Raw genomic sequence first — 71,677 nt, forward strand, 5'->3', positions numbered from 1 at the left:
TGGTATTTTCAGTCTTTTACTGTTAGCTGTTTGAAATTTATGCTTTTGACATGTGCCTAGTCCAGTTTTACTTCTTTTTAGTTCAAAAATAGTGGCAAATAGAACAATGTTTACAAAAACCACTCTTGATAACATATTGCAATAGTTGGGACTTCGGACATCAATCATAAATTCATATCGAGAAACATTATTGTTGTTCTTTCCAACTGTTTTGCTTCTTTTGATCCAACAACAACACTAGAATCCAGTTGAATTCATGAGTTTGTAATTTATCTCAATATGAACCGCCAGAAGGCCTAATCAGCATACAATATGGACCCTGGAAAATCAATAGAAGATCAGTTCTCCAAGCTTCATCCATGCCTGCCTCTCAAGACAAGAATTGGGATAGTAGGCGCTGGTCCAAGTGGTCTGTCAGCTGCCTATGCTCTAGTAAAGCTTGGATACAGCAATGTGACCGTGTTAGAGAAGTATCATTCTGTTGGTGGCATGTGTGAATCAGTAGATATTGAAGGTGAGAACTAAAAAATAGTGAAATACTGTCTTCTGTGTGTTTTGTTTGCTAATATTTTGACTAATTATTTATTATCTGTACAGGGAATATTTATGATCTTGGCGGCCAGGTTCTTGCTGCAAACAGTGCCCCTGTCATCTTTCACTTGGCAAAGGAGACTGCATCAGAACTAGAAGAAATGGACTCCCACAAGCTTGCTCTCATTGACAATGCCACAGGAGAATACGAAGATATAAAAGTTGCAGATGATTATGTATCTGTGATCTCGCTGACCTTAGAACTTCAGGTTAGTTCATAGTCTTATATAGACCGTGTTCTTTCTCCTGATTTCTCATGTTTGGCAATATTCATACCTTCACTTCACTATCTCTAGGATAAAGTAAAGAACTCAGGCCGAATTGGGATCCATGCTCTGAGTGAATTTGCCTCACACTCAACTCCATCATATCTTGAACGTCAAGGATTTAGTTCTATTCCCAAATCTGTGGCTTATGGATATACTGCTTCTGGCTATGGGTATGTTGAAGACATGCCTTATGCCTATATCCATGAGTTCACCAGAACCTCTATGGCTGGAAAAATTCGCCGTTTTAAAGGTGGATATACAAGTCTTTGGAAGAAGATCAGTAAATCACTTCCAATGGTTCGCTGCAATACCGAAGTGTTGGCAGTCAGACGTTATTCTGATTATGTCAGTATCGATGTGAAAAAAAGTGATGGTGAAATCCAAAATATGGTGTTTGATAAGATCATTATCTCTGGTTCATTTCCTTTGAACTATGGAAGGACTTACAGATCTCCTTCACATTCGACAGGTTTGTTCGTTACTCAATCCCTATGGTTTCTTCTATTACAAATTTCGTGATTACTTGGCTTTAGTGAGATTTCTAACTACAAATCCCTAATAGCAGAACATAAGATTGAAGTGATGGATATGAGTGATGGAGAAAAGGAGCTGTTCAGTAAAGTACAGACCATTGATTACTACACAACTGTTTTGAAGGTTAAAGGGCTGGAGCATATGCCTATAGGTTTCTATTACTTTAGTGAATACATAAGCAATCCTGCAACAATTGGGCATCCAGTTGCAATGCAGAGATTCTTTGCTGACACAGATATTTTCTTATTCTGGTCTTATGGAAATTCTGTCGACATTATGGGACCAACTGTGACAGAACTTGCAATTGAAGCTGTTAAACGTATAGGGGGAGAAATAAAGGAGGTGGTTCTCCAGCGCCGGTTTAAATATTTTCCTCATGTTGATAGCCAAGGTATGCCATTGGTCTGCTTTTAGAGATTTACACCATATACCCTGCCAATCAGTGATACTTAAATTCAAATGTTTAATGCAGCCATGATGAATGGATTTTATGACAAAGTGGAGTCTGAACTTCAAGGCATGAGGAACACTTATTATGTAGGTGGGCTTATGGCTTTTGAACTTACAGAGAGGAATTCATCTTATGCCATGGCTTTAGTCTGCAAGCACTTTGCAAATGACAATCCTTTGCCAAAGTTCCCATATGTTAAGGTGAACCCAATACTCAAATCCCATTTTATAAACCAGATTATATTTACTGAACTTTTCTTAAAGTTTGGTCTTGACATGGTATACATGTCTATTTTCAGAGTTTGTTTCCTTTACAACACGAGTTGGATAGAAGCCCTGCAATCATGACTGAATTACCAGGAGTTGAGTACCCTAGTTTGTCTTCCCTCGATGGCTATCTGAAGCACTGGGGTACTCATAGAGTCACTCAAAACAAGACACTTTATACTTGGATCAATGAAGAAGGCGCAGTTGCTAGCCAGAGAACTTATGCGGAACTTCATGCAAATGCTTCTTGCATTGCTCATAAGATCTTGACATGCCAAAAACCAGTAATCAAGCCTGGCGACAGGGTTCTTCTGGTACATGTCCCAGGCCTGGACTTCATAGATGCTTTCTTTGGATGCTTAAGAGCTAAAGTTTTGCCAGTCCCAGTTCTACCTCCTGATCCTTTGCAAAGAGGTGGTCAAGCACTTTTGAAGATTGAAAATATTGCTAAATCATGTGATGCAAAGGCAATTCTATCCACCATTAGTTATCACTGGGCAGTACAAGTAGGTTCTGTTAAAAATATGATCTCATTGGCTGGTAAAAATCAAAAGTCCTCAGCTCGATGGCCAAGTCTTCCTTGGTTGCATACAGATTCTTGGGTTAAGAACTCAAAGAGTGGGTTTATTGAAGCTCTCAAGGATGAATCTGAGTCGCAACCAGGTGATGTATGCTTTCTGCAATTCACATCAGGTTCGACTGGTGATGCAAAAGGAGTCATGATAACTCATGGAGGTCTCATTCATAACGTGAAGTTGATGAGAAAGAGATACAAGAGCACCTCAAAAACAGTTCTAGTAAGCTGGCTTCCTCAGTATCATGACATGGGGCTGATCGGAGGTCTTTTCACAGCTCTTGTTAGTGGTGGGACTGCAGTTTTATTTTCACCATTGACATTCATCAGGAATCCACTATTATGGCTCCAAGTCATGAGCAAATATCAGGCTACTCACAGTGCTGGCCCCAACTTTGCCTTCGAGCTAGTAGTGAGAAGGCTAGAGTCTGACAAGACTAAAAAGTTTGACCTTTCTTCCATGAGGTTCCTCATGATTGCTGCTGAACCTGTTAGGCAGAAAACTCTGAAAAGGTTTGTTGATCTGACTCGTCCTTTTGGCTTAACTCAAGAGGTGATGGCACCTGGCTATGGCTTGGCAGAAAACTGTGTCTTTGTCAGTTGTGCATATGGTGAAGGGAAGCCTATCATGGTAGATTGGCAAGGAAGAGTATGTTGTGGATATGTGAATCCAAATGATGAAGATGTCGACATCAGAATAGTTGATCCAGAGAGCTATGAGGAGCTCAAAGACGGTGGAAAAGAAGGAGAGATATGGATTAGTAGTCCTAGTGCTGGAATTGGATACTGGGAAAGGGAGGGGCTAAGCAAGAAAACTTTCAAAAATGAGCTTGCTAACAATCCAGGACGTATCTACACTAGAACTGGGGATTTGGGACGCATAATTGACGGCAAACTCTTCATCACTGGAAGAATCAAGGATCTTATCATTGTGGCAGGAAGGAACATTTACTCAGCAGATGTAGAGAAGACAGTGGAGAATGCATCAGAAGTTGTACGTCCAGGTTGTTGTGCAGTCATTTCTGTTCCAGTAGAAATCCTGTCAACAAAAGGAATCTCAGTTCCAGACATCTCTGACCAGGTTGGTTTAGTTGTCATTGCGGAGGTTAGGGATGGGAAACCTGTTGGAAAGGATGTGGTTGAACAGATTTATGCTCGTGTTGCAGAAGAACATGGGGTCACTGTTGCTACTGTCAAGTTGATCAGGCCGAAAACCATTAGTAAAACAACGTCAGGGAAAATCAAAAGATTTGAATGCCTGCAGCAGTTTACTGATGGAACATTGAATATTGTACCAGAGCCACTTCTAACAAAGAGAAGGCTTCTTCGGTCCTTCACTACAGGAACATGCAAAGAGGGAAAAACCCCTCGGCCACACCTTGTGAAAACCTCTCCTCCACCAAGTTCCAAGATAGGCAATAAACAAATTGTGGACTTCTTGAAACGGTTAGTATCCGAGCAGACTGGTATTTCAATCAACAAAATCTCTGACACTGAAAGTCTAGTGTCTTATGGTATTGATTCCATTGGGGTAGTAAGAGCAGCTCAGAAACTCTCAGATTTTCTTGGTGTGCCAGTAGGAGCTGTGGACATTTTCACTGCAACCTGCATTGCAGACTTGGCAAGCTTCTCGGAGAATCTCTTAATAAATGCTCAACCTCAATTGTCCACTGATCAATCCCATGTTGCACAACCTGAAGCTGAAACTGATTCTGCTGAGCTCGTGATGGAAATTCCGGAGTCCAATCACTCGGTTATCTGGTTATGCCAACTTCTAGCTATCATTTATGTTGCGTTCATGCTCTCCCTTCCTGCATATATATCAGTTTCTGCTTTCACTAGTTGTGTCTCAGCCACTCATGCATTGGTAGAAGGAGTTCCTTATCTAGATTATATGGCCCTGCTGACTTTTGCTCCCCTTGCTTGGATGTTCTGTATACTTTCTACCTGTGTTTTAATTGCTTTCTTGGGGAACTCGTTCTTAAAACCGAATTATGCCCTGAACCCTGACATCTCTGTCTGGTCAACGGATTTTGTCAAGTGGTGGGCTCTTTACAAGGTTCATGAAGTTGCATCCAAAGTTTTGGCCGAGCATTTGCGTGGTACGGTGTACCTTAACTATTGGTTTGAGATGCTTGGTGCCAGGATTGGATCCTCAGTTTTGCTGGATACAGTTGACATAACAGACCCCTCTCTAGTTTCAATTGGAGATGGAGCTGTGATTGCAGAAGGTGCTTTGATTCAAGGCCATGAAGTGAAGAATGGAGTGTTGAGCTTCCTCCCCATAAGAATTGGCCAACATTCTTCAGTTGGCCCTTATGCTGTTGTCCAGAAAGGAACTATATTGGCAGAAGACAGTGAGCTAATGACCTTACAAAAAAGTGGAGGCAAGTCTGTTATGAAGGCTAAAATTTCTCAGAATGTAAGTGCGTTTTATTCTGCAAATGCGACCTAACAGTTTAATAACTTAACCTTTAATTTTCTTGCTTTTATTTTCACTGCATATATCTTATTTATAGAAGGTCCAAACTTCATAAACTGTATGCATGTTGAATTACTATGCATATGGCTCTCAACAACTTTAAGCTCTCAATTTCCATATACATCCATTTTTTAATACTTATTTTAACTAATCTTGTACAATTCAGGGGCTAGCAAAGGTCACAAGTACTGAAACAGAGCCCATCTACCAGTTCTTGGGCATCTATTTGGTTGGCTTCATGGGAACCCTCTCAGCTTCTATTGTGTATTTAGCCTACATTTGGATGTCACAAAAGCCTCCTTCGGTTCAAGAGTATGCATTCTTTTGCTTGTTCGGCGCCTTTCACTGGATACCTTACACCATCATAGCATATGCTACCATGTTTGCTAGTGTCCCATCAGACATAATTTACTTCTCCAGTTCAGCAGCCATTGGCTACCTAGCATATGGCTTAGTACTCAGCTTCCTCTCAAGTTCTTTGACTCGTCTTATTTCAAGTAAACAGGCAAAGTCAGCACATCTCAGAACTTGGTTTTGCCACCGAATGAGCATTGCTTGCCACCTTAGATTTGCTAAGCTTCTGTCAGGAACAGAAGCCTTCTGCATCTACTTGCGCCTTCTTGGTGCAAAGGTAGGAAAACATTGTTCTATCAGGGCCATCAATCCAGTTTCAGACCCGAAATTGATATCACTTGGTTCTGGTGTCCATCTTGGTGATTTCAGCCGGATTATTGCTGGATATTATTCCTCCAATGGGTTTGTTAGCGGGAAACTTGAGGTGCAAGATAACTCAGTAATTGGGAGTGAAAGTGTAGTCCTTCCTGGTTCAGTTATTCAGAATGATGTGATTCTTGGTGCACTTTCAGTTGCACCAGTGAATTCAATGCTCCAGGCTGGTGGTGTTTACATTGGTTCTCAAACTCCAATCATGATCAAGAACACCATGCATTCTTTGGATGACCGGATAGAAGAGATGGACATGAAATATAAGAAAATAGTTGGTAATCTTGCTGCAAATTTGGCTGCCACAACTCTGAAGGTCAAGTCAAGATACTTCCACCGAATTGGTGTAAGTGGGAAGGGATACTTGAAGTTCTATGATGATATTAAAGGCTTGCCACACCATAAGATATTCTCCCCTGGAAAAAGCTATCCTGTTATTGTCCGGCACAGCAACAGCCTCAGTGCTGATGATGATGCAAGAATTGATGCACGTGGTGCGGCCATCCGAATACTTCAAGATGAGACTAGTGATTCCTCACTTCTTGACTTGACACTGAAGACAGGGAAGGCATTTTACGCACGCACAATTGCAGACTTTGCAACCTGGCTAGTTTGTGGACTTCCTGCAAGGGAAGAGTATGTCAAGCGAGCCCCTCATGTTCGTGATGCAGTGTGGAGTTCCCTTCGACATGCAAACTCATACACCGAGCTGCATTACTACTCAAATATCTGCAGGCTGTTCCGGTTCACAGATGGACAGGAAATGTATGTCAAGTTCAAGTTGAGGCCTTCCAATGATAACATTAGTGAAGAATCTGGTAAGGTAGAACCTGTTGGTATTCTTCCACCTGACACAGGTGCAATTCCTAGAGATGAAAAGGATACTCGCCCTCTACTTTTCCTTGCCAGAGATTTCCAAAGTCGGGTCAATGCTGAAACTGGAGTTCGTTATATATTCCAGTTACAAGTCAGGCCAGTTCCACAGGATGAAGCTACCCGAGACATTGCACTTGACTGCACGAAACCATGGGATGAGGTCGAGTTCCCATACATTGATGTTGGAGAGATTAACATCAACCACAATTTGCCTGCAGAAGAATCAGAACAGCTGAATTTCAATCCTTTTGTCAAATGCCAAGAAGTCGATGTCATCAGGGCTTCATCATGCTCCCAGAGTGCTTCGATAGACCATGGCCGTTCATTGATCTATGAGATTTGTCAGCACTTGCGCAATGGTGAACCCTTGCCAGAGGCTTGGAAAATCTTCGTAGAGCAGTCTGATGTCAAAGTAGACCTTTCTGGTTGTCCAATGGCAGCAGTATTGCAGAAAAAGGATTCCCATACCGTGACACTGGAAAGAACCGCCTTTCAGACTCTATGGGCAACTTTTGCGCAGCCTTTTCTACAAACAGTTCTCCCTCATTTCCTGCTTGCATTAGTGATCTTCTATCCTTTGAGCTTGATTCTTCACTTGAAGAATGTGCAGAAACTCCCTTTGCATTGGTTGTTCCCCTTGTTTTGGGTTTCTTCAGGCTGTTTGGCTGGATTAGCTTGTGTTGTTGCAAAATGGGTACTAGTAGGAAAAAAGAAAGAAGGTGAAGCCATACACATGTGGAGCCTAGGGGTATTTTTGGACACTACATGGCAAGCCTTTAGAACCCTAGTTGGGAGCTACTTCATGGAAATGACAAGCGGGTCAGTTCTCTTTGTGTTGTGGATGAAGCTGATGGGATCAGAGATAGAGTTGGATCAAGGTGTTTATGTGGACAGCATGGGAGCTTTGCTCAACCCTGAAATGGTGGAGATTGAAAGAGGTGGTTGTGTGGGAAGAGAAGCACTCTTGTTTGGTCACATTTATGAAGGTGATGGGGGGAAAGTTAAGTTTGCGAAGATTACAATTGGAGAAGGTGGATTTGTAGGGAGTAGAGCAATAGCAATGCCGGGAGTGATAGTGGAGAGTGGAGGCAGTCTTAGTGCACTCTCTCTTGCCATGAAAGAAGAAATTATCAAGTCAAGGTAGATAATTGACAGGATCATGCTTACTCTTTTACTTTGATAAAAGAAAGGTTGCAACCCTTTGTTGCCTAGCTACATGTAATACTAGTCTAGCTGGTCGTTTTGAATAAGGGACTCCTATATACAAAAATAAAATGATGAATTATCAATTTCTCTTTTTCTACATCAAAGAACAATTAATGCTTCCAGTTCATGCTTAAACCGCAGTTGCCAATTTGCAGGCGCTCAATTCGATCCAGATTGCCAGATATTAGGATCAGGGCTTCTTCATGTTATGTAAAAGGGTTTTATCTTAACAGTTGTACGTAGGACAGGCCCATTCGGCCCAGCACTAAGAAGTTTTAGCGTGTTCCGATACATCTGTTCCTATTTTGTAGCAGTTGTAAACTCTCCACATAGAATTATCTTAACAAAAGCACCAATCTTTATTAGGGTTTTGCATCTCTACATGCAAGTGGGTGACCTTGGAGACGTCGGACCTGAGACTAGGTAAGTTTTATGGGTTTTCTTAGTTATGAGACTTTAGACCCAAGAACCGTTTAGGACAGTCAGAACTGCACCGAAATGGTCGATTCGATTTGATTCCAAATAGGAACTACACCGAAAACAACTGATTCAATTCTATTCATGTTCCTATTTTTGAAAATGATTTTGGAACCGTTAGAACCAAGTATTCACCTATATAAGAAAAACTCCTAAAAATATATATATTTCGTCGCCGCATCCCTCATCACCTTTTTTTCTTTACTTCTTAGACTCCTACTAATCACTATATAAACTAAAAAAAACCTATTTTTGCTTTGCCTTATGCCCTGACTTCCTCTATCATTTTGTTACTCTCTAAAATCCAAATTATCCTAGGTTTGCAGTCTATCTCTCTCACAATTTTTTTTTTGAAATAATTGAGTATGTTAATTGTTGATCATTGAGTAATTGTACTAAAAAGGTTGTTGACGTTCTGTATTTGCATTTTGAAGTTGGTATATTATATGGTTATTGTTTAAGGCTTGGAGATTAATATATATTACAGTAAACTTTTAGAACCGTAAAAATCCAGAAACTAACCCCACATTTGCAATTCGATTCGATTCTGGTTCTGGAAGCAAATGGTGTTAAATCTGGACCATTTTTTCTTTTTCAATAATGGTTCTGGTTCTGAAAAAAAAAATCAATATTTTGGAATCCGTCTCAGACCTAGTTTTTTTTTTTTTTTTGTCAGTAGTTTGAATTCGAATATTGTTGTTGAGCAATTCTGTTCATGGTCGATTGGGGATTGATTGGATGTTGGGGTTGTTTGTAAAGTTTCAATCTTTATGTATGGCTTCTGGTTTTTGGATTATATGATTTTTGTGTTTATCAACTCCCATTTTTGTTTGGCTGCTGAGGAAGTAGGGTTGAAAGGTTATTGGTTGTTTTTGTGCTGTTTGCTTGAGCCAAACGGCAGAACGATATTATTAATAGGAGCATTCTCTGATTGTTATTCTTCCCATTCGGCGACAGTACGAATATGGAAGAGGAAAATGCTTTGCTTGATATGAACCACACTGATGCACAGATGATAGGATTTCCAATTCATGAAAATCAACAGGAGAATGTTTCAGTGATCACAACTTTCCGGCCACAAGAGCAAGGTCTTGGTGTCCAGGTGTTACCAGCTTCTGAGTTTTACAATGCTGATGTACCTTCTGATGGTCTAGTTTCGACGACACAGATCATGTATGTGGGTGGAACACCAATGCTTTGTCATGGGGTGCAAGGTGCTCATGAGATGCATCATAAAAATATGCATATGTTCGACCTTAATAATCCACCAGCAGAATATCTGCCCCTTTATGAAAGGCAGCAGTCTCAGATTATGATGAATGAACTCACTGAACTGCGAATTGGACCAGCAGATGGAGTCCCTATACAAAGAGTTAGAAATGGAAATGAGATTGATTATGAGAAGCTATTTAACAGCCTATTCCAAATTATAAGTGGCATTCCATTGGATGACTGGGACTTGGGTGAAATGATGCCATACTTTGCAACATAACTTACCTTCAATTTGTAGAAGTCATCATTTTGATAACCAATTGAAGGGAATGATGGGAATTCGTGTTACATACTGTGTATAGTTTCCTATCAATCTTTAATAAGAATGATGATAGTTAAGCCGGGGGCCGGTTTCATGCAAATAGTCAACTTTTTAGGTTGGATAAATGTCGTATTGGATATGATTAATTGCTCATCTTATGATTTTCATTGGTGAAGAAGCTAGTCTTACAGATATCTTCAGTGTTCTTTCCTGTATGTTATTATTTTGCTCTTGAATATATGACATATTTTCTACAAAATGTAACTGCTGTAGTTGTGGACTATTTCTGCTATCTGATCTGCTTATACTGCAGCCATAGGCCCATAGTTGTATTGATTTTGAACGAATTGTGTTAGGATTAGATGGTTTAGATGAGTTGCAGGAGTAGGATTTGCAGGTTCTGCATTTTTACCATGCAAAGTGCTAACGCTTCGTTATGAACTTAAATAGAACTATTCTCAGCTCAGATACACTGCATGAAATGTCTAGATTCAATGTATCTACTCATTTTATTCTTGATGATTCTTGTTTTTTTTTGTACGGTTCAATCTATATTTTCCATTTGTTTCCAAAAATAGATCAAACCAAATCATGATACGATTGCGTCCAAAACAAAAAGAGGACAAAATGAATTTCTCTTTAGAAATCCGAACTATGGTCAAAAATCCTTTATTAATCATCTAAGACGTCATCGCTTTTAAATAGTGCATTATCTCGCAACTAATGAAACTCATACATTACAAAAATAATAACGCACAACAAAAAACAATTGACCACTTACTTCACTTCTTGAGTATAAGTTACGGTCAAAGATCATGAATATGAATATGTAAAAAATAAATTAGAGGCCATATTTTCTAATGAAATCATTTTTGGGATTTGGGAAGTCCATGAAGGGAAAGACAAGGTCGTCCACACAAAGTGAAAAGTCTCGCACATATAAAATAGGCCGCGGCGTAGGAGAACGCGCCTCCGTATTGGCAGCTCTCTCTGAGGTGTTCATATCCATTTGTGACACCCCCTCCTTTTGATTATGGCCGCCTCAGCATCATAGCATACCATCTTTCCTTTCTCTCTCTAAAAAGTTTCAACCTTTCTCTCACTCCTATGAATTAATTTGGCATTGAAATTTACAGCTCAATTCTTTTTTCTTTCCAAAGTAGAACCCTTTACGTAGATTCACCCAATCTCTTATATTGTCACATTCTTCTTCTTATTCTTCTTCAATTCAGTGACAGAGGACCAGAAAAAAGCCCCAACCTTTATTAGGGTTTGGTACCTCTGCATGCAGATTGAGCTTAAATGGGTGACCTTGGAGAGGTTGGACCTGAAATTAGGTGAGAATTTTGGGTTCCCACTACTTCAATTGTATTGGGTTTGCTCTGTTTTGATCAATAGTTTGAGTTATTTGATTCATGGTCTTTTGGGAATTGATTGGATGTTTTGTGTGATTTGTAAAGTTTCAATCTTTATGAACCTGTTGATTAGAATATGGTGTGCTGGATTTTTGTTATGTTATCAAGTTATGGGATTCTGATTTTGTTTGACATTTTAGTTTCACTTCGTGTAATACTGATCAATTTGGAATCATAGATATGGCTTTTTGTTTGAGAATTATTGGATTTTTGTTTTAATCAATGCCCAATGTTTAGTTGGCTGCTGAGAAAGTAGTGAAAGGTTTGTAAAGTTGGTTTACGTTGGTAGTTTGAGCCGAATGGAACAAAAGTGTCTGCTTTATTGAGTGTGTGTCTGTGTGTCAGCTCAGCTGCTGAGAATTCGTCCCAACAATGTGCTCAGCAGCTGAAGCAGTATTGATTGGCATTCTCTGATTGTTGGTCTTCACATTTGGTGACAGTTCGGATATAGAAGAGGACTTGAGGTGTGATAATATAGCGGAGAAAGATGTCAGTGATGAGGAGATTGACCCGGAGGAGTTGGAGAGACGAATGTGGAAGGATCGAATCAAGCTCAAAAGGATCAAAGAGAAACAAAAACTTGAGGCTCAACAGGCTGCGGAGAAGCAGAAGCCAAAGCAGTCATCTGATCAGGCTCGAAGGAAGAAGATGTCAAGAGCACAGGATGGGATTCTAAAGTATATGTTGAAGCTGATAGAAGTGTGCAAAGCTCGTGGATTTGTGTATGGTATCATTCCTGAGAAAGGCAAACCAGTAAGCGGTGCATCTGATAACATCAGGGCTTGGTGGAAAGAGAAAGTGAAGTTTGATAAGAATGGCCCTGCAGCCATAGCTAAGTATGAAGAAGAGATTCTGGCCATGACTGACGCAGACAGTAACCGAAATGGTAATTCACAGAGCATTCTCCAAGATCTACAAGATGCAACTCTTGGTTCTCTACTTTCGTCCTTGATGCAACATTGTGACCCCCCTCAAAGGAAGTATCCATTAGAAAAGGGAGTTCCTCCCCCTTGGTGGCCTACAGGAAATGAAGATTGGTGGGTGAAATTAGGGATACCCAATGGTCAGAGTCCCCCTTATAAGAAGCCGCATGACTTAAAGAAGATGTGGAAAGTTGGAGTGTTAACAGCTGTGATAAAGCACATGTCCCCTGATATTCCAAAGATAAGACGGCATGTCCGCCAGTCAAAATGCTTGCAGGATAAGATGACAGCAAAGGAGAGTGCAATTTGGTTGGGTGTTCTAAGCCGGGAAGAAGCCCACATCCGGCAGCCCAGTAGTGATAATGGGGCATCTGGCATAACTGAGATGCCACATCTTGGGCGTGGTGAAAAGCATGCTGCTGCTAGTAGTAACAGTGACTATGATGTTGATGGTACTGATAAGGAGCTAATTGATGCAGGATCTGTTTCATCCAAAGATGACAGGAGGACTGAGCTGATGGATGTAGAGCCATCTAGCAAGCTACGTAATAGTACTCCGACTAGTCATGTCGAAGATAAAAAGAAAGGTGAAAAGAGAAAAAAGAGAAAAAGGGCTCCTGTAAGATCAAGCTCCGATGATCAACTTCATGCACCAAGTCACAATGAGCATTTGCTTGTTGAACCAATAAATGCTTTGCCTGATATGAACCACTCTGATGCTCAGATGATTGAATTTTCAATTCATGAAAATCATCAGGAAAATGTTCCAGTCACAACTTTACTGCCAGCAGAACAAGATCTTGGTGTCCAAGCATTACAGGCATCAGGGTTTAACTACTATGCTGATGTACCTTCTGGTGGTGTACTTGAAACGACCCAGGGAATGCATGTGGGTGGAACACCCATGCTATATCATGAGTTGCATCATGGGAATATGTTTAACCTTTATAATCCTTCAGCAGATTATTTACCTGGTCATGACAGGGATCAGTCTCAGATTGTGATGAATGGACTGCAAATCGGACCAGCAGATGGAGTTCCTATACAAACAGTTATAAATGGAGATGAGATTACTGGAGGAGATTTACCATTGATGCCAAAAGACTCATTTCAGAGTGAGCAAGACAGAATGGTCGATGCTAACTTTGGGCCTCCAATTGACAGCCTGCCATTAGATTATGGGGAGCTATTCAACAGCCCATTCCGAAATGACCTTGCATTGGATGACTGGAACTTGGATGAAATGATGCCATATTTTGCTGCATAACTTGTAAGATTAGATGATAAGTCATGTTGCTCTCTTATATGCTGCCTTGTTTACAGATTGTGTCCGAATTGATCGAGATACTTTCTTTCTTTAGAAAAAGAACGAGAAAAGTCGAGGGACTGCACACCCCCTCCCCTAGGGGGTTAGAGTCTGTAGCTGGAAGTTATGTTTTTAGTGTTTTCTAGAACTCATCATTTTGCTGACTTAAGTGAAGGGAATGATGGGAGATTTCGTTTTATAGTTTCCTTTCACTCATCTTAAATAAGAATGAGAATCCTGTGGTTCATGTAAATAGTCAATTTATTTGAGGCTGGATGAACGCCATAGTTATGATTATTTTGTCAAAAGTCCTGAAGGACCTGTTATTTCTCAGTTATTCTATACTCTATTTTCTAGTTTTTTCATGTAATTTCTTTATGAATTCCATTTGCTGTCAATATTCAGCCACCAAACGACTTCCTTTATATAAAATGAGTACTTGCTGTAATGGTCTTGCAGTACTGTATCTTGCTGGAACAATTTGTGCCTAATTTCTTAACACCTAATTAGTTGAGAGTTGAGAACAAAGTCTGCCATCCAATCTGCTTGTACTTCATGTCTGTATCAATGGTTATGCTTTTAGATTTTGACTGAATTTTGTTGGGAATATGTGGATATAGATGATGTGATTGGCACTGCTGCATTTTAATTTGCTAAATCCAATAAATTCTTCATTACGAGCAGATCAGGCTTGTGTATGAAGATTTCAATCTTGATGATGTTTAAATGTGGATGAGTACAGGATCACTTGAACATAGGTTGAGTAGGTTAGCAAGTTTAAGTTTTTGGCCTCGAATGGTCACAGAAGTGGACCGTACTGGTCAGTCTGATGTGGCCGTGATCGCCGCTTAGTTTTGACATCATCGCCGCCTCATATTGACCGGTTTTTTGGCCGGGTTGTTGATTCTTGACAGCCTCATTCTCAAACAATTCTCTTCCAACAGAAACAATAATTTTGTTTGCAGCATGATTAGCTCACTGTTATGAGGTTATTATAGTAAACTACTCTCAAAGACAAGGATTCTGTGATCATTTGTGACACCAGTGGCCATGCTTTTCACTTCGTTGTCTTTGAAACAGACACACAGAGCCCCAGCAAAGCCTCATCATCTGAACCCTGCAGACTCCCCAGTCCCTGTCCTTAATCACCTCCTCTCAAATCCCACTTAACTGCTCAGTTCATCAAATGACAACCTTACCCTCGTTCATTTCTCGTGGTTCACACACCTACATGGGGGTAAGATTGGTATTACCATTCAACATTGTCTCTCATAGTAGGGCACTACTAGAATTAGGTTTGAGGAGATATATATTATGTGTGTCTATTGCTAGCTATAGGGACATATATATGTCTCTATTGGCTAAATGAGACAATTAGTGCAAATGTGTCTTTTGAAAGTATTCATATTGCTAACTTGGACACTTATTCATGTGTCCCCAAAAAATTTATGTGGACCCCATATATTTAAAGACTTCTAATACATGAGGAAATTGTACACACAATAAATACTAGTGGTCCATGTTATACATGTATTTGTACATATCTAGATCAAACATGGACATTTACAATAATTGTGCCTATATTTACTATAATCCAACATGAGCAAGCATATTGTGCATTCACAACACACAATAGTTTACATACATCGTACCCAACAAACAACAAATCCAAACCATCTAATTATAATCAATCTAAATCATCAAATTTATAATTTCAGCTCGTATGAGTAAACCAACAGTATAACATACATCGCATACAAAAGAAATATGACATATAACATTTAAAGACAAACGTACTCATGAGACACTAGACGACCCATCTGGTTGTAAATATTATTTAAAATATGTGTACTCATGAGACGTTGGGCAACCCATCTGTTACCCAATATCATTTAAAAACATGGGTACTCATGAGCCCCAAGTACCCATTTGTTACCCCTTATGCAGTACACCGACAGACACTAGGCAACCCATATGTTATCCAATATCAAACCAAAATGTGGGTACTCATGAGACCCAGACAACCCATCTGTTACTCCTCATGCAGTACACCGGCAGACAAATTACAGCTCTAACTGATCGTAACTGACACCCGGCCAAGGCTTGGTTCCGATTACTGCCAACAACGTCCGAAGACCATAAAACGTTTTAACAAGACTCACTGTTTAAACCACGTACAATATAACAACCAACACGTGTTTATGTACTACAACCAATCGACTCTTGCACAACAATGTAAATATAGTCACCACAGTATAATCTCATATTTGAAATAAAAATCGTAACATATATAATATAGCAACCCATATATATGTATTGTATTTACCATTTCTGGTACACATACAAAATCCACTATATTATATAGATGTCACAGTTCACTCTTTTTAAGAATACGTTAATATGAGTCATCATCCAGGGTACACTTGTCATAATGAGATTTACTCACCTTATTTCTTGCGTGCAACTTTCAAGACACCAAGAGCGATTCCGTCACTCGTTTCGTCGGTCACCTAATAACATGATAAAGTACTTAGAAAATGATACGTAAAATCTCAAGTGACGATTCATTACAGTTGAACACTATTAACAAAACATTGTTCATCAATTATTTTTAACAAAACATTGTTCATCAATTACTGTTCATGAAAAACAATGTTCACGAATCACTACTCATGCGCCACCCTCCGGCAGCCGCGCATGGCGCTCACGCGCCGCCCAAACAAGCGCGCGTGACCTCACACGCAGCCCCTAAAACCCCGCAATTTCTCTTCCTACACCGTCTTAGGTTAATTGCCTAGCCCCTGCCGCTCTCACCTCCTCCCACGCGCCGCCACAAACGGCGGCACGCGCACCACCACAGACAGCGGCACGCGCACCACCACCACCTTCGCCCAAACCTCCTCAAATCAACAAGCTCCCAACATCAAAAACGTAGATCACAAGGTGGAGATCATAACCATACCTTCAATCCACCCAAAGTCAGCCGGAAATCGCCGAAATCGCCGCCGCAAGATTCCACATTGGGATTTGAAGATCGGAGCTGAAGTGGCTCGATTCGAGCCTCACCGCCAGTATAATCGTGTTGAAGAGGAGGAGGGAGGACGCCATCACAGACTTGAGCCCCTGCACTGCCGGCGCCGTCGATTTCGCCGAAGCTGCAACAACGCTCCCTTGGTGGCGACGTGTCATAACGCAGGGTGGGTCGCCGCTGCAATGGGTCGAAGCGTCTCTACCGTGCAATTCCAACGACATCGGCGATGTCGTGCACGGTGGCCGGAGGAAGGAGATCGTCGATGTGGAAGATTCGGCAGCGATGGAGACTCGGGTCGGGGTCGGGCCGGCTCGAGTTTCTATTTTGGGTTTCTGATTTTGTTTCAAAAAATGTCCTTTTATAGCCTTCAAAAATTGGAAACAAACTTCCGTTGATAATAACTTCCACATACGACGTCTGATTAAGGTGTTCCATGTGTCCACGAACTCATATCGACGAGCTCAAACTACTGAAAATGTAACGTTTTCCATCTTAAATTTTCGAAATCAGTTTCGTTTCGCAAGACATCGACGAGAAGGCGTAAAAATGTGAATTTTGCTCAAATTTACCAAGTTTAGTAATTTACAAGAATTATACGACTTTAAACCCGAAAATTCGTGGTATTACAGATAATGAAAATGGAACAATGGAGTCATCAATCACTATATTCACATTATGTGCTGTTGTTCTTTATTCCTTATTCCCTCTTAATGTTATGGTATGGTAATAATAATGTAATATTAGTTAGCTTGACAAACAATGGATTCTGATGGCCCACCAGGGCAAGCAAGAGATTATATGAGCCAAACCAGGTGTTACTGTTCTGATGATCCCATTCCTTGCAAGGTTGGGAACTATAGTAGATATGTGGTGTTGGTTTTGCTTAGTTTTGGACAAGGCCAACAAGGTAAATTGGGTTACTTGATTGTGAAAGATTGAGAGGCATCTGGGTTTACCTGGTTTGGGGTTTTCATGAAATGGCTTATTGGCAGAAAGCTCCCTCTAGAAGTGTTGAGTTGTGAAGGCACTTTGACTGTATCTTCATCCGTCAGTACTTTGGAGTTAAATCACAACTGATTTATAACCAAAAACAATTTGTACAACTAACTATTCAAAATGAAATTGATTACACGAAACTTTTGTGATGCACATGATTAGATATTTCTAATATTATATAGTGAGAGACTAGACAAGTGAGTTAAGCTTATCAAAAAATTAATATGATGTGTTGAATCTTGATTTGCGTAAATCGACACTCTATATTTTGGCATAGAAATCTCATTGGTGCCGATTGAAGTTAAATTTCACTCCATACATGGTAAAAAAATCAGGTGGTTTCCGAATTTTTTTTTTTAAAAAGGTTGATTTTTCAGAAAATGTTAATGACACGGTAAAAAACGTAATTAAAAAAAAAACCTTGCACGCGCATAAAAAGGCACGTGACTAGGCTCAAATACCCACTTATTTACTGGCGGTAAAACTAACACTTGGCTCGGCAGGGGCTATTTACACATAACACGAAGGGGTATAATTGTCTTTTTTCAAGCATCTCCGGTGGTTAAATTGCAGATAAGGAGCTTATTCGACGTGATTCGTAGTAAATCTAAGAATATAATATCTTTCTACCCAAAATACGCCAGGAAACGCGTCGTGATGGCCTAATACGGATCGAATACGAGCCAATATGTTTCGTAAAAGTAAAAGACAATTGTACCCCTATATGCATCACATGATAAAAGACATAAATGCCGATTTGCACCCCAAATTTGACTGAAATTGTCAATTTGCACCCCGAACTTGCATTTGAGTCAATTTACCTCCTAAACTTGGTAAAAATTGCCAATTTACACTCTGAACTTGCATTTGAGTCAATTTACCTCCTAAACTTAGTAAAAATTGTCAATTTGCACCCTATCCGTTAAATTTAATGTTTTCAATCTAATTTTAAGTTACATGTCATGCATTTAAAGGGTAATATTGTCATTATATATTTATTCATCTTGAATAATGAAATAAATTAATAAAATTACTTAAGAGGAACACTTACTACAATGTTTGTTTTTTCGAAACATGTTATTGATTTATATATTAATTATTTTATGTGATATGGTATGTTAAAAGATATTAGAAAAAATATAAATAAATAAATACATTGAAAATTAAAAATAAATGTGTGATCCGAGAGAATTACTATTCTACCATTGTGTGTCTTAGCCTTATTAGGTTTCATGTTAGAGATAGATTCACATCTCTGTAATAGATTAGGACTCCGAATCCTACGAGATTGTGGTTATATAATGCATATATATTGGCCTCATTATCAATCAATAAGCGGTTACGTTATGTTCTATTATGTCGTTATTATTCTCGTTTTGTTCATCCTCCAATAATGTGTACATATAAAAATATATTTATACACAACACACTATATTTGAATGGGTGGGTATATTGAATATATAATTCAAAGTAGGGTTAAGTAGGTAGAACAAAAGATGTAAATAAATAATTTGATTAATAAAATAGTCCTCATTTTAAATAATATTTTTATTTTTTTAAGAAAAATATAGACAAAAAATGACAACATTACCCCTCATATGCATGACATGTGACGCAAAATTGGATAGAAACAGTTAAATTTAACGGATGTGGTGCAAATCGGCAATTTTTACCAAGTTTAGGAGGTAAATTGACTCAAATATAAATTCGGGGTGTAAATCAGAAATTTTTACCAATTTAAGAGGTAAATTGACTCAAATACAAGTTCCGATTGCAAATTAAAAATTTCAGTCAAATTTGGGTTGCAAATCTGCATTTATGCCCGTGATAAAACGGGTATCTATTTCTCTCTTCTCTTCCATTTTCCCGCGCAATTCATCCCCCTTTTGAAAACCCTAAAAATGGAAATCACCGAAGAGCAACGAAAGCGAGCCGAAGTGAATCGATTAGCAGCCTTAGCAAAACGCAAAGCCTTGGCCGAATCCTCCTACGCCAACCCTTGGTCGCTTATCAAGTGCTGGAAGCTCTCTCCGGACTTGTTCTCGGCCACCCCGGTCGGAACTCAAGGGTTCGCATTTCCGGGGCAGGAAGAGTGCTTTAGGAGATTGAGTGATTGCTTGGCTAGTGTAAGTGGGTTTCTGCGTTTTGTGAATTTTGATTCTGAAATTGAGCTAAAGTTTGAGTCTTTACTACTTCGATTGTTTGGTTTTGTATTTTATAAAGGTCATTATGTTCTTGGTTTTGTTGAAATATGAAGATGTAATTGTTTTTGTGGATTTTTTTTTGTTTTGTTTTGTTTGGGTGGTGAGATTATTGGTGGTGGTGAATGAGTTTACATTTCGATTATGTCGATTTTTGGTGATTCTGTTGCGAAAAGGGCTCAGTTTTAACTTCTGATTGAACTCTGGATGTTATATTATTCAACTGTGGCGTATTAAGTAGTTAAGAGTTTTGTGTTTGAGATTTTGTGTGCATTTGTCTTAGGTGATGCCATTCCACTACACACAGAATCACGGGGGTGGGAAGGCCGGTGTTAATAAGCTGAGTGAGTACAAGCAAGTTGTGAGATGTTTGAAGAGCATCAAGGGTATTGACGTTGAAGAGATACCGTGGACTACTTTCAATGTTGTGGAGAGGTTCTCAGAGTCGTATATCACTGGGAAGTGGGTACTGTGCAGGCCAGAACACTTGTCACAGGATAAGGTTGATGAGATGATTGGAAAGCTGCCAAAGAAGCTATTGGATTCAGTCTTGCCTTTCCAGCTGGAGGGTGTTAGATTTGCCTTGCAAAGGGGTGGACGATGTCTCATTGCAGACGAAATGGGCCTTGGAAAGACTCTACATGTATGCCTTTTAATTCTTATTGATTGCTTTAGGATTTTGACTGATGATAATATGCCTGTAGGCTTCATTGAGTCAGCAGTATAATGTAGTTGTGGGGAGTTAGAGTGCTAGTTTACTCCAATAGTCTCTAGCTTTGTCATTATTTCATGCAGAGTTACAGACACACATAAAAAGCTTTATTATAGAGTATCTACACGATAAAAGTGTATATGTTGCAATCAAACGTTCCCCTGCAAGTATAAATTTCAACATTGTCCTCCCAGGCTATTGCTATTGCATGTTGCTTCATGAGTGAAGGCTCAATACTTGTTGTTTGCCCAGCGATATTGCGTTATTCATGGGCAGAAGAATTAGAGCGTTGGCTTCCTTTTTGCTTGCCTGCTGACATCCATCCAGGTAAATAAGTCTCAGTATTTTAAATTTCTCTATTGTTTTAAATTATATTGATGCTCTGTGAGTTTATATTCTTAAAATACCTACTGTTTGTTGGGAATCAAAAGTTGTATCGTCTGATGCTCTCTTTCATGCTAGGCCTCTGTAAACTAGTTTTTGTTTTTGTTTCACATCTCCATATTATGTTACTTGTAAAACTGGACTGATACATGTCATCCTGAATCCATTTTTTGGCCACGAAAACAATCCTGCCAATTTAAAGAAATGGCCTAGAAGTGTGGTTATTTCTCATATAATGCTTCAGCATTTGCAAAAGAGCATGCTAGATCAAGAATGGGTTCTCTTGATTGTTGATGAGTCCCACCATGTACGATGTACGAAGAAAAAAACAGAACCTAAAGAGTTACTTTGAATTTTCTAATTTATAGCTTTCCTAGTAATTACTAGTCAATAAAATGAACTTTGGAAGGCCTTTACTAAATGCTGATTGTCATAATGTATAATTTACAGATAAAAGCTGTCTTTGATGTGGCAAGAAAAGTCAAGTGCATAGTTTTACTATCTGGGACACCTTCTTTGTCAAGGTTGTAGCACAAGCCTTTAAAAACACTGCAGTACTTAATAATTATGGAATGCATGCTCTTCTTCTGCAGTTTCAAGTTCTTTTCTCAATAGCCTGCTCTTGTTTATCGTCTTACTAAATCCCTATTTGGTGCATTTTAATAAATTATTTTATGTTTCTCCCTAGATGATTGCAGGCCATCTGACATTTTTCATCAGATAGATATGTTATGGTAAGTATTCACATGGTTGAACTCCTGGTTGGATCACTTATATCTAGATTTATTCATTTACATCTGAGTTCTTTATTCCTGTAAGATCAATCTCAGATGATGAACTTCCTGCACCAAGTCACAATGAGTATTTGCTTGTTGACCAACAAATGCTTTGCCTGATATGAACCACTCTGATGTACAGATGATTGGATTTGCAATTCATGAAAATCATCAGGAAAATGTTCGAGTCACAACTTTACCGCCAGCAGAACAAGATCTTGGTGTCCAAGCATTACCGGCATCAGGGTTTAACTACTATACTGATGTACCTTCTGGTGCTTTATCATGAGTTGCATCATGGGTTTAACCTTTATATCCATCAGCAGATTATTTACCTGGAGTTCCTATACAAACAGTTGGAAATCGAAATGAGATTACTGGAGGAGATTTACCATTCATTACAAAAGACCCATTTCAGAGTGAGCAAGACAGAATGGTCGATGCTAACTTTGGGTCTCCAATTGATAGCCTGCCAGATTATGGGGAGCTATTCAATAGCCCATTCCAAACTGACATTACATTGTCTGACATTCCATTGGATGACTGGAACTTGGATGAAATGATGCCATATTTTGCTGCATAACTTGTAAGATTATATGGTAAGTCATTTTGCTCTCTTCTCTTATATGCTGCCTTATTGTTACACTGTGTCCGAATTGATCAAGATACTTTCTTCCTTTAGAATTAGAACAAGAAAGTCGAGGGCTGCACACCCCCTCCCCTAGGGGCCTAGAGTCTGTTGCTGGAAGTTATGTTTTTAGTGTTTTCTAGAACTCATCATTTTGCTAACCAAGTGAAGGGAATGATGGGATTTCTTGTTATAGTTTCCTTTCACTTATCTTAAATAAGAATGAGAACCCCATGGTTCATGTAAATAGTCAATTTATTTGAGGCTGGATGAATGCCATAGTTATGATTATTTGGTCAAAAGTCCTAAAGGACCTGTTAATTCTCAGTTGATCTATTCTACATCTATTTTCTAGTTTTTTCATGTAGTTTCTTTATGATTCCATTTGCTGTCAGTATTCAGCCACGAAACGACTTCCTTTGTATAAAATGGGTGCTTGCTGCAATGGCCTTGCAGTACTGTATCTTGCTGGAACAATTTGTACCTAATTAGTTGAGAGTTGAGAACAAGGTTTGTCATACGATCTGCTTATACTTCATGTCCTTATCAATGGTTATGCTTTTTGATGTTGACTGAATTTTGTTGGGAATATATGGATATATATAGGGGTGGCAATGGTATAGAAAACCATTCCAACCAATTTGTATACCAACCGTACCAAATATGTTGGTATACTAAATACTTGGTACATGGTATATGGTACAGTATACCGTACCAATATTAAAAATACGGTAGATATGTGGTATAGATTTTCCATATACCATGGTATATCGTACCTACCAACTTATATTATATTAAATTATTTAATTAAAAAAAATATATATAAATCTTTAAATTTCAATTATAGATTTATTGAAAAATAAATCCAAACCATATATATCTACTAACCTTAATCTAATCTCTCTGAGTTTCTTTCTCAAGTACACTATTTTTCTCGTCTTCAATTTCTTTATTTAATTATGAATGAATCGATTCAATCGAATTCCTAAGTACAAATGTTTAGACCTATCAGTAGCACCATCACTGCTTACAACATGTCAACATATATTACATTTAAACCTATTATTTATTTTTTTCAATTGTTTTGAGAATTCATAAGTACTTTAACAGTTTGACTATTTGGACTTTGACTTTCTATTTATGATTTTTTATTTGGTAATTTGGTTGAAGTTATATAAGATTTTGGAATTCTATTGTTATTTCACTTATTTATTATTATTTATTTGGGTTGGGCCTTAAAATTTTTGGGCCTTAAATATGTTGGTACAAGCCCATTACCAACCGTACCAACCGAGTACCAACCGTACCACTTAATTGGTATACCAACGTTATTGGTTGGTATAAATTGTGGATTTTTCATACCAAATATATATTAGTTGGTATATGGTATTGGAAAATTAAGACTGGTATACCAACCAATCCAACTCTAGATATATATGATGTGACTAGCAATGCTGCCTTTTAATTTGGATCAGGCTTGTGTATGAACATTTGATACTTGATGGTGTTTAAAAGTAGGGTAAGTACGGGGTCACTTGAACATAGGTTGAGTAGGCCAGCAAGGTTAATTTTTTGGCCTCGAATGGTCACATAAATGGACAATATCGATTGATTAGGTTTTGATGCATCGTATTTTATGAAACCTTCTACGTTTATACGCGAGATTAGAGATTTAGAGTAATATTACATCCAACAACATTCAGAAACTGTGATAGGTAAGACTGGTCAGTCCGCCGCTTCGTTTTGCCGGCTTCGCCGCCTCATCTTGGCCGTTTTTTGGCCGGGTTGTTGATCTTGACAGCCTCATTTTCAATCAACTCTCTTCCAAAAGAAACAATAATTTTGTTTGCAGCATGATTAGCTCACTGTTATGAGGTTATTATACTAAACTGATCTCAAAGACAAGGATTGTGATCATTTGTGACCAAAGGGGCCATGCTTTTCACATCATTGTCTTTGAAACAGACACACAGAGAGCCCAGCAAAGCATTATCATCTGAACCCTGCAGATTCCCCAGTCCCTGTCCTTAATCCCCTCCTCTCCTCCAATCCAACCTCGCCACTTGTCACTCCTGTCTTTTACGCCGGACGCCGCAACCGTACGAGGCTGTCGTTCTCGACACCTGGCCAACCAATAAACTGCCCAGTTCCTCAAAAGACAACCTTACCCTCGTGCATTTCTCCTGGTTTACACACCTACATGGGGGTAAGATTGGTATTACAATTCAGATTGTCTCTCATATCAGAAGCTGAATCAGACGACGTTACCCACTCTCTCACAGTCTCATTTTCACTATTTTTGTCCGCGTCACTTGTGAGCTCGAAGCTCTACTTTTCTGGGATCAACAAATCAAAATGGGGCATAGCAAGCTAACTCCAAACTGGGATTCAATCTTGGTTCTTGTTCTATTGGTGTCTTCAATCTCACTTGTTCACTCTTCTCGCAACTGTAAGTTTAGCTCTTCTCTCTATTTCTATCTTTCTGTTTCTCTCTTTTAAGATTTAGAGTGCATCTCAAAGCTTTCTGGCTGCCCACAATTTCAGGTCTTCAAGTAAGAACATCAACAACCTCAGAAAACAGGGAAATTCAGGTAAATAAAAACTAAAAGGCTCTTAAAGTTCTCATCTTTTTAATTTTACTGTCAAAGTTGTCTTCTTTTTCACCTTTTTAAACAACCTTTCTGTCAAAGATGTTCTTCATCTTGTTGTGGAGATCTAAACTACTTATTTGTGTGCTTTCTGTAATTTGTTCACTTGTAAAAATGAACATTGAAGAAAACAGAGGCAACCATAGATATAAGCTTATATGGCTCTCAAAGTTGACATCTTTTGGATTTGCGAAGAACCCATTTTAAATTTACATCTCCTTGCTGAGATTTACAGTAACCCTATTTGTATGATGTCTATAATTCTTGACTTAAACTATGCCTCTGTTGTTTTCTAAAAATAAACCTTGCAGTAACTGAAGTATAAGCTTAAACTGGTTTAAAGTTCTCGTCTTTTTTTAGTTTTGAATTGCATCTTCCTGTAGAGGTATAAATGACTCATATGTACGCTTTTGTCTTTATAAGTTGAATTGGTACCAGCTAGTTCCTTAAAATTTCTCACTTTTCACGATAGGGGATTCAAATCAAGGAGGCTGATGGAGCATTTGGGAATGGAGCTAAGGTTCTCGACACTGTGGATAGCTCAGACAGGCTAGTTCCTACTGGACCTGACCCCCTTCACCATAACAACAACCCCATTAAACCTTAGAGCTACCTACTTACCTCTCTGTTTTGACTGAATGAAGGTTTAATGGTTTTGAGTGGTGTGAGCTAATTCTCTGGCCAGAAAAACAAAGGATTGGTGGAGTTTTGACCTTTGTATAGGAAGGGTTAATTTTGTTTAGTGATTTAACAGTAGATTGGTACTATTGGATGTCTAATTTTCTGTCTATTCCTAACCAATGTGATACAAGATTAACTAGCCTTCTTGTTGCTTAAATTTTCAATCTCTGAGCTTGTGCTTGTTTCATTTTCTTTAATATATTGCGATTGTTTATTTAAAGACTAGGACAAGAAGAAGCAGAAAGTTCTATGCTTTTGGCAATTTTGGTGGAGTGGAACTATGTCACTAGAAAGTCCATCATGTTAATAGCTGTTATCATCCAAGGAAATTGCATTGCTACAACACCCTGCACTTACAACTTCCAAGTGTCTAGCATAGAAACAGACATCTCTTCTACTGCTTGTACATCTCAAAACCATTTAAACTTAAAATGTTTCTACGTACTAATATCTGAATGCCAATTCTCCTATGAGAGATGTTAAATGTACCCAAGTGTTATTCCTTTAGGGTGAAATGTGAAAATAAGGAAAATCCACTACCTTAGATAAGTTTTTATAAATTTACGCATGCATTCACTCATAAATTTTCACATTTCACAATATCCTCATTTGCGTCTTAAATAAATCAAATTTCTTGATCAATTAGTTAGTAACCGACTAAAGACTTTCACTTTTGATAAGAAAAGTATAACAATTACAACAAAGAGAGCCTAATTAAAGATAATCCAAATGAAAATTAGTAGAAGATCCTTGAATTGATACTTGGTAGAGCTCTAAACCCTAAACCAAACAAAACAATAGGGCCAAGCAATAACACATTATACAATTTTCAAGATTATGCTCCGCAAAATGCAAGTCACTCGTACTCTCAAACTAGGTTCACAAACACCAAATTTCACATCATTCAAAAATATCTCATCACACCTCAATCATCTCCAACCTCGCTTTCATCAACCCATCTTTTTCCTCCCTCTCATTTTCTCTCAACCTCATTCGCTATCACCACCCCCTAGTTTTACGTGTCGCAATTCCATCGCACCACATATAAATCTCACCAAAAAAGCACTCACATTTGCCACGTCACCCTAATATCTCAAAACCAAAAAACAATTCATCTTAATAACAAAAAAAGCATTATAAAGCTCCAAGTCGAAACCGCGCCAACACGTCGCATGCTCCTCTCTCTCTCTCTCTCTCTCTCTCTCTCTGTAAAATCACTACCTCTTACTTCGCCGGAGCTCCGCCGCCGCAATGGCCAACTCCGACCACCACCTCCCCACCCCGACGCTCGAGCCGAGTCCCCCGCCCTCCTCCACGCCGTCTCCGAGCACGGCGGCTACGCCTACGTCAGCATGGCAGCAAGCGCCGCAGCCGGAGACGTACGCGCAGCGGAGGCGGCGCGCGAGATGGCCTGGGAGCAGCTCCACTCCGGGCCCTGGCACTCCGTCCTCTCCGTGTGGCGCGACGCCTACGCAATGGCCTGCCTCCACGTCGCCAAGCTCCACTTCGCCGCCGGCGAGTTCTCCGACGCCTTCCGCGCTCTCGACATGGGCCTCCTCATGGGCGGCCCGCTCCTCAAGTCGGACCTCCACTCCGCCGTCACTAAAGTCTCGGCTAAATCCAGGTCCTCCGCCGCAGGCGCTAGGGTTTCCGATGAGAACGGCCCCAATTTGGACCGGCGTTTGGTCCGTGACGACGTCAAAGCATCGGAGGTTAGGTTCGTAATTTCACAGTTCATTTATGAATTTCACATTGATAATTAAAGAATTGATTTTTAGTTTCTATTGGTATTTTAATTCTTTGTTAGATGCTTGGAGTTTTGCCTCCAAAATCATTATCATGTAAAATGGTGGTGAAGAAGTCTGGTTTATCTTTAGAAGGGTTTTTGAGAGAGCATTTCTTACCGGGATTGAGCTTTCTCAATTGGCAACCCTCAAAAGGGAATGCCATTCCAAGCTTAGGGAAGTTCACTCTCCCTCCGATGCTCCTCCGCCACCGCTAATGCCATTTCAGGTATACCCACTTTCGGTACTCTGCTTTAATGCTCCAGGACTCGTAAAGATTCAATTTTTATGTAATAACTGATTCATTGGCCGGTTATTTTGACTGACTGTATGGCGCATTGGAATGGCATGGATTACCTGTTGAGAGTTGCCGGTGACCGGACGGTGCCGGTTGAGGTGAGAAAGATGGTTACTTTGACGGAGAATGTGAGCTTGTTTAACTAGTTTTTTGTTGAAGGGCTGAGAATTGGGAAAGCATTGAATGCTATGTAGGTAAGTTTATTACTTTTTCGCAGTTTCTTGAGAGGATTCAGAGTATTGACTCATCCTCTGGTGCGCCGACGTATCTTGCTCAGCATTCATTGTTTGATCAGGTGTGTTACATCACTTACATGTTACAGGCTACTAATGTTGCAAGTGTGATATGCAGATACTGCAATGTTTCATGTTTTTTGATATACCTTTGATTGGCAGATAAACGAGCTGCGTGAGGAAATATGATGGTGGTGTGGAACTAAGGTCCCTTAGTGCTTGGTTTGTTCTGGGTGAGACTGTAACCCCATTACACCATGATCTCCATCATAATGTGTTTGCTCAGGTAGTCCCTCAGTGCTTGGTTTATTATGATTTTGCTTTTGAGAGTTATTATCCATTTCGGGTTCTGGTTTGATAGCGCTTGTTTTATTTTCTGATTTTTTTTCTTATATGTTTCTCTTCTATTAGGAAAGTTATAAGGCTGTTGAATTGGTTAGTTCTATAGGTTACTCTGTAAATAAGAGTTTAGCTTTCCTGTCACCTGATTCAAGCTGTTACGTCCATAAATGGCTCCTTTGAAGGATAGAATAACTATCAAGTAGACTGGATTTACCATCCCGTCTGTTTCAGTTATGATTTAGAGTTCATCCCATGATAGTACTAGGGGAGGCAAATCTTCTTGAATGTATCAGTAAAACCTGTCCAGTCATATTCTTGAATGTATCTCATGAAGCTGAAATAGGTACATGGTTTATCAAGTGGCAGTTGCAGTACTTTGTTGTTATAACTAATAACTTATTTAGATTACAAACAGAATCTAGTTGGTAAATCCTCTTATGATGAGAATCATGTCAGCTCCTGTATATGAACTCGCTAAGATCATGAAAGAATCTTGTTCTTTTTTTTAAGGTTCATGTATGTTGTATATCTGCTGATTGAATACACTTTAGTTTGAAGGTTGATCTAAACAGCATAGATGAGAAAGAATACCCAGAGGTGCAGGACTCAGAATTTCTTGACTGCATATTAGAGGAAGGTGAAATGCTTTACATCCCACCAATGTGGTGCGCACTATGTGCGGTCTCTCACAACAAGTATGTCAGTTAGCTTTTGGTGGAGTGATTATGACAGTTCAGCTATGTCTTGATAGTTTGTACTTTGTGCTTTCTTGTTGATAGTCTCATGTATATATATCCTGCTGTGTTATATTTAAGACAAGACTTGTAATGACGTGTTTCTAACAATTTTAGGAATAAAATGCTAACATCTTTATTGTGTCGCATCCTATACATCTGACGCCACTACTTGAACGGCTTCTTTTTTCTTGTTTCATGATTGAGTGCATTTTGATTAATTTGGATAATAGATTACTGTGCTGATGGAGTTTAGAGAGTGATTAATGATCATGATCGGATCACTTAAGATGTGGTTTCCCCCTGTGCGTTGATCTTGTTTGTTTTCCTTCTTTTCTGGGATGTATACAAAAAGAAGTCTTCCAAAGCTTTCATTGAAGACTCATTGTATCCATCCTCATCATTCATAGCTTCGATAGTGTTTATTTGAATCACAACCCTTGAATTTTCAGTTGCTCCCCTTTATCCGTCTCGTACATTTCCAATGTACTGTTTACTGTTATCTTTGCAACTACATCTTTGTTACCTTTCTTTCTTTTTTGTGAACAACCGTATCATTGTCTCCTGATTCCACATAAACCCCAATCTGCTCCATATTCGTCATTTTAGAGGCCGTAGAGTCTGAAACTGACAATGGTAGATGATTTCTGTAGGCGAGAAAGCGAGAATGCCAGATAGAACTTGGTCTCATTCAACCACGCCAATAGGTGATTCTCTTTCTGTATGCCGATACGAACAATGGAGAAGTTTCAGAAATGTAATGGAACGTCATTTATTTCCCATATGAACATATCAATAACGGATACAGAAGCACAATTGAAAGAAAATAGGATTCGGAACAAGATACACGTACAGAAACCATAATGTTTAATCTATAAATGATGAGTCACGATAGGATGAAATCAATGGATAGAGGTGACTGCAGCTTCAGCATCAAATGAGAAATCCCCTTCTTCACCATTGAGGGATGATCTTCTATGTTAGTATGTTCCTTGTATGCGAGTTGCTTCTTAACCGTACGTAGCCACGATGATCTAATGGACCATTTGAGATAAAACATTAGTATATAAGTTTAATTAATGCAAATAAATCAAAATGAAACATTGGAGGAAAATAGTGAAGATAAAACAGAAATGATTGAATATACATTTGGTGGAAGTTCACAAACTCCGTGTTTTCCAGTTCACTGCGACGCGTCACTTTTTGATATTGTACGGTAGTTTGATTAAACACAATCTTTTGAATTTTGAAGGTAAAAAAAAAACTCGAAAGAAATGGACGGTAGTTTGTGAAGTAGAGTAATTAAAAAGAAACATTTGACTTTTCAAGCAAAAGTTTTTGAGACACGAACATACCTCTACTGCTGAAAGCCTGAAAGAAATGGACGTTGTTCTTGCTGTGGAAGTCAGAGGGAGAGGCTGAAAACTTGGGGCAGTCCAACACACGCAAGTTTTCCAATGAAGGACACTCGATATCCAAAGTAGCACTTTCATAGTACAACATTGGAAGTTCATTCAAAGTTATTTTCTTCAGGTTTGGAAGGATGATGTTCTTGTTGCTTGCTTCAACAATTCTTTCCAATAAGGGGCAATCGTGTAGATATACCAAATTCAACTGAGAAAGACATTGAGCAACATCATAGGCAAAGAGACTTCCCTGCAGCTGGTGGAACCTCTGAATGGACAAACTTTGAAGATTCTGGAACGTTGCAGGTGGAGCAGGTCCATCACATAAGCTCACTACTCTAGGTAGACTCTCCAATTTCATCTTCCTCAATATAGTTTGTTTTGACACAAGCAACGCTTCAGAACCAAACACATATTCAATATTCTCCATGTCCCTACATCGTAGTTTTTCCAGATTTATGAGTCTTTGTAACAATTTTGATGGTAAAAGTATACTCCCCCAGTTGTAACAAGCTTCTACCCCTAGTGACTTCAAATTGTAAAGAGACCCAGGAGCTAATTCAACGGCACATAACCCCGTGCAATCCAGCCGCAACAGTTTCAACACTTCCAAATTCTCGAACACTGGTTTTCTTGGAACCCATGCCATTCTTTTCTTGCAACCCATAATTTCCCTGGGACCCTGTATATGGAGCTGCTTCAGTCCCTGTAATCTCCCATACTCAGATTCCACAACTATGTCAATTAGCCTTTCGCGGCACCCATCCAAGCATAGCCTCTCTGCTAGCTTCATTATCTCGACCCAAAACCAGTTCGGTAGGCGACTGATAACGCCAACCTCCAAGAGTATTGAGTTAACTCGATCACAGTTTTTTTTATTATAGAGCTTCATCTCGTTCGGGTCGTAAGGCTCGTAATTACGACCGATACGTATATCAAACTCAGCCCATTTCGGATAGAACTCAACAAATTTAGGGAGACATTCCACATCTTGGATACTAACTCTCAAAACTCTAACTTTTGACAAACTAGTTACCACATCAAAACCAGCATTGGTTTCTTCTCCTTCCCCCTCAACTCTACTCCCCCACTCCCTAAATCCTTGCATGCACAGTTCTTCCAAATTATGCAACTTTGATATTACGTTGGATGGAATTCTACCAATATATGGACTAGTGATATCTAACAACCTTAGATTGGTCAAACCTCCTATTTCTGTACACAACTCTTTCAAACCTGAATCTCTCATACTAAGAATCTCAAGGTTTTTCAGTTCTCCTAGTATGGAAGTGTCAATCATGAGATTGTCACACTTATCTAAATACAAAGAGTGGAGGTTGGTTAGGAGACTAAATGATTGGGGTAGTAATGACAAGCTAGTGAAGCTAAGATCCAAGACTGTTAATTCATTTGTACTCTGAAAAAATGATTCTGGGATCTCTTCTAGAAAGAAGTTCCTGTTTAGTAACAAAATTTGGAGTTTAGGACATACCAACTTTTTGGGTAGCTGGCAAATATAATTCCTCATGAGCGAGATTGTAGAGCAGCCTTCATGTAATTTACGTGGCCAATCCTCTAGACGGCAGCCAGGTTTCACCAAAAACCCGTTTTCATGTTGGGCAATTCGAACGGCTGCATCGCGAACAACATCATGCATCCTTACAAACTCATCGTTGCAATCAACCAAAAGCAAGCCAGAATATTTAAGGTGTCTTGCCACAGACTCGGCTGTTTCTCTGGCTTCTTCGAGTGTTTCAGCATCTTGAAACAACCCTTTCCCGATCGCATACTTGCACAAAACTTCCATCGGGATGTCATAGTCTTCTGGGAATAAGCAACACAACAAGAAGTATGACTTGAACTCCACATTTTTCAAGTAATCGTAGCTGAATTTTATACATTTGAATGCTTCGTCCTTATCATCAGGGTTGGCTGGTTGCGACTTCTCTAGTTGTTGACTTGCTCTCTTCCATTCCACAAGCTCTTTATCTCCGAGTGCCCTCGCAACAGCTACCAAAGCAATCGGCAGACCTTTGCATTCTCCGGCTATCTTCTTTGCCACATCCTCAAAAGTACGCGATTCGAAAGACCTTCCTGCTCTTCTTAGAAACAAGGCCCATGAATCTTGTTCTGAGAGAACGTTGAGGGCGATCTTTCTTTGGCACCCCATAGCCTGACAGACGTTCCTGATCCTTGTGGTGAGTAGGATTTTGGAATTGCACTTTTGAAGTTCCTTGTGGCTTGGAATTCCTATTTTTGATAACTCCATTCGCTCCCAAATGTCATCCAGAATGATAAGGATCCTTTCCTTTCTCTTTATCTCCTTACACAATCTAGCTGCTCTTCCTATTTCTGTCTTCTCATGTAATTCGAAACCCAGCTGCTCTGCCAACGCATGTTGAAGTTCTTCGAAATCAATATTTTGGGATATGACACCCTTAATCACATAATCAAAAACTCCACCATATCGGACTTTTGTACCGACGTGTTCCACCAGGGTTGTCTTCCCGACTCCTCCCATACCGTAGACGCCAACGGCGGTGACCTCGTCTTCTTTGAGGGCTTTCATAATGTCATTCATGGCTTGTCTTGTTGCTTCAAATACTTGAAAATCTCCTGTTGTCTCAATTGCCTCAGGTACTACCTTTCTGAGGAGAACTTCCACAATGACGTCAACAAGGGCTTTGTGAGTCCTAGAAGCAAAAATTAATTAAGGGTCAAATATTTGAAATATATCTAGAAATATAGAACCAAAAATTAAGCATAATCCTTAGTTCCTTACTCATGATCATTTGTATTCCACCCAGAGATATTTGCCACTTTGAATAAAGCAGCTTTCCATTGCTTCACCTTCTCAGATTCATATCGGCCAGAGGTTTCATGCTTAGAGAAAGCTTCTTTAAAACTTCCCTTGTTTTGAAATCGAACATCAGTAGGATCAACATGATAGAAAAGTGGAAAAATTTTGTTGTCTTCCATAGAGAGACAAATCTCTCTGAGTTCCTCCAAACACCAAGATGAAGAAGCATAATTTTCCGAGAGTACCACGATCGCAAACCTTGATTGTTTGATTGCTGCCAAGAGTGCTGGAGAAATGACATCCCCAACTTGAAGCCCTTGCTCATCAATGAATGTTTTAATCCCTCTGCTATTAAGTCGATTGAATATGTCAACTGTAATCCCCTTTCGAGTGTCAGGACCCCTGAAACTCAAAAACACATCATACTTCCGGCATGGTTCTGAAGGAGGAGATGCACATGCTATTTGGGAGCTGGAGGCCATTGGAGAACCACCAAATCAGAACAAGCTAAGAGGCAATCAAGAGCAGGAAAGAGAATTTTTGAAGAACAAGGGAGCCAGTACAAGCATGTAAGGTCTGCTCCAAAAGCCAAATGAAAGAGAGTTTGGAGTATGAACGTACAGTTTGATATAAGTCATATAACTAATAGTATTATAACCAATACAAGAGCCAAACAAGAACAGAAACAAGAAATTGCAAGAACATGGTCTGATTGGTCTCTCAAGTATATCCAAGCAAATATAAACTGCAAAAGCCAAATGAAAAGAACCCCAAAGAGCTCAGGATGGAGATTCGAGGAGTTGAGGGAAATGATAAATGAAACAGTCAGGCAGAGGATGTTAAATTCTGAAGTCTGAGGAGCGTGAAGCAAATTTGACTTTGCATCTTTGATTTTATTTAACTAATTCTACTTGATCTCCACTTGCTAGCTTGCTGACGATTAATAATAGATTAGTATGTTAGGTTAAGCTTCACATCAAACAACGTATGTAAGGTACTAAGGTTAAGCATAAGTGCATAACAGGGTTAATTTGAGGGAGGCTTTTTCTCCGTCCAAGACTTTGATTTGTAGCAATAGTCTGTTTCAGTGCTTCATATTTCGAATACATGTATTGAATATTGATCGATGTTAAGTCTCTGATTATCTTGATCATGAAGCGATTACTCATGATATTTTGGAGCCGGAGGCCATACGAAAACCAGCAAATCAAAACAAGAGACAATCAAGAACAATTGATAAGAACTAAGAAGAAATACAAAAGTACAGGCAAGTAGCCACCAACAGGTAGAGTACGAACGAAGAAACTGATTTACTAAATGAAAGGAAAAAAAAGAAGCACCATATGCATTTTCAAAGGAACATTACATCCAAATTAGTGAAATTACGATCCAATTATTGCCTATATCCCAAGTTCCCAACTACAGCCTTTTCTGCACATCGAGTGACTCCGAGTAAATCAATATATAAATAATAAATCTTCCACTATTCGTTAGTCCCAAGTTATGCTCGTGAATGAGTCTCTCGCCCATATTTTAGTCTCCATTTATGCACATCTCTGCATCTCCCAAGTTCTGACTTTTGAGAGATAATGTTGATCTACTATCAAAAATACAATATTCATATTGGTAGTGACAATGATGATGATAGTAAACAAACCAATAATGCAAGAACAAATTGGCAAACTGCCAATTTTATTGATCAAGTTGAAAATTTCTCTTTGCTTTCCTAGCAGGTGTTGTTTAGACTTGTCAATTTCGACACGACCCGATAACACAACTTGAAACTCGCACGAAAATTGTTGGTACCTGAAATATCATGCACATGACAAGTACACTTTTTTAAAGTAAAACGCCAACTACGTCACGCGATTCACATAAGATCTTCTGATTTTATGTAGGCTTAACAATACCTCATCAAGCAAACACTCATTGATGCAGACCCAAGCCGCATTCATGCATCATTGGGGCTTGTAGTAGTGGGCATGGTGTGGAAGGTTACGGAAACGCATGAACACTCCTTCATCGATTTATCATCGTTGATAATTTCGGTATTGGGCCCGAAATTCAAGCCCAACGGTGTAAATCAGTAAGAGTATGGCGGTAATAAGAGAATTGAGCCTCCTCCTCCTTTTAGATATTGACATTAAGGCTATAAGACCAAAGCCTAACATTATTTTAGCCCAAACCATTTCCTCCAACCTTTGTCTTAATTTGCACGCGCTCCTAAAATCGGTTTCCCCACCTCTCAAATACCCAGCATCAGCCGCTTACCCATCACAACCTAAATTCCCCATGCTTATAAGTCGGAGCAAACTTTCAGACTAGTCCAAAGTATCCTCCCTTCTCTTGAAATCATGAATCCCTAATTTCATATTTTCTTCCAATCTTGCATTCCAGATTTCCAGATGTTGAGCGTAGTACCTTGGCTACCCAGCATCAACCACCACAGAAAATCTCAACTTCCTAGAGGGATCACCTTACGCAAGCCTGAAGAGCCACCGTAAGTAATCCATCTTTTCCTTGGATGGCGAAGACAAAGGCTTCGAAAAAAAAAATTTGAATAGACAAATTTTTTATTTAAAAAACTATTCTTTGGACGAGAGCTTTTAGGTTTTGAGATTGAGACTTTAGAAAGACCACCTCTACCAATCCCCTCTACCAAATCTATGTTGGTGTTGGAGATGATGTAGTTGGAGGTGTCGGTGTTGGTGACTTTTGGATGATGATTTAAATAGTGATATTCTAATTGATAATGATGACAATTTTGAAGCTTGAAGCTAGTACAAACATTGTTCTTGTTTTTTATATATATATTTCAAGACTAGTTAGTACTTTAATATATGGATTTATGTTATGCAAAGTGATTTGATTAATTGCATGGTTTTGATATGTATTTATTATGAAGTAATAACCATTTATCATGTCTATTATGGTTACAAATAATGTTATATATAAGACTACATATAAGAATAATCAATCCACAAGTATAGAAATTCATACATAAGGCTTACGTCTTTTGCCTCAAGGCTTACGTCTTGGTGAGGCTCTTCCGAAAACGCATCGGCTAAGCCTTAGCCTTTTAAAACATTGATCCAAACTACAGCCTTTTCTGTCACGTGGAGTGACTCCGAGTAAATCAATATGTAAATAATTCTTCCTCTATTTGTTAGTCCCAAGTTATGCTCGTGAATGAGTCTCTCGCGCGCCCATATTTTAGTCTCCAATTATGCACATCTCTGATTCTCTGCTGTTAGGTTTGTGGATCTGATTCCACTTAGGATAAGGATTCATTAGATCTTGATCAAAGAAGGAACACTTTGGTGATTTCCTACTTGGTAATGGTTTCTATGTCTATTGGGAATAGATTTCCAATGACTTATAGGTTTCAGGTTTAGACATCTATAAATAAGGACATAGGTAGTAGTAGTTAGACATCAAGGTAAAACACAGGGAGCAAGTGAGATCTTGAGAGTTGGTGAGAACGTCTTGCGAGAGATCTTGTATTCTTATTTGTGTTGTTCTTCTATAGTGAAACCCAGTAGCCCAAGGACGTAGACAAGTTCTTTGTCGAACCTCGTAAACTTTGTGTTTTTGTTCTTAATCGTTTATCTATATTGTTTTGCACTTGTTAACTTCCGCAAGCGGAATTCAGGGTTGAATTCCTAATAGTGTGTTATCTAGAGCCTGGTTCTAGAGTGGAAACAATGAGCATAGAAGACGTTGAATATTGTATGAAGAAGCTTGCGAAGACTTTAAGCGGCAAGCTCCCAAAAGAGATGAAGGAGGAATAATTTGTCGAGATGGACAAGATGGCCCTTAGAGCAGTTCGATTATCACTTTCAAATGAAGTACGACGATTTATCATCAAGGAGACTATATTGAAGGGAATGTCGGATAGCCTATCCAACATGTATGAGAAGCCAAATGTAACGACCCCAAAATTTTGAGCATAAAAACTCAAATTTCGAAGTCGTGAAACGCCAAAACAATCTCAATGAATCGAAATCATTTTAAATGCCACAGCGGATCATTACTGAGTTTACAATACAACTCAGACAAACCAATTATTACAAACCAAATTTATAATCCAATATTACACAAAAATGGAAATGTAATAATCCTCACAATCTCTCACAAAACCCACAATTAAATCCTCACAAGTTCTCACACACAAATCCACAATAAAAACCCCACCACAAGCAGGATAATGAACAACTTCGAGTCTTCAGAGTTGTCCCTCGATCTTCACTAATCAACACCTGCGGAATTATCCCCTACACCATGGAATTGGTGCACCGAGATTGTAAACACAACCCGATAAGCTTTACAGCTCGTATGAGTAAAATAAAAATATAACTCGCATATCAATATATACGAAAATCCACCAATCAACAAATATAAATGCACTCATGAGTCAATGGACAGCCCATCTGGTTGTCCCAAAAATATGAAATGAAGTGCTCATGAGAAATTGGGCAACCTTTCTGGTTACCCAAATGCATTTATAATACGGGTACTAATGAACGCTGGTACACATCTGTTACCCCTCACGTAGTACACCGCCGATATTGGGCAACCTCCTGCTACCCAACATCCAAAAATATGAGTACTCATGAGCCGATAACTCATCTGTTACCTTACATGCAATACTCCAGCAAACAGACTAGAGCTCTAACTGTATCGTAACTTTCGTCCGACCAATGGCTAGGTTCCGACATGCCAAACACGTCCAAAGACTGGTCTGAAGACATAAACACGTTTTAACAAACTCCATGTTAAAACCACATACAATAATCGCCTCATATTGTACAAATCAAATCACATGCTCGATATATAACTCTCGTCATCAAAATGACATAATCACGATAAAATCATAACAGTATATTATTTAGCAAACTATATATATATGTACCTATTTACCATTTATACAATATATATATATATAATCCACTATAACATATACATGTCACATTTCATTCTTAAAATTCTGCAAAATCTTGAATTTCCGCAAGGGTAGATTCGTAAATATGTGAGATTTTACTCACCTTATCAACTCAAGCGTAATTCCACAATTTCTGAAGGTAATCCCTTTCCTTTATTTAACGATCACCTTGAAAAGATAAGAAAAGAATTTAGAATCGTTACGTAAATCTTTAAATGCCGAAACAGTAATAATCTGTTACTGTTCAGCATTTTTTGGTTTTACGAATTAACTGTTCATTGAGTACTATTCACTGAGACTATTCACGTATTTACTATTCATGTATTACTGTACAAATACACATCCATTACGTATTATTGTACGAGTACATACTATTTACGTATTTTTTAATGTATAAAATATTATTCAAATGTAAATACTATCTCAGTAAATAATAATTACTGATTTACCCTTCTGAAATTACTTTTTACATTTACTGAAAATAATTTACATTTATATTTACCGTACGTAAAATAAATTTACATTCACCGTCGTAAAAATAAATTTTACAAATTTAGTGTGTCGAATCACTGTTCACGCACCGCCGCACGTGGCGGCGCGTGGGGGTACACGCGCCGAGCCTAAGACCGGCGCGTAGCACGCCACCGCCGCCCCTAATCTCCTCCATTTTCTCCCCTCATCCTTCCCACGGCCTCACACCGCCCTAGGCCACTCCACGGCCCTACACGCGCCACCCTAAGCGGCAGTATCTCCCCTCCTCCTCTTCCTCCGATTTCGCCACAAATCTCCATCAAATCAATCCCAAATTCATCCACACACATCACAACATCAAATTGAATGCATTCCTTACCAGTATGATGCCCTAGAGTAGCCGGAGAACTCGAGATGCCGGTGGAGTCAAGATCGAGCAACTGCGATTTTGGCGGTGCGATTCGAGCTCCGGTCGCTCCGTTGGTGGCTCTGGAAGTGAGGAGCGGCGGAGGAGATGAGCACCAAGGGACTGCGTCGCCGGGAGTGGAGCACGCAGCGGTGAAAATCGCAGGAGGCTCGGTTGTGGCACGCGGCTTCACGACGACGAGGCAGGGCGCCACGAGCTCGGGGTCCGACGCGGAGGACCTTGCAAGGCCGTGTAGTGAGGCGGTGAGGACCACGTCGCTTGGAGGTGTGAGATCGGCGCCGAAGGGAGAGAGGGATCGGGGAGGGAGAGAGAGAAGAGCTAGAGAGAAAAGGGAGCCGCGGGTTAGAGGGGAGAAGAGGGTTTCCGAAAATGGAAACCCTACTTCAGAAAAATTTCCTTTTATACCCCCAAAAATCGGAAACTAACTTCCGTCGTTAATAACTTACACGTACGACGTCCGATTAGAACGCGTGACATGCCCACGAACTCGTATTAACGAGCTCTACAACTTTCGTGAAGGAAGTTTTCAGAAACGAGTGACAGAATAAAAGTCGATTCTTACGTCGCGGAAACGTAACGTTTTTCTAAATAAACGTTCCGATAATGTTTCTGTTTTCGATTTACCACTTCGCGAAGTAAACAAAATTCGTTTAAATGAATTTCACAAACTTTATAAATTGAAATAAACTCGATAATTAGTTCCGAAAATTTCAGGTTATTACAAGACCGCTCAGAGAACTTGAAGTTATTTATTTCCAGCTTGTGGTGAGGATTTTGGTGTGACTTTCTTGTGAGGTTTTTGTGAGGATGATACATTTCCATTGTTATAATGTTGAATTATAAATTGGTTTGTAATAATCGGTTTGACTGAGTTGTATTTTGACTCAGTAATGATCCTGTAACGACCCCAAAATTTCGAGCTTAAAAACTCAAAATTTCAAAATCGTTAAACACCAAACAATCTCAACGAATCGAAATCATTTAAAATGCCACAGCGGATCATCTCTGAGTTCAAAATACAACTCAGTCAAACCGATTATTACAACCCAAATTATAATTCAATATTATAACAATGGAATTGCGTAATCCTCACAACAAACTCACAAGATAGTCACACAAAATCCTCACACAAGCTGGAGATAAATAACTTCAAGTCCTCTGAGCGGTCCGTCAATTCCCGCTAATCCACACCTGCGGAGTTATCCACTACACCATCGAATTGGTGCACCGGGATTGTAAACACAAACCCGGTAAGCTTTACAGCTCGTATGAGTAAAATGAAAATATAACTCGCATATTAATATATATACGAAAATCCACAAATCAAACAAATATAAATGCACTCATGAGTTAATGGACGGCCCATCTGGTTGTCCCAAAGAAATATGAAAAGAAGCGCTCATGAGAAATTAAGTAACCCTTCTGGTTACCCAAATGCATTTATAATACGGGTACCAAGAACGCTGGTACACATCTGTTACCCCTCTCGTAATACACCGCCGATATTGGATAGCCACCCGCTACCCAACATCCAAACAATCTGAGTACCCATGAGCAGATAACCACCCGTTACCTCACATGCAGTACTAAGGCAGACAGACTAAAGCTCTAACTGTATCGTAACTTTCGCCCGGCCAAAGGCTAGGTTCCGACTTGCCAAACACGTACAATAATCTCACATCATATTGTACCAAATCACGTCCGAAGACAAATCAACATTTTAACAATCTCAATGTTAAAATCACGTACAATAATCTCACATCATATTGTACCAAAAATAAAGTCCGAAGACAAATCAACATTTTAACAATCTCCATGTTAAAATCACGTACAATAATCTTACATCATATTGTACCAAAAATCAAGTCCGAAGACAAATCAACATTTTAACAATCTCCATGTTAAAATCACGTACAATAATCTCACATCATATTGTACAAATCAAAATCACATGCTCGATATATAAATCTCGTCATCAAAATGACATAAAACACGATAAAATCATAACAGTATATTATATAGCAAACTATATATATATGTACATATTTACCATTTATACAATATATATATATAATCCATTATATCATATACATGTCATATTTCATAAACACGTCCGAAGACAAAAACTCGTCCGAAGACAAAACTCAATCGAAAACAAAACTCGTTCGAAGACAAAACGTTTTAACAAACACCATGTTAAAACCACGTACAATAATCACACCTCATATTGTACGAATTAAATCACATGCTCAATATTTAATTCTCGTCATTCGAAATGACCAATTCCAATGAATTCATAACAGTATATAATATAGCAAACTATATATATATATATATGTACTTATTACCATTATACGATATATACGTAATCCACTATATTGTATACGTGTCGTAATTCAATATTAAAAACTCTTGCAAAAATCTTGGAATCACCGCAAGGGTAGATTCGTAAATAAGTGAGATTTTACTCACCTTCTTTCCTGCGTGCAACTTCCACGACCCTGAAAGTAATTTCCTCACTCGTTTCGTCAGTCACCTAATAGCACGATAAATGCTTAGAAAATCATACTTAAAATATCATGTGACGAGTTCAGCACAGCTAAATGTTGTTCATAAAACATTGTTCACGGAACACTGTTCATGTTTACTAATCACTGTTTTTACTAAACCACTGTTCACAGTTACTGTTTTACCATGACACTGTTCACAGTTACTGTTACAGATCACTATTCACAGTTACTGTTACAGATCACTATGCATGCGGAGTTACTATTCATATTTACTATTCATTCGGCGTTACTGTTCACCGACCGCCACCAATCATCACCAAATTTCACCACCACAACCTAAACAACATTTCCAACAACTTCCTAGTTGGCACCAAGGTCTAAATCCGAGTCTAAACAGTCCAAACAACGAAGAACATGAAATCGGCACTATTCACAAACCTTAGAAATTGAAATTTTGATTCGGGTACTTACACTTCGATTTGGCTCGATTCCTTTTGTGGGAATGTTGCTGGGACTGAGACAAGCAAAACTCCCCAAGAATCTCGAGCCATGGTGGCCGGAGGAGGCGGCGCCGCCACAACAGTAACTTCCGGCGGTTGCTACACCGTGTGTGGTTGTCGCCGGAGTGCAAGGCGTAGCCCAAAAGATGGAGCTCGTCGAGCCCGTCAGTTTGATAGGTGGCACGACACGAGGCGACGTCGGATGGTGGAGAAATCGGCCGGAGAAGGTTTTTGGGTCGGGTGAACAGTACCCGTGCTCGGGTGAACAGTACCCCGATCTGATTTTTTGAAAAAATCTGATTTTCTGATTTTTAATCTCCTCTTCTTCTTTTTATACTATTTCTAAAATCGGAAACGAACTTCCGACGTTAATAACTTTTGCATCCGACGTCCGATTCGAACACATGACGTGTCCACGAATTCGTATCGATGAGCTCTACGACTTTCGTGAAGGAAGTTTTTGCAACCGAGCGACGGAATAAAAGTCGATCTATACGTTGCGGTAACGTTACGTTTTCTAATTAAACGATCCGAGAACGTTTCCGTTTTTGTTTTGAAATGTCGCAAACCTCCAATTGTCGTCTTGAATTAATTTCACAAGTTTAACACTTAAAAAAAATACTCGACATTTAGTTTCTAAAAATTCGGGTTATTACATTGAAACGATTTCGATTTATTGAGATTTGTTTTAGCGTTTTCATGATTTCGAAATTAGAGTTTCATACTCGAAATTTCGGGATCGTGACAGAAAGATAATAAAACCAGCAACAAGATACACGTACTGGAACCAAAATGTTTACTTTAAGAATGATGTAGTCACGATTGACTACAGCTTCATCGAATGAGGAACCACCTTGGCCGTTGAACGAAGGTCTCTGTGTTCCTTGTATGCAGGTAGCTTCTTCAGTCTTCACGATCTCCATGATCTAATTAATGGTCCATTTTGAGATAAGACATAAGTATATTAGTTTCATTTTTTATGCATCTCATAATTCACAAAAGCAATGCATGAATATTGAATAAGTTCAGGAGAAATGTCCATAAGCAAAAAAAGCTGAAATGAAACACTAGAGGAAAAAACTGAAGATTCTACAAAGATGATTGTAGCTTGTTTCGGAGAGTAACTAAACACAGACGATCATCATTGATGTGAAATTTATATGAATGTTGATAATCATTGGATGCTACAAAAATATAAAAGAAAAACCTTATTGATGATTTCAAATGATATCAGAGAAAGCATTAACTCTGGAATTGGGAATGAAAGGAACAAAGTTACAACTTTGATTGGTGAACTAGTGTCGGAATTCAAATCTCATTTTCATTGTTAGCTTAGCTTTAAATGAATTTTATTTTTGTATTTGATTACTGTTTACTGATCAGCAACCGCACTAACACAATAATATGACAAATCTAGTAAATTATTCGACACACATACATACCTACTGAGTCGGACTTGTTTCCCGCTTTGCAAGTCAAAGGAAGAGGCTGAAAACTTAGGGCATCCCATCACACGCAAGTGTTCCAATGAAGAACACTCGATATCCAAAGTAGCACGTTCATAGGACAACATTGGGAGATACTTCAAACTCAATTGCTTCAATTTTGGAAGGATGATCTTCTCATCGCTTGCTTCAACTATCCTTTCCAATAAGGGGCAAAGTATAGTTCAAGACCATTCAACTGAGAAAGACATTGAGCAACATCATAGGTAAAGAGACTTCCCTGTAGCTGCTTGCACCCATCAATAGACAACTCCTCCAATGAAGGACACTCAATATCGAAAAAACTACCATTTTATAGTACACCAATGGAAGATCCTTCAAACTCAATTTCTTCGAGTATGTTATATATCTGCTGATTGAATATACTTTGGTTTGAAGGTTGATCTAGGCAACATAGATGATCAAGAATACCCAGAGGTGCAGGACTTAGTATTTCTTGACTGCATATTAGAGGATGGTGACAGACTTTATTATCCCACCAAAGAGGTGGCACTATGACAGTTCAACTATGTCTTGATAGTTTGTAATTTCAGTGCTGCTTTTTTTTTTTATCATTTTCTGTATTGTTGGACAAGGCAGTTTTCAGTTGCATTCTTATAGTCTCATGTATATATCTATACTAATATATAAAGCCAGCACCCTTTGAAAAATCACTAAAAAGTGTTTTGTCTAAAATACTATTTTTATTAAACACAATTACACATAAAGATTATGTTAGAAAAATCAAAACGGATGAAACGACAAATATAATATGTTTTTTTAATCATTTTTATACAATAACCCAGGTGATAAATTAACACGTACATCTCACGGGTACCGGTAGTATATATATATATATATATAAAATAAAACTTAAAATGAAGTATTTCTAACAATTTTGGGAATAGAAATAAAAATTGTGTTGCATGCTATACATCTGATGCCACGAACTTGAACGACTGCTTTTCTCTTGTTTCATGCTTGAGCGCATTTCGATCAATATGGATAATAGATTATAGTGTTGATGGAGTTCAGAGAGTGATTAATCTTGATCATGATCTAATAACTTGAGATTTGGTTTCCCCAGTGCATTGATCATGTTCATGTTGCTGAATTTCTTTTACTTTTCCGTTAAAAACTCATCAATCAATGGAAACACCCAACCCAACATCGAATCCGCTTCCGGAAAAGGACACGAAGTTTGGTGAATTCCGATTGGAAAAATGGTGGTTCGGTAGCGCATCCACCCGAAATGAGGTCTTTTTTACCCGAATTTGATGCATGGAGAAATTAATTGGGAGTGTTGTCTCCGATCTGCAGGGGAGAGTCAGAAAGAGTACTCAATCACTTAATTGTGAGACATATGGACAATTTGATATGGAAATTATCTGTCAATCTCTGTAAAGCTTAGGTAGGTTAGGAGAGAATCAGCTCTGGAGAGGATCCTGGTCCACACAAGGATACCAACGGAGTCGGACTTGTTTCCTGCTGTGGAAGTCTGCTTCTGAGGCTGAAAACTTGGGGCAGCTCCACACATCCAAGTGTTTTAAAGAAGGACACTCGATATCAAAAGTAGCACTTTCGTAGTACAACATTGGAAGATTCTTCAAACCCAATTGCTTCAATTTTGGAAGGATGATCTTCTTGTCGCCTGCTTCAACTATCCTTTCCAATAAGAGGCAACTCTTTAGTTCAAGACCATACAACTGGGAAAGACATTGTGCAGAATCATAGGTGAAGAGACATCCCTGCAATTGCTTGCACGACTTAATGGACAGCTCCTCTAACGAAGGACACTCAATATTGAAAAACCTACCACTTTCATAGCACACCATTGGAAGATCTCTCAAACTCAATTGCTTCAATTTTGGAAGGATGATCTTCTTGTCGCTTGCTTCAACTATCCTTTCTAATAAGGGGCAATCATATAGTTCAAGACAATTCAACTGAGAGAGACATTGAGCAACATCGTAGGTAAAGAGACTTCCCTGCAACTGCTTGCACCTATGAATGGACAGCTCCTCCAATGAAGGACACTCAATATTGGAAAAAGTAGCATTTTCATAGTACAAAACTGGAAGATCCTTCCAACTCAATTGCTTCAATTTTGGAAGGATGATCCTCTTGTCGCTTGCTTCAACTATCCTTTCCAATAAGGGGCAATCATATAATTCAAGACAATTCAACTGAGATAGCCATTGAGCAGCATCGTAGGTAAAGAGACTTCCCTGCAGCTGCTTGCACCTATGAATGGACAGCTCCTCCAATGAAGGACACTCCACATCGAAAAAACTAGCACTTTCATAGTACAACATTGGAAGATCCTTCCAACTCAATTGTTTCAATTTTGGAAGGATGATCTTCTTATCGCTTGCTTCAACTATCCTTTCCAATATGGGGCAATCATATAGTTCAAGACAATTCAACTGAGAGAGACATTGAGCAACATCATAGGTAAAGAGACTTCCCTGCAGCTTCTCGCAGCACCGAATGGACAAACTTTGAAGATTCTGGAATGTTGCAGGTGGAGCAGGTCCATCACATAAGCTCACTACTCCAGGCAGACTGTCCAATTCTATCTTCCTCAATTTCATTTGTTTCAACACAAGCAACGCTTCATAACCAAATACATATTTAATCCTCTTCATGTTCCAACATTGTAGTTCTTCCAGATTTAGAAGTCTTTGTAACAATGTTGATGGTAAAAGTATATCCCCCCAGTTGTGACAATAACTTACCTCCAATAACTTCAAATTGGAAAGAGACCCTGGTGCTAACTGAACGCCCCATAACCCCTCGCAATTCAGCGTGGATAGTTTCAACACTTCCAAATTCTCGAACACTGGTTTTTTTGGAACCCATGTAATTGTGTTCAGCTTGTTTATGCGCAATCCAGCTCGAACAGTCTGAACTCTCATCCTCTGGAACATAACATCCATGCTAACAAAGTATTCTCCCGGTATATCTAGCTGCTTGAGTCCCTGCAATCTCCCATGCTCAGATTCCACAAATATGTCTATTAAGCTTTGGTGGCAGCCTACCCAACGTATCCTCTCTGCTAGCTTCATTATCTCGTTGCAAAACCACTCAGGTAAGCGGCTGATGACATCAATCCCCAAGCGTATTGAGTTAACTCGATCACTGTTTTTTAGGGCCAATGAGTTAGCTTGATTATAGATTTTCATCTCGTCAGGATTGTCTGGGTCGTAAGTACGACCAATACGTATATCAAACTCTTCCCATTTCGGATTAAACTCAACATTTCTAGGGAGACATTCCGCATCGGAGACACCAACTTTCAATACTCTTATTTTTGACAAACTAGTTACCTCGTCAAAGCCAGCATTGGTTTCTTTTCCTCTCCCCCACTTCCTAAATATTTTGTCAAAGCCAGCATTGGTTTTTTCTCCTTCTCCCTTTACTTTACTGCCCCACTCCCAAAATCCTTGCATGTGCAGTTCTTCTAAATTACACAACTTTGATATTACTTTGGCTGGAATTCTAGGCACATAAGGACCAGTGATATCTAACAACCTTAGCTTGGTCAAACCTCCTATCTCTATCGGCAACTCCTTCAAACCTGAATATCTCATACTAAGAATCTCAAGGTTTTTAAGTTTTCCTAGCATGGAAGTGTCATTTCTTAGATGGTGACACTCATCTAAATACAAAGCTCGGAGCTTGGCCAGGAGACCAAGTGATTGGGGTAGTAATGACAAGCAGGTCAAGCTAAGATCTAAGACTCTTAATTCATTTGCACTCTTAAAAAATGTTTTTGGGATCTCTTCTACAAAAGAATTTCTGTTTAATAACAAAATCTGGAGTTTTGGACATACCAACTTTTTGGGCAGCATGCAAATATCATTCATCGTTAGTGAGATTGCAGAGTATCCTTTATGTAATCTAGGTGGCCAATCCTCTAAACGGCAACCAGATTTCACCAAAAATCCATCTTCATAGTGCGCAATTTGAATGGCTGCATCCCGGACAACATCATGCACCTTTACAAACTCACTATTTCTGTTAACCAAAAGCAAGCTTGAATATATAAGGTGTTTAGCCACAGAATCAGCTCTGTCTCTAGCTTCTCCGAGTGTTCCAGCCTCCCGAAACAATCCTCTTCCAATGGCATATCCAAACAGCTTCTCTTTTTCAATGTCATAGTCTTCTGGGAATAGGCAACAGAGCAAGAAGTATGACTTGCAGTCCTCATCTTTCAAGTAATCATAGCTTAATTTTATACATTTGGATGCTTCTCCATAATCATCAGGGTTGGCAGTTTGCGACTTCTCTAGACGCTGAGCTGCTCTCTTCCACTCCACCAAGTCTTTATCTCCCAGTGCCCTTGCAACTGCTATCAAAGCAATCGGTAGACCACCACATTCTCTAGCTATCTTCTTTGCTACGCCCTCAAATGTGGGCGAGTCAAAAGTCCGTCTTGCTTTTCTCACAAACAAGGCCCAAGAATCTTGTTCTGAGAGAATCTTGAGGGTGCTCATTCTTTGGCACTCCATGACATGACAGACATTCCTTATCCTTGTAGTCAGTAGGATTTTGGACTTGCACTCTTGGAGTTCATTGTGACTTGGAATTCCGATTCGTGACAAGTCCGTTCTCTCCCAAATGTCGTCCAGGATTATAAGGATCTTTTCCCTTCTCTTCATCTCCTTTCTCAATCTAGCTGCTTTTCCAATTTCTGTCCTCTCATGTAATTCTAAACCCAACTGATCTGCCAATGCATGTTGAAGTTCTTCGAAATCAAGATTTTGGGACACGACACCCTTAATCACATAATCAAAAATCCCACTTTTCCGGGCCTGTGCACCGACATATTCCACCAAGGTTGTCTTGCCCACGCCACCCATGCCATAGACACCAACAGCAGTGACCTGGTCATCTTTAAGGGCATTCATAAGATCATGCATGACATGTCTTGTTGCTTCAAATACTTGAAAATCTCCTGTGGACTCAACTGCATCAGGTACTACTTTACTGCTGACAAATTCCACAATGGCTTCAACCAGTCCTCTCTCAGTTCTACAAACCAGAATCATGGGTCAAAAATAAGCATTATCTAGTCATAAAAACAAATATAACCGAAACTAAAGTCACACAATGCTTACTCATGATCATTTGTATTCCACCCAGAGAAAGTAGCCACTTTGTTTAAAACATCTCTCCATTTATCCAACTTCTGTGATTCATATCGTCCAGAGGTTTCAAGCCTACAGAAAGCTTCTTCAAAACTTTTCTTCTGATATCGAACATCAGTAGGTTCAACATGATAAAAAAGTGGCAATATTCTGTTCTGATCTTCCATGCACTCACAGATCTTTGTAAGCTCCTCCAAGCACCAAGTAGAAGAAGCATAATTTCGCGAGAGAATAATGATCGCAAAGCTTGATTCTTCAATTGCTGACATGAGAGTGGGAGAAATAGAATGTCCTACTTCAAGAACCCGATCATCCATGAAAGTTCTGACTCCTCTCCTATTAAGCCGATCGTATATCTCAACTGTGATCCCTTTGCGAGTGTCAGGACCCCTGAAACTCAAGAACACATCATACTTCCAATACTGATCTGATGAAGGAGGAGATGCACATGCTACTTGGGAGCAGCTGGAGGCCATTGAAGAACCACCAAATCCAAACAAAAGGCAATCAAAAACAGGAAAGAAGAAACTGCAATAACAAGGTCTCCAATTCAAGCATGTAAGATCTGCAAAAGCCAAATAAAAGAGAGTTTGGAGTCTGAAAAATGTGAATTTAAATATCAGAAAGTCAGAATTTTACTGTGAGGTTTGATTTGAGTGAGGCTTTACTGTGTTTCATAGCTAGATTAATCTCCTCTAAGACTCTAATATGCACCCTAACACAGTTTCCGATATCCATTACCAATCCTTATCTCTGTAACAGCGTAACTAGAACTCTAGAAGCATTGGTTCCAAACAAACTGGATAGTAGTGAGTTCATCATCAGTTCATGTATAGAAAAAACCCATGTCGATCTACTACTAAGTGTCTACTAAAGCTCCACAACAACGTTGTAAAACATATGTACTAATCGAAAAAATGATTAGGAGAATAGTAGATTAATCACCTCTAGTAGTTTCTGGCCTGGAAGTGGCGGTGGTCTGACGGTTGAGGCGGCGTGGCGGCGGTGGCGGGGTGCAGAATTGGCTGGAGACCAGTTGGGAGTGGGTTTCTTTTTTTTCTTTTTCTCGATTGTCACAAATCAAAGTCCCCCTCTTGGTTATTGGACTGCCCCACCCTAGTCCGACCCAATGCCTAACCCGACCCGGGTCCGTTGCTTTGTTTTATACCTATATAAAAACACAGAGAAACAGTGCAGAACTCTGTGAAGCCACTACCGCAACTGAGACAGAGAAAGACAGGATGGCTTCCACAGCAGTTATGAACTTAGCTCTCATAAAGCCTTCACCTTTCTCTGTTCCCAAGCCTCAGAACCATTCAAAGCCCAGGGTCTTCACTCTCCGGTGCTCCTCCGCCGCAGATAATGACGTCTCAGGTTTACCCACTAATCCTTAGTTCCTTACTCTGCTTTGGTTGTTCACTCTAGGACTTGTAAAGATACGATTTTTATGTGGTGTTGGTTTTCTTTTCACTGTGGGGGGGGGGGGGGGGTTGATTTGTTTGTGACTAGAGTGAAGAGAGGACCGATTGGCTACCATGCAAGAGTTGATGTTGGGTTTGTTTTTTAAGGCTCAGTGTTCTTGTTTTAGATGAATAACAAGCAATGGGGTTGGTATATGTTGCACATTAGTATCTCAACCGTGTTGGTGTTTTTGCACTTTATGTTGTAGTTTCATTCTGCGTTGAAAGTTTGACACTTTTAGGGTGTTGGAATTTTGTAGTTTATAGCAAATTGGAGTACCTTGGCTGTCCTTTTATATTGGTTTTGTTCCTGGGTTTGGTTATCAGTGATTGCCTGACTATATTTGGAGGGAGTATGGAATTTGAAAACTGAGGAATGATGTCATAGGGATCTTATGAATTTTCTTGTTATTGTAGTATAATTATATCAATTTTAGTTTACCTTTTGGATGTGTAATCTGTAAATAAGACTACTGGTTGAAGCAGCAATTTTAGTTTACCTTTTGGATGTGTAATCTGTAAATAAGACTACTGGTTGAAGCAGCGAGGGTGACTGAGGGAGTATCGCTGACAAAATCGGTGAGGTGTTGGTGGTTGGTTGGGTAGTGGGCGTAATGGTTAGCGTAGCAACTTTGTTTTTATTGGAAGTCTACTTCTCAGATTTGAATTAGTACTTATTTAGGTGGTCAAATTTGAGATAGTGGACTTTACATTTTCTTTTGAAATCCTTCTCAAGTTTATACTCAAGTTATTAGGTTTTGGTTCCTTTTGTTACCCAAAATCCCACTTCAAATCTGTGCAGCGAGTCCAGAACATTGGAACTATTGCATGTTAATTACTTAAATTTTTAATCTATATGTTTTATTGATTTGTTTTACTCCTTGTGCTTCAGACTTGTCCAAAAGACCTTGGAAGCCTTCAGATGCTAGACTTGTGCTTGAAGATGGTTCTATCTGGAGAGCAAAGTCATTTGGTGCTTCAGGAACCCAAGTTGGTGAAGTTGTTTTTAATACATCCTTGACTGGGTGAGTTTGGCTCATAAAATTTCTTTGATTTGTAATCTCTATTAACTTGTTGGGTGTGGGGGCTTCTATCTTCCGTGGTGCATCATCTACCCCCACAAAAATGACAAGACACTCACAAGAATGTGACTTCTATTTAGAAATTGTATACAACTTCTATCATATTTTGCATGTGAGAGTGACCAGAAGTTTACTTTTGTGGGGATGAAGGAGATATAGTCTTTGCATTGGTGGAACTAGTCATCTTAGCTTTAGTTGGGAATCTTCAAGTTCAGGTTTCTCTGATACATTGATATATATATTGTTTTTTGCAGGTATCAAGAAATTATTACAGACCCAAGTTATGCTGGCCAATTTGTGTTGATGACAAACCCCCAAATTGGAAATACTGGAGTAAATTTTGGTGAGTAAAGTTTCCTTTTGTAATATTAGAGAATTATACCGTCCTGAATATTAAGAAATCTGATGGTGATACTTTCCGTATCAGATGATGAAGAATCAAGGCAGTGCTTCCTTGGTGGTCTAGTAATCAGAAATTTAAGTATCAGGTAAAAATCCTTTTTATTATATTGCTATAGGAATGTCAATATTGGAAGTTTCACTGATTGAGATGTTCTGACATATGCCAATGCATTGCTCTTGTTTGTTCTTTTTTCAGTACTTCAAATTATAGATGTGCAATAAGTCTTGGTGATTATTTCGCAGAAAGGAATATCATGGGAATTTGTAAGTTAAACCATGGATTACTCCTGAAGGCACTGAAATTTTGGGAATCATGTAGTCTCGTGTACCGTGCTGTATCTTTTTACTTCTGGTGTTCACATTTGATGCTGCTGCTGCTATAGATGATGTTGACACACGAGCTATCACCCGCAGATTACGACAAGATGGAAGCCTTATTGGTGTTTTGAGCACAGAAGAGACAAAAACAGATGAAGAACTATTGGAAATGTCTCGATCATGGGATATTGTTGGTAAGGATGTCATGGCTTTAGTTAAAATAGAATAAAATTTCATAGTTTTAAGTTTAACTTTGTACTTTGCAGGGGTTGATTTAATAAGTGGTGTTTCGTGCAAGACTCCTTATGAATGGCTTGATAAAACCAATTCTGAATGGGAATTTATGTCCAACCGAAACGATGGGGAGGCTTTTCATGTAAGTCTGTGCTGAGTTCTAGTTCTTAAGAAGTCTTATTCAGTAATTTTTTTTTTGTATTAAAACTAAAAGAGGGACGAAAATGATACAAGAATTAGAAGAGAGATGACAGATGTAATGAGCTGAGATACAAGAATTTGATGGTTCTCAAAGTAAACAAACAATAGTCCTACCTACTATTTTTCTCCTTTCCATCTCTCTCTGTGTTCTCTTCCCTTTACATCTTCGTGTAACCAAAAGAATGGGTTCACGATGCAGCATCAACTGACTCTTTTCTATGGTTATGAATTGAAGGTTGTTGCATATGATTTTGGAATCAAGAGCAACATACTGAGGCGATTGGCTTCCTATGGTTGCAAAATCACTGTGGTGCCTTCAACATGGCCAGCATCAGAGACTCTTAAGATGAAACCAGATGGGGTCCTTTTCAGCAATGGCCCTGGAGACCCATCTGCAGTTCCATATGCTGTTGAAACAGTCAAGGAGATTCTTGGTAAGGTTCCTGTCTTTGGAATATGCATGGGCCATCAGTTAATTGGCTTGGCATTAGGTGGTACAACTTTTAAAATGAAGTTCGGTCACCACGGAGGAAATCATCCCGTCCGTAACCTTCGTACTGGAGATGTTGAGATAAGCGCTCAGGTGTGAACTCTACCAATCTTATGTTCTTTAATTTATATTAGTAATTTCAAATAACTGAACTAGCTCCTAAAGTAAAAATGTCAGCAAGCTATCCTGCGTAATTAACGTGATGCCATCTACATCTATTAACATTCTGTCTTTTCATTTTTTTTGCAGAATCATAATTATGCGGTTGACCCAAAGTCACTTCCATATGGTGTAGGAGTAACTCATGTCAATCTCAACGATAATAGCTGCGCTGGCCTTGCTTATCCTGCACGAAATATAATGTCTATTCAGTACCACCCTGAAGCGTCCCCAGGACCTCATGATTCAGATTATGGTAATTTGAATTATGCTTTATATATTTGATAGACAAATATTGACATCAAATTAGTGACGTGGGTGCTTGCACCAATAACATAAGAACACCCTTAGTGATAAAACTCTTCATAGTATGTCTACGAATTTCATTACCATATGAAAGGTAAAGGTATAGCTCATAGCATGAGTATCATTTTCCCCAGTTGCTTCTTTTCCAACTGTTTTCTCAGCTCACAAAACTAATACCGCTTTTTAAATTGACACATCCTGCATGAATCTACCTTACGACACGATTTTGAGTTGTGGAATTTTTGTTGTTGCAGCTTTTCGAGAATTCATTGGGATGATGAAGAGAGTGGAAGTGAATGCATGAGCGATATCTGCATTTAGCAACGAATTGAGGGATCAAGCCTAGAGCAGCATGGTTGCAAATGCCAATACAGACATTTAGGCCATCCTGCCTGTCTACGGGATTAACATGTGCGGTTGCAGAGAACTAGTTAGAACTATTCTTCCCTTAGTCTACCGTCAGTTTATTTGTAATGGGTATTGTGTAATAGTTGAGATAATCCATTGCCATTTATAATTGGCGTTTTTTGAAGATTAAGTTTCTTACCCACCGTTTGTAGCTTGTAACAAAGAACTGTCTCATGAAATCATGTCAAAAGATTGTGATCATGCTAAATGCTTGGAAAGTTGGAAGTAACTGTTATTTCTTTACAACTGCTTTCCAGGAAATTCTGGATAGTACAAATATATGTTGCCCAATTTCATTGTTTGATCTTTGATTGTTGTCCCAGATTTTTGTTCAATACATGTTAATAAGACGTTATGTGATTGTCAAGCAATGGTTACTTCGGGTATGCTGCACTACCCCATGTTTTAGATTTAGTTCCCAACTTGCTTAAACAAATAAGAAAAACAGGGCAATGAGGTATAAGAGTTCTACACTTTCTAATGGAAACATGATCTGAAAATAATTAATATGAGCACCATAAGTTACATACTTCTCTTGTTGAAATGGTAATCCTTAGAACCCGTCTTTGCAGATAAAGAAATTGGAAAGAGAATGGGGGGAAAAGTAGAAGTCAATTTGCGCCTGCAGACTTATACCTGCAAAGAACCTTGCACCTTAAAACCCTATCCTGAACATAAAACCCTGGCATGACCATAATTTTAACCCTGCTTGAACCATGTGATCTCTGCCTATCTATAAACATGTCTTCCATGTAGTGTGGATCAAAGCTCCTATTCTCTTCCACCCTCAAAATCCCCAACGGCGGATAGAATGAAAATGCCAGCAAATGAAGCAACCAAATGCATTTGGTAGCTACAAAGAATGCTTGAAGAACTTGCTCGGGCCATGATCTAGTCCAATTTAGTGTTGTAATGATGCAACTCATCTTCTGATCGCAGAACTTGCTGAACTCCTCACAGTAATACTTTGTTCCCTTCCTCAACACTTCATTCCAGCTTAAGTTTCTTAGTGCCACAAATGAAGAAAACTGTGCTTGGCGGGCTTGTTGAGGATCTAGAAGCTTAGGTGAGCCATGCTTCTGGAACACACAGTTCTCAAAGTCTTGATAGAGTGACTGGTTTATGATGGCTTCCAAGTGGTATGACACAGCTTTCGAATACTTGGAATTTAATGACAGTTTGAATGGTTGGAGGAGCACGTTCAAATTATCTACCAAGGTGTTATCTGTAAGTTCAATTTGTGCTACAAGAATTTTGCAGAATTGTCTTGCAGAAAGTCTTGCTTCGGATACTATCTGCAGGAAACCTTCTACCATTACTTCCTCGCTTACCGGCATCAAGTTTTCTGCAATTCCATTACTTGATTTTCCTGGTCTGTTAGGGAGATTGCCAATAATTTCTGGCATTTGGAAATTCTTATTTGCATGTGTTGCTTGTCTTAAAGCCTTCTTCAGCTCTTCACAGTAAGTTTCCAAGTACTCCAGCTTCTGCTTCAGTTCTCCAAGCGAAGATCTCATCTCAGACACCTCCTTTAATGCAGAGTCTCTATTCTCATTTGCTTGTATGAGCTCTTTCTTCAATACCTCCACTGACGTTATCCCAAAATCCTTGTAGACTTGAGAAACTTCTTCGGATTCTGTCCGAGTTGGAGAGCTTCCATTCTTGTGCTTCTTCTTTAACCGCGGAAACAACCAAGACATCACTCCCCTACTCTTTGGTTGTGATTGCGTAGTGGATACATGAGAATCTGTTAATGGCACAACAATGTTAGAATTTCTGCTGTTCCAGGTTGTGTTTTCGGGTTCACTGGTTATAGTTGCAGGCTTGCATCTATTACAAGATGAGATTGAGTTGAAATCTCCCAAACTGTTTCTCCTATTTGACCTGAAGTACTCAGTACCTGGTGATGTTTGAAGTACAGTGATGTTGTTTGCACATGAGCTGGTGACAGATTTGTTATCTTCAGCTGGGCAAATGTGGGATTCAAAGTTGGATAAATCAGAAGGAAACCCTTTTCTTGAAGATGAGTTTTCCTTGTAATTTGACACAACAGATTCATCCCCATTTTCTTCTATCCCATAATCATTCCAACTTTCGGATAACGTTCTGTTCTTCATCGGATTTTGAAGGTACCCGGATGTTGGCTCGTCTTCGTAACTCTGCAAAATGGCACCAAATTATATGACTTCACAAGAAACTCAGAAAACATAGGTTACATTGCTTGTGCATTTGAATTATTCAGTTCAAGATCCCAACTTTAGAAACTTTCTAGCATTAGTCACTGAATTCATTACATGAAACTTCCTAGCATATAAAGAGAAATTAAAGTTAAAATGTGTCCTGGGACTAGTATCTGATAAATACTGTAGTCATCTTCAGAAGATTGAAATACCTAAAAGTTCAGTGCCTACTTCTCCAGTGTTCATAAACATGACCTATAATTTTATGTATACAACCGAAAACAACCTAAAAACTATTTATAGAATTCCTAGAAGCCTTGGGGTAGTTGAACCATAGATGGCTTATAGTTGTGAAAATTTTTACACCAGAATTAGTCCTGCAAAATATTGAGCCTTCACATTTTCAGAATGCATTCATAGAACTCCCTGAGGTTGTTCAACCACGGAAAAATTATAATAATGCAAAACCAATGGTCTAAAAGTGTCTATTTCCAGTAGAATTAGTACTGTAAATATTGAATCTTCACTATTCTTATAAACTTAACTGGGACTGAAACCAAATTTCAAAGGGAGGAGACACATTGGAGTAGCAATGAAGTAACTGTCTCAAAGCAACAAACATAACACAGAAAAAGCTCCAAGCTTTTTGAGTAAAAAGCAAGAAACAGGGTAAGAAATAATATTAATAATAATAATAACTCACAGGAGTGAAAACAGGGTAGTCCTGAGCAGAGAAGTGAGAAGCATGGCGTGATTTAGCTGGAGAAGCAGAAGAAGGGAACCTAAGATTTGCGGGGCTGCTTCCTTGAACTAAAGCAGCATGAAGAGCTCTAAGCTCCACAGCTTTGGCAATGGCTGCTTGGATTTCCACTCTGTTTATCTCACTGTTTTTGGTGTTGTTAATGTTTTGGTCTGGGAAAATTCTGGTGTCAGTAGCCATGAATGGAACAAAGGAAGCAACAAAAGAAAGAAGTGGGTGGCAATTATTCTTCACTCAGAGAGAGAAACAGAACAAAATTTAAGAGGATGATGAACAAGTGGGTATCCAATGCATGGATTTGATTTGTAAGAGAGAGAAACTATAGAGAGGGAGGGAGGGAACACAGGAGCTTGAAGCCAATGAGTTGGTTTTGGCTTGGTGTGTTGTTAATGGATTTTTAGATAGAATGGTTAGTTAGCATGTGAAGCAGAAAAAGGAAAGGGAGAGTACTTCTTACTCAGTACAGGTATATAGTTCAGAAGTGACCAGATTACCAAAATGCCCATGGTTTCCTAGAATAACCATGTAAACAAACATGAGGTGATGGTGCTCATGCTGCTACTGGTGAACATGATTGCTTTGGTGCACCACTGTTGCTAATGGTTTTCAATTTCAAGTGATGGGGAAATGGCTCTCACAACTTTAGTTTGAAGTTTCAATTGCATATTTGATTGCACATGCTTTCCTTTTCTTGGTGTTCATGTTTGACATTATGATGAATATAATAGATAGATGATGATATGTAATGCCACTCAGATCTTGAAAAAAAAGGCTAGTGTATTTTTGCAGAGTTCCTCAACAACTGGGTTTTAAGTTGTTTAATTTTCCTCTGCAAAAAGCTCAAAAGATGCTTTGTGTAGATGCGCCTATAATCCTATATGAGTGTACTTTGACCTAAAAGAAGCTTAAGCAATGAAAAAGGGGTCTCTACCCCTAGGTCGGGTTTCAAGATCATTTGGCAATTCATTTAAATTAATCATAAAATCAAAGTGTTAATACTGCAAGTGGTTTCATTTATGGTCTAAGATAGAGAACTCCTAACTTTGAATTCATTAAATTGTCAAAATGGTCAGATATTATGATGTAATGTATAGTTTTAAGTATTTCAATCGTCCAAGGGATTAAGTTTTGGGTCAGAAAAACCATCCAAGAGCCCTTAGATATATTATAAGATCTATTTACTAAAATAACTTAATCAGAAGACATGGAATTAGCTTCTCTATGAAAAGGATTGAGTGAGACTACCTATAAGAAATCGTAGCTCGATACGAGGAAGGGGTAGTTTAGTCAGCGAGGAAAAACAGTGTGAGCTGTTTAAGTGCCGAAAGGAAGTCCGAAGTAGTGGACCTTAATTGGGACAGAAATACATCCGAAACCTTCCAAACACTCATTGTCTTTGCTTTTCTGTAATCAAGTGAATCTTGCAAAGCATGGTGCTTCAGCGGGGACCATATGGGTGCTTCACCAAGGGCATTTCTGGAAATAACAAAGTAATTCTTTGATCGGGATAATGTGTAGCATTAGTTGGTCGTTTTATTAGGGTTCGTCTGTACCCAGTATATCATACAGCAGGGGCTGAATGGCTGACAGGGACAGCTTTTGTACGATACGGTGGTGGTGAGATTGTACAGATGTGCCGGAATATCGTATACATGGACGTATGATAAATTTTTCCGTTTTATTATAATTACTCATTATCTTAAGCAAAAGTTAATTTTTAAGCAACCAAACCACCAACTCAAAAGTAGTATTGATTTGTCAACCTCCACATGCAAAAAGTGAGTTTGATATGTTATTCATATCGATTATGGTTTAACTAATCTTTATCTAAAGACTCTTACATTTTGTTTTAATTTATAGATTCAACTACCTTCAAAAATATCTAAGTTCAGATACTAATTAATTTGTGACAAATTTCATATAAATTGGTAGTTACCTTTAATTAGTGTTGGCGGGATTTGAACATGAGTATGAGAAATTCTCACACAAAGGCTCATAACAACTCTACCACCTGTTTTAAATTGGAAAATGTTGAAGGCGAACGGTATAGTTCACTTACTCAATAAATTGCTCAATTGGTGTGAAATTTAAATCAGTTTTGTAACTTTTGTTCATCACCAAATCAATTAATTACGTACAAACTTAGACATACTTAACATGTATGAATTTAAGTTCGTAGAGAATGACCATAAAGTTCCGGTTAATTCAATTCTACTATTACTCTGGTCGTATTGAACTGCCAATGAACTTAAATTAGTTATGTTTACCAATTCAATGAATTATGAGTTAGTTTAGCCGATAAGCAATGACTATGAAAATTGGACGAGCTAGGTACGTACCTAGCTACGATCTAATTGAATGATAATATTAGATATGATAAAGAAACGTGATAGATGGTCAATTGCTACTTCCTTCTGTAGAAAGCAAGTGCTTAATATGAACAATCTTTTTTTTTTGAAAATGTAATATAAACAATCTTTCTTCTTTAATGAGTTTCGTGACCTAGTAAGTCATATGCTAAGGTTCCATGACTTGTTCGTTGGTACCAATTATTGGGCGTGCAAGAAACCGAAGTGTTAAATTGATGTGGTATACAAAGACATAAGCCTTTTTGTACATAAACGAGTACATTGGACGATAAGCTAACTAAGAAAAATTGGTGAACATGATAGACTAGCTAGAGAAATTATTAGATGAATTGTCTCAACATTTTGGAAGTTCACAAATTCACAAATTAGTCTGTAAATTAATTGCCCGACAGTGCTTTAATTAACAATAATAGAGATCGAATGTTAAATCCTTGAGTATAATCATATACCAAAGATAATTGATTAGCTTAATATGGTGTCTCTTTCATTGGAAATGAAGGAATATATCTAACACGAGAAGAGGCAAAGATACAACCAAGTACTAGCACCAAACAAACCATGCAGGCAACCATTGTTTTCTTCTTTCTAGTGAAATGTCCACCACAATCAAAACAAGAATAGCTTAAGGTTCTCTATCACTTTGTGAACTGTGCAGCTTGGTTAAGCTAGTTCTGAGCTAGCCACAACTATACTCCGTCTCTCCCATTTTCAACCATATATTCTTCCTCAAGTTAAAAGCAAAGCGGAGAGATAGATTTTATATATGCAAGCTGTTGCTGGGTTTGTCTTCTTTTTGTTGTTCGATCCTAGTAAAAAGGGATTCTGGTTTAACCCATTTGATCACCCTTTTCTTCATCTCACCATATACTTAATTTAAACACAGTTTTAATATGTAGTTGTTGTTGTTAGGTAGCTTTCTAGCTAGTTGTGGCATCTTTGTTCTTTCTGGGGATTCACCTCGTCTCTGGTCTAGTTCTTCTAAATCAACAGTAAGCTTCTGCTTTGTCTATATATCTGTCTTCATGTTTGAGTTGTTCTTCATATTATCATTCTATCAAGTTTTAGGTACAGCATGGAAATGATCTTTTCATTTTAATTTACTTGATTTGTTTGATGACAAATTCAATTCGCTCATATCCTATTTTGTCGTAAAGGTTGGATGTATAACTCTGGCTTATGAATCCGATTTTTAGCTCAGATATGAGTGTCTTTACTAATACGGATACAACGTTTTTCAAATGTTTCACTTTTCTAAATATTTTTAGGCAAGTTCGAGCAAATTAATATCTCCAATAATACATGTACACAATAATGTGCTTGATTATAAGTTTATAACATCATTTCACCTAAGTTGGTACTAGGTAGTTCACAATAAGCAATATTCACCTCAAGTACATGGTTCTTAAAAGTATTCTACATACCTTCCTTCAGGTCTCTAAGTGATTAATCACACTTTTAAATAAAAGGGCAATGAGATAGGGCCTAAAAAAATTAGGCTTTAAAAGTCTTAGTCTTATGTGTCAAGTTTTGTCACATAAACACATTATCTATTTAATAAAATTTTGCCATGTCAACCTTGAGTTAAATGTCGACAATCATATCCAACACAATTTATTAGTCATAATTTCTTACCTCTTTAATCACTAGTTAGACTAATTTTCATAAGGAATGACTAAGATTTCAATATATTTTCTTTCCTTTTTAAGATCTAATTTTAACTTTTGAATTTTCTAATTAAGTTATTACATGATCGATCTAAAGAATATAAGGTAACTTTTTCCATACTATATTAAATTCATTGATATAAATATTTTGATATTATATCAATTTATAGGATTTTTTATTCCAACCCACAAATTGTAAAATCAATATATACATAATATTTTCTCCATTGAATTTTTTTCGTACAAATTATATATATGATATATATATATATATGTACACTCATAAATTTGTGTGTGTATATATATATACACACACAAAATTAATATATCTTTCGAACAAATTTACATGAGAAAATATGTAATTTCCATTAACATATTTTATATTTAATATAAACACGAGTGTTTTGAAAAAAACTATTGATAAAAAAAGTCAAAATAAATTATTTATCGAAAAAGTTAAAATAATCTAAAATCATTAGATTTATAAAAAATAAGATGATAATTGTATTTAAGAATGATATTGCATTATTTTTTGAAAATATGTGACACACCATGACACTTACGATTAAGACATTTGAGGTCAAGAATTTTAAAGCCAACAATTATTTTTCTAAAAAAAAAAAAAAGAAGTGATTAATCACACTTCGATCCACCTTTAGGAGATTCAGTCATTTCATTGGCTTTAAATAGGCACTGAGAAGGTTAAAGCCCAGTAGCACCGATTAATCTAGGAGAGGGTATAAAAAATTGAAATCTCATCCCGTCCCGAAATTTATAAGGATTGATAAGACGAATGTCTAAAAACATCTATTCCGTCCCATTTCATAATAGTAGGATAAAACGTAGGATAAATTTTTTTTATCTCATTTCATCTCATCCTGTTCCGCAATTAAATAACTTATCATCATAACCGTTGATTATATCATCATCACCGTTGATTTACAATTGTTAGGGTTAAGAATCATAAGCCGCACAAGAGCTTTGAGCTTCAATCATTCCGTGTTCATCACTTTCTTTTCTCTGCTATACTCCTCCTTTCTCCTTTCTCTACAAATCTACGATCACAGCTTTGACTTCTAACCGCAAAAGAACTCTGAGTTTCTCCCTTCCCACTTCTAACCGTCCACAGCCTCCTAATCTCAGTCGGAACTCTCAGAAGTCGGAATCCCAATTCCGGGCTTTCAGCTCCCTCATGTCTCCGGCTCCGGATTGCCGCTAAGGTCTCCGGCTGCAGCTCAGAATCTCGGGCAAGTTCAGTTCGTCGCCGATCAGCTCAGAACCAATTCAGTTTCCAATCGTGGATTTCAAAATCGAACAAATTTCACTTTTGAATTTGATTCTGATATTGGTTTGATTATGGCTTATTCAACCTTGTTTTGTTTACTGCCGCCAGAGACATTTGGTTCAACAAAGTTGACGTCACTGGTTGGCTTTAGGCTTTCTCTGCTCATCCTTAGATCTGCAACTCTCCTTCTCCTTCTTCCCACTCCACCTGTGCTCAGTTCAGTTTTCTCAACCCTCCAACCTCTCCCTTTTTAATATTTTTAATTATTGATATATTTAGTTTCATTTGTTGATTGGATTACGCTTTAGCAATTGAGAATTTCCATCTGCACTGTCGAAATAAACAACTATAAATATGTTATAAACTCGTTACCAGATGGTTTGGTGAATTCATGTTTGCAGCTACCTACATAACTATCATCTTAATGAAAAAAAAATCTTGATTGATTGATTGATTCATGGAGATAAACAACTAAAGGATCAACGAGTAGCAGTACCCTTCTAGCATATTACCAGTAATAGTGTAATACCATGGTACTTTTTGTTGAATATGGGCAACTAAGGTATACGACAATACAGATTCTCATAAAAATAATACAAATTGCTATGTACTGAAAGAAAAACAAACAAGGAATTATTAATTGACAGAATAGAAGCTCCACTCTCTGTAAACATGGTAGAGAATCCTTTAAGAGCATGATTATACTTGTGAATTATAGATGTTCTAGTTTGTTTTAGGATGTTGCTGATATGCTGCATTATTTGCATGATATTCTATTTGTGTTGTTTGTTTAAGATGAATAATTGAATATGATCACGAGAGTTGTATGTTATTGTTATGGATTTTTGTTGATTCTGGGTTTCATTTTGTCAGATTGGTTAAGGATGGTTAGAGGAAAGAAATCAGGGTCGGCTCAAACTAAAGGATAATTAGTGACTGTGTAATGATTAGGCTCTATCCAAAGCTTTGGAACAACCTCCGTTTGATGTTTGTTTTGTAACTATGTAAGTTTGGATGGACTGTTTTAGGAATTTGTGATGGATTGCTTGAGTCTACAAATTCAATGTTGTTAATTCATAGTTGAATACTTGAATGATAATTGTATATGAGAATTGAAAATTTAGGTATTTTAAAGTCATGGGATGGTGCATGGTGGGATTAGGCCCATTCCGTCCCGATTCCAACCGGGATTGATCCCGAGTGGAATGCATTCTCAAAAACTCTCGTTACATTCCGATCATGTCCCGATTCAAAAGAGTGGGATGTAACGTGAGATGACCCTCGTCCCGTCCCATGCCGTCTCGTGCCCAGCCCTAGTCCCATCGTTGGGCCTTCATAGCGAAAGACTACAGTGCTTTTAATAAGGATCCTTAAAAAAAATTGATGATTGAGTTCTGTACATTCCTATCCACAAGCTCGTCTGCATCGCCTTCACATTCACCTGGTCATCTTCATCATCATATTCAGCTAGCTAGGTAATCATTTACAACATTCACCAGATAATCAAAACTACAAATTAAAAGCAAGTAACTTGTCTAAACTCGGTAATTAATGACTCCTAAACAATGATGCGGAATTTCTAGTTCTTTTGGTTGTTTCAGTACTTGTTGTGTGTCTAGATATGAGATTGATGAAGTTGTTTGTTTTTCGTTATATCTTAGGTTATATTAGTTCATTTGGCTTTTACCGTGTCTATCAAGTAACTGTCGCCAATATATACAAATATTTAGTTTGAAATATAGGAAGAGTAATGCTAAATAAACCACTTATTTGATGAACCACCTATAAATTACCTTAGGTGACATAGTCACGTCATCAAATTATGATATTTAAATTTTATATTATTTTGTCTTAATAAAAAAGTTCCTTTAAAAATAACGTATTATTTTGGATTTATCTTTGAATTTCTTTGCTATTATCTAGATCCCCAATTTAAGAACTGAAGCCACAATTACAGAATGGGAGAGTTCAACGTTATCAAAGTATACAGACCCTGCCGATGATCTATATAGTGATTAGGGTTAGGATTCATCTTATAATTAATCAATACCAAAATTTTTTGAACAAGGACGAGCCTAGCTTATTATTACTAACACAATGCATGACGACCAGCTAGGTAATAAGAGATCCTGCATCTCAACTCCTCATCGCCATCACAATGCGTAGAGAGATGAAATTTTTTTTGTTTGACTTAAACTTTTTTTTGTCTGGTCTTATAACTTTTATTGACGATCGAGGTCATCATCAGATGAAACTCTCTCTTGATCGAGTCTCTTCTTTGATGTCGTCACAACGTACGTAGCTCTCGCCTCCTTTTCAATTGAAAGACATCTATTCAATCTGATTAATTAAGGTTCCATTTGTTTTGCAAAATCTCTCCCCATTTGAATCGTGGTTAATTATGTATAAAAAAATATATATGAAATAGACTTACATGTTTGGAAATTAGGGTTTTGGTACGTGGAAACTGTGGAAGTGGATATGATTTAAGGATATTTCAGCAACCATTCCAAAATCAGTACTCTTCTTGTGTGGTTTACAAGATGCATGTATTTGTTTGTTCTTGAAGGAGGAGATGAGAGGAAGGGGAAGAACTCTGAGAAACAAGATAGAAGAATACAATTTTGATGAAGACGTGGAGTAGAAAGCCAAAATAAAAACATTGAATCCTTAAAAATAGATGATGAAAAATGAAAAATATACAAAACTCAAATATTATAATTTGATGATGTGGTTATGCCACTTCATTTGCCACATAAAGCGGTTTATAAGTGGTTTACCAAATAGGTGGTTCATTTAGCACTACGCCAAAAATTGAGATAAACAATGGTTTTTGACCATTGTCTAATAAAGGGGTTGATCATTGTCTATTGAACAATTGTTTATTACATGGTTCAGACAATGCTTTATTGTCTGAAATCAACTCAGACAATGGACATGATTAAAACATTCATTGTCTGAACACTTTTTAATAAACAAGCATTGTATGAGGATTCTTTCAACAATGGTACTCTTTTCAGTTTGTCTATTGTATATGATTCACCTCAAACAATGGTTTTTAATCAATTTCGTCAACGATTTCTTTTATTTTGACTATTGTCTTTAGTTTTGTCAGACAATATTTTTGAACTATCTATTTTATGAGAAACTATTGTCTATATTGCATCAATAGACAATGTTATGGTTTTCATCCAGTTAAATTTAATTGTGTTTTTATTTGGAAGGAACAATGCAAAGAATTTCTTCAACAATTTCTATAAGGTAACAAAATCAATTTCGCAAGCGAAAAATATTCTCACTTTCACAACTTAATCAAATGCACTATAATAAGCCAATTGGCTCGAAACAAAGGAAAAAACTTCAAGATTTCCCAAAATACTATCATATAATCCGATCCAGGATTACTTTGTTCCTTTCTTCAGCTCTCTCTACCACTGGCATTGTAAGAACAAAGTGTACCTGAAAAAAAACTAAAATATTTAATGAACAAAAGAAGCAAGAAACATAGTTACAAAATAATAATGAAGTTAAGTAAAAACTAATAACATCATTTCGTAACGTGTGTATCCATTACTAGGCGTAGAAAGTAGCGCAGTAAAGTAGGTGCTTGTAAAGTAGCACAAAACTACATTGTACTGAGGAATCAAACTTCTCTTTGTAAAAAAGACGAAACAAAGGAATAAAAACCCAAATATGTATGGAGGAGAGAGAGAGCTTTACATTACAGAAGAACCAACCCAGAATTTAACTTCACAAGTACATACCTTAGTGGCAACCAAAGCACCACCTTGATTTTGCTATTATGACACTTGATTGTGCTATTTGTAAAATTCTCATCTGTAATGAAAACAATATAGTGTAGTTGAGTGAACTATAACCTTTGATTACTTTGACTGAACTATAACCTTCTAATATAATCAATCTTTTAATATAATCAACTTAAGAGAGAAAACTTTTAATGTGGTACGTATTTAAACTTTTAAGCTAACATCAACTATGATGAGTGATAACAAAGCAAAGGAATAAGAGAACCTGGAAGACTAGCCACTGCCATCTTATTGTTGAACTCTTCAATGAGTTAATAGGGATACAACAACACATACTAGGTGATCCTATATATAGGGATTCTTAAAAACCTATGAAGCATGGACACGCGGACAAGGGTCCGTATTGCGTGTCCGACACGGACACGGACACGCTCGGACACGCGAACTCAATTTGGACACGGCCCGGACACGCGAGTGTCGGAATCGGATACGCGAGTGTCCGAATTGGACACGCGAGTATCCAAATTGGACACGCGGACACGCACCAACTCATAATAAAAGTGAAAGTGCTTATGGTGAGATTCGAACTTTGGTCATCCAAGGCACCCAACAACTCCTAAACTATTCCAACAGATTCAGTGTTTGTTATATTTATGCACACTTTAATATATATATAAGGAGATAAACTCATGATAAAAATAAAAATGCTTGTGGTGGGATTCGAACCTTGGTCATCCAAATGATCCAACAAATCCTCAACCATTCCAACAGATTCAGTTTTTGTTATATTTATGCACACTTTAATATATATACATATAAATACTTTTAAAATTTTAAATTAATTTTTTAATAAATATATATATATATATACATTAAAATAATTTTAATTGACGTGTCCACCACGTGTCCGTGTCCAAATAAAATTCTATATGCCGTGTCTACGTATCGAATCGTGTCCAATACGGACACTCGTGTCCGTGTCCGTGCTACATAGTTAAAAACCATAGCAGACAAGCATAAAATTCAATGTTTGTGGTATAAATTTTAGAACTGTGCATATGAGAAAGCAATAAATTATCATGAAACTCATTCAAACTAAAATTCAATTGCAACAATCTCAACACATACCTTGTTGCTAAGTTTCATAAATATCTTGTGCATCTACATCAACGACCATATAATGTTAAGTACTAGTCTCCTGCAAATCAAAGCAAAATTTCGTTACACAACTTTTCCCTACAAGGCAAAGTTGCATGCATTTACTAAAACATAAGAAAATGTCTATGGCATGCATAGAGCCTCATTATCTAAGTTAACCAAAACAAGTTTTATGCATGCTTCATCAGTTCATGTCCAAAAGTAACTTGCAATCAACTTAGAGTCACTTTCTCATAATAACCTTGATACGCCCCGAATCTTTTACCTTCCAGTGTAATTATACTTTTGCATGTTACTTGAATCAAGTCTAAAAGTTGATTTTTCGATGCGTAAGTTTTTCAAGGAAACTTCATTCACGAAAGTTGTAGGGCTCGTCGATATGAATTTGCGAACACGCGGCACGCCCAAATCGAAGTTTGTATGGAAAAGTTATGAATCAAAACAGCGTTTGGGCATTTTTATAATTCAGTATAAATAGGGGGTTAAATTGAAGAAAATCAGAAATTCAGAAAATTTGAATTTGGGGGGTACTGTTCACCCGACCCCAAAACCTTCTCCAACACTGATCTCCGCCGTCCGGTCACCTATCAGGACGCCACCGGTCTCATTCGCTCGGCGTCGCCATTTCCGTCGATTGGTACCGGTCTCACGCCGCGCCAACCGCCGTACGAGGCGCAGCCACGATCGCAAGCTCTGGAAGAAATCAATGTCGCCGTGCGGCCATTTTCTAGCGACTCTGGAGCTCAGGATTGCTACTAGTCGACGTGATCCTTCATTTTGGGCATGATTCGATCGGAGTTGGGCGACAAATCAAGCTAGATCACGTTTTGGATTTCAGTGCACTATTCCGACCTTCCCTTGCGTTTTCCGGCCACTTCCCGGTCGATCTGGGCTTCGACGTTGTCGTGAAAAAGGTTTGTTTTCTAGTGATTTATAAATTTCATGTTGGGATCGAGTTGATTTGGAGAGGCTAGAGGGTGGTGGTGCGTGGGGCCACGCATAGCCATTGTGGCGACACGTGCGACGACGCGTGCTGTCCTTTTTGGGGCAGTAGATTGCTCCATTGAGTAGTATACGTCGATACGAACTTATCGATGTCTTAACTGTTGAATTTGATTATCGTATGAGGTTGTTGATCTAGTCTATCGTTGGTAGGAATAAAGTATTATTGTCGTAAGCATTGTGTTAATCTACGGTTGGCTGCTATGTGTTTGTATTGATTGATAATGGATATGGTGTTGTGTGTTGGATGGGTGATGGGTGATGGTTATGATATTAATTATGTGTGTCGGTTGCGATGTTGTGTTTGTGATACGAATCAGAATGGTTATGAGATTTGCATTATTATTGTGAATGTTGTAGGTTTGTGGTAAATGTGAGAGTTCGTGATACCACCATTTATCCTCGATAGTTGGCGGTTATGGGTTCTGTGGTTTCAATAGGTTGGAGTGTTTGGCTTGGTGAAAGGTTGAACTACGAATAGTTTGATCCCTTTTAAAGGGTACGTAGGCAGCCCAAATGAGATTTGGGTGCAGCCACAAATATTCTAGATTAGAATATCTTGGCTAGATGTGTTGATGCTTTAAGAATTATGGTTATTTAATGATGGTTGTTATATGTTTATATTGTTAGATGATTGTATGGCGCTAATTATTTCTATCGGAATTAGTGTTAGGATTGTGGGATTTATTGTCAGGTAAGGGTATGCGGATAATTGTCGAGTGTTGTGTGATCGTTCGGGTTGTGGTTTTGGTTATCTCAGTTAGTTGGATTGGTTGGCTTCAGCGTTTACGAGTGAGACTCGGGGTCTAGTGAGATATGATATTGAGTAGCGGGGCTAGTCCGCTTATTGTAGAACCGAGAAAAGAGGGAATGAACCGGTGGAACTGAGAAGAGAGAGGATGAACTGGTGGAACCGAGAAGAGAGAGGATGAACCAGTAGAACCGAGAAGAGAGGGGTTGAACCGGTGGAATCGAGAAGAGAGAGGATGAACCGGTGGAACCGAGAAGAGATGGGATGACACGATGGAACCAAGAAGAGAGGGGATGAACCGGTGGAACCGAGAAGAGAGGGGATGACCCGATGGAACCGAGGAGAAAAGGGATGAACCGGTAGAACTGAGAAGAGAGGGGATGAACCGGCAGTGGTATTGATGTTACTGAGTCGCGAGAAGAGAGGGGATGTACTAGTAGACTCTTAATAGAGGTTTAGAAAGGAGAGGACGGGTAACCCAACGAGCGTTGGGTGGCCTCGTGTTTGATTTCCGAGGGACGTTTTAAATATAAATTTACACAGTTCGGGTTTATAGAATGTTGTATGATTGTTATTGACCCCGTCGTCTTATTGGGTTGGGCGGTTGCGGTATAAGACGAGTTGCGAGCTCCAGGAGTTCAATGAGATTAGATAGTAAACATTGCATACTGAGTCAGACATTTTGAATTATAATTATGATTTATGTTTGTGGAGGTTGTGAAATTTTAGAGAGCACGAAGGCTCTAGGTATTGAGGTTAGATTGAGATTAGGGGTGGGCACGGGACGGGACGAGACTCATCCCACGTCCCGTCCCACCCTTTTGAATCGGGACGGGACGCATGTTTTTAAGAATGCATCCCACTCGGGATTAATCCCGGTTGGGACGGGACGGGATCAGGACGGGACGAGACAAATCCCACCTTCTTATGAAGTTAAATAAAAACCTATATTTTTTACTTTTTCATAACAAAGTAACATTCAATAATGAAATTTTAAAAAAATACATATTATGTTCAAAATATTATAATTTACCATTAATATTTGAGTTGATATATTTTTAGAGTTATTAAGAACATAAATTAGTTTCATTTTAATACAAATATATAAGAATTTTTAAATTTTCATTAAAGGTGGGACGAGACGGGATGAAGCGGGATATAAATTATTCGTCCCACGTTCCATCCCACTATTATGAAACGGGACGGGATCGAACATTTTTAGACCTCCGTCCCGTCCCTATGAATTTCGAGACGGGATCGGGATTTCCGTTTTTTATGCCCACCCCTAATTGAGATATTGGTAGTGGTTTTTGTGCAGGTAGGGTTAGCTACTTTCAGGGGAGACTATGCCAAAATTTTGGTATATCTCCTTTAACAGTGGTTCCCGCACGATCTGTCTCGATAATATGGTATATTTTTGGGGTGAGTCATGTCAAACCACACTCATCCAGGAATTACCAATGTCATAGAACCTGGTAAGTAAAGGAGAACCCAAAGCACACCTTGATCAACTGAGGTAAGTTTTTTGAACTAGCCAATTGTTTTTTCTTCAAGAGAGAAATAATTTGGATAATACACTGAAACCAACATGCTAAAATAATCAACCAATACTAAATTCGATTCACTAAAAATCACCAAGTTCATTGCAGAAGTCCCAAAACTGAACCTTAGCTTACCTAACGGGTGGGGTTGATTAAACAAAAGTTCCATATTGTATTCCTCATATCTCCCAAGTTCTTAGTAGCACCAAATCATATTGGAATCACTCTTCAGCATTCAGTCATTCCAAAGCTGCATACAGTTTAACTATTTTCAGTTAAGCTCATATTGAAGCCAACAACAACATCCCAAATGGAAGAATTTACCTTCGTTATTGTTCTAGGAGCTGGTAAAGAAACAAAATTTTATATTCATGTGAGCTTGTAAATAGAAATAGCTACTCGTAAGCCTGCTATAAAGGGGTTGCAAACCCTGCACATAAGAGAGAAACGGAACAGGATTTCATCACATGATATTTTGACAAGAATTGAACAAGAACATAAATTTGGATGAAAGGAACTGCCCAGATTTGAAAAAATCACTGAAATTTCATCATAAGGGAAATATATCTGAACTTTTCCAAAAATAAAGTTAATATATCTAGGCATAATATACTGAAATTTCAGGAGAAACGGAGTTTGGAAAGTAGGAGAAAGTTAAACACGAACAGACTAATCTGCAAGCTTGAAATCGGATTTTCAGTGAGCTACAGTTGGTATTACCTTAACTGAGAAAAATTAAACCATTGGATTATCGTAAAATTTTAGCACAAGATAGTAGACACAAATCCAAGGAACTTTCATGAAGAAGTCATACTGATATAAAGCCTCTAGCATATAGTTACTGGCCATCAAAGCTGACTGACGGAATTGCATCAGAATTTCCAGTTATGAAGATGAACTTCCATTGGAAAATTGCTACATCAACATCATTATAAATACTCAAGTAAGAGTATACCCATGTACTCAATCTTGTATATGATGAAGAAAGCATGAAAATTAATACCTCAATCAAACTAATTTATTCAGAAAACCCTAACCCCCGAATCGAATTAATTCAAAACCCAATCAAATTACCTTTTCATGTCTTTAACTCGATCTCTCACACCAGATTCGAATGAGGAAGAGGTTATATCTGGGTTGTGAACGAGGGGTTGATTCTGCAAAGAGGTCAAAGATTTGGAGGAGATTTGTGACTGGGTTTGCGGTTTGCGTGGAGGAGCTGATTGGGAATGGGTGGAGAGCTGAGGGTTAAGGTTTGTTTTGCCGGAGCTGAATGGGTGGAGAGATGAGAGGGTTTCTAACTTTGTTTCAGATTTAGATCTGGTTTGAGAGCTGAGGGTCTGTGAGTTTGGTGTTAGCAAGAGGGAAAAAA

The 71,677-nt window shown here is 38.4% G+C and overlaps 6 protein-coding genes across 8 annotated transcripts; 4 read left to right on the forward strand and 2 right to left on the reverse strand.

Annotated features, from left to right (window-relative positions):
• Positions 1 to 287: 287 nt before the first annotated feature.
• On the forward strand, positions 288 to 8,057 carry LOC126789414 (uncharacterized). The gene is made up of 7 exons (XM_050515563.1): positions 288 to 514; positions 598 to 800; positions 888 to 1,329; positions 1,426 to 1,785; positions 1,867 to 2,045; positions 2,144 to 5,107; positions 5,334 to 8,057. Exons 1-7 carry the CDS (start codon positions 313 to 315, stop codon positions 7,908 to 7,910), a joined length of 6,927 nt encoding a protein of 2,308 aa, XP_050371520.1. The 5' UTR covers positions 288 to 312; the 3' UTR covers positions 7,911 to 8,057.
• A 2,901-nt stretch (positions 8,058 to 10,958) lies between these two features.
• Positions 10,959 to 14,167, forward strand: LOC126789423 (ETHYLENE INSENSITIVE 3-like 3 protein). Its single transcript, XM_050515573.1, has 2 exons — positions 10,959 to 11,320; positions 11,839 to 14,167. The coding sequence occupies exons 1-2, from the start codon at positions 11,286 to 11,288 to the stop codon at positions 13,586 to 13,588; spliced, it is 1,785 nt and encodes a 594-aa protein (XP_050371530.1). The 5' UTR covers positions 10,959 to 11,285; the 3' UTR covers positions 13,589 to 14,167.
• Positions 14,168 to 26,935: 12,768 nt separating this feature from the next.
• On the forward strand, positions 26,936 to 29,168 carry LOC126789454 (lysine-specific demethylase JMJ30). Its single transcript, XM_050515609.1, is given in 9 exon segments — positions 26,936 to 26,975; positions 26,978 to 27,396; positions 27,492 to 27,595; positions 27,777 to 27,898; positions 27,961 to 28,061; positions 28,162 to 28,184; positions 28,186 to 28,345; positions 28,852 to 29,010; positions 29,012 to 29,168. Coding segments are annotated over 9 exon segments (1,206 nt in total). The 3' UTR covers positions 29,090 to 29,168.
• Positions 29,169 to 29,891: 723 nt separating this feature from the next.
• LOC126789415 (probable disease resistance protein At4g27220) lies at positions 29,892 to 49,572 on the reverse strand. Of its 2 annotated transcripts, none has more exons than XM_050515564.1 (3): positions 48,739 to 49,572; positions 30,431 to 33,174; positions 29,892 to 30,109 (listed from the first exon to the last, which is right to left on the reverse strand). In XM_050515564.1, exons 1-3 carry the CDS (start codon positions 49,242 to 49,244, stop codon positions 30,051 to 30,053), a joined length of 3,309 nt encoding a protein of 1,102 aa, XP_050371521.1. In that variant the 5' UTR covers positions 49,245 to 49,572; the 3' UTR covers positions 29,892 to 30,050. The 2 variants fall into 2 exon arrangements, with proteins under 2 accessions (XP_050371521.1, XP_050371522.1); XM_050515565.1 differs by lacking the exon at positions 48,739 to 49,572 and adding an exon at positions 33,264 to 34,041.
• Positions 49,573 to 49,849: 277 nt separating this feature from the next.
• LOC126789432 (carbamoyl-phosphate synthase small chain, chloroplastic-like) lies at positions 49,850 to 54,134 on the forward strand. The gene is made up of 10 exons (XM_050515588.1): positions 49,850 to 50,142; positions 51,121 to 51,253; positions 51,565 to 51,653; positions 51,738 to 51,798; positions 51,909 to 51,976; positions 52,096 to 52,224; positions 52,297 to 52,406; positions 52,701 to 53,048; positions 53,205 to 53,370; positions 53,675 to 54,134. The coding sequence occupies exons 1-10, from the start codon at positions 50,010 to 50,012 to the stop codon at positions 53,722 to 53,724; spliced, it is 1,287 nt and encodes a 428-aa protein (XP_050371545.1). The 5' UTR covers positions 49,850 to 50,009; the 3' UTR covers positions 53,725 to 54,134.
• Positions 54,135 to 54,398: 264 nt separating this feature from the next.
• On the reverse strand, positions 54,399 to 57,151 carry LOC126787986 (IRK-interacting protein). 2 transcript variants are annotated; one of them, XM_050513921.1, is made up of 3 exons: positions 56,712 to 57,151; positions 55,729 to 55,987; positions 54,399 to 55,575 (listed from the first exon to the last, which is right to left on the reverse strand). In XM_050513921.1, the coding sequence occupies exons 1-3, from the start codon at positions 56,946 to 56,948 to the stop codon at positions 54,440 to 54,442; spliced, it is 1,632 nt and encodes a 543-aa protein (XP_050369878.1). In that variant the 5' UTR covers positions 56,949 to 57,151; the 3' UTR covers positions 54,399 to 54,439. The 2 variants fall into 2 exon arrangements, with proteins under 2 accessions (XP_050369878.1, XP_050369876.1); XM_050513919.1 differs by having other exon boundaries at positions 54,401 to 55,987.
• Between the last annotated feature and the right edge of the window lie 14,526 nt (positions 57,152 to 71,677).

Source organism: Argentina anserina, chromosome 3 (genome assembly GCF_933775445.1).
Source record: "Argentina anserina chromosome 3, drPotAnse1.1, whole genome shotgun sequence".
Classification (NCBI taxonomy): Eukaryota; Viridiplantae; Streptophyta; class Magnoliopsida; order Rosales; family Rosaceae; genus Argentina; species Argentina anserina.

Excerpts from the sequence above, each read along its gene's own strand:
- LOC126789432 (XM_050515588.1), top strand. The coding sequence starts at position 50,010 with ATGGCTTCCACAGCAGTTATGAACTTAGCTCTCATAAAGCCTTCACCT. Across the intron at positions 51,254-51,564 it reads TTTAATACATCCTTGACTGG|GTATCAAGAAATTATTACAG; the intron begins GTGAGTTTGGCT and ends TGTTTTTTGCAG. Across the intron at positions 51,799-51,908 it reads ATCAGAAATTTAAGTATCAG|TACTTCAAATTATAGATGTG; the intron begins GTAAAAATCCTT and ends TTCTTTTTTCAG.
- LOC126789414 (XM_050515563.1), top strand. The coding sequence starts at position 313 with ATGGACCCTGGAAAATCAATAGAAGATCAGTTCTCCAAGCTTCATCCA. Across the intron at positions 515-597 it reads TGAATCAGTAGATATTGAAG|GGAATATTTATGATCTTGGC; the intron begins GTGAGAACTAAA and ends TTATCTGTACAG. Across the intron at positions 801-887 it reads CGCTGACCTTAGAACTTCAG|GATAAAGTAAAGAACTCAGG; the intron begins GTTAGTTCATAG and ends CACTATCTCTAG.
- LOC126787986 (XM_050513919.1), bottom strand. The coding sequence starts at position 56,948 with ATGGCTACTGACACCAGAATTTTCCCAGACCAAAACATTAACAACACC. Across the intron at positions 55,988-56,711 it reads ACTACCCTGTTTTCACTCCT|AGTTACGAAGACGAGCCAAC; the intron begins GTGAGTTATTAT and ends GCCATTTTGCAG.
- LOC126789415 (XM_050515564.1), bottom strand. The coding sequence starts at position 49,244 with ATGGCCTCCAGCTGCTCCCAAGTAGCATGTGCATCTCCTCCTTCATCA. Across the intron at positions 33,175-48,738 it reads TGGAATACAAATGATCATGA|GACTCACAAAGCCCTTGTTG; the intron begins GTAAGCATTGTG and ends TTTTGCTTCTAG. Across the intron at positions 30,110-30,430 it reads TCAGGCTTTCAGCAGTAGAG|ATCATCGTGGCTACGTACGG; the intron begins GTATGTTCGTGT and ends ATGGTCCATTAG.
- LOC126789423 (XM_050515573.1), top strand. The coding sequence starts at position 11,286 with ATGGGTGACCTTGGAGAGGTTGGACCTGAAATTAG. Across the intron at positions 11,321-11,838 it reads GAGGTTGGACCTGAAATTAG|TTCGGATATAGAAGAGGACT; the intron begins GTGAGAATTTTG and ends ATTTGGTGACAG.